This window comes from Engraulis encrasicolus, chromosome 14 (genome assembly GCF_034702125.1).
Source record: "Engraulis encrasicolus isolate BLACKSEA-1 chromosome 14, IST_EnEncr_1.0, whole genome shotgun sequence".
Classification (NCBI taxonomy): Eukaryota; Metazoa; Chordata; class Actinopteri; order Clupeiformes; family Engraulidae; genus Engraulis; species Engraulis encrasicolus.
The window spans coordinates 14,480,716-14,542,382 of NC_085870.1; the positions used below are offsets into that span (position 1 = coordinate 14,480,716).

General features: G+C 46.0%; 2 protein-coding genes across 2 annotated transcripts in view; both read right to left on the minus strand.

Annotated features, from left to right (window-relative positions):
* LOC134462123 (sodium- and chloride-dependent GABA transporter 2-like) overlaps positions 1–10,239 on the minus strand; it is a 325,830-nt gene extending 315,591 nt beyond the window's left edge. The window contains exons 1-3 of the mRNA XM_063215005.1: positions 9,943–10,239; positions 7,947–8,117; positions 7,540–7,698 (exon numbers count right to left, since the gene is read on the minus strand). Of these exons, the coding sequence (XP_063071075.1) occupies positions 7,540–7,698; positions 7,947–8,117; positions 9,943–10,014 (402 nt within the window). The 5' untranslated portion in view covers positions 10,015–10,239. The remainder of the gene's footprint in view (positions 1–7,539; positions 7,699–7,946; positions 8,118–9,942) is intronic.
* A 22,929-nt stretch (positions 10,240–33,168) lies between these two features.
* On the minus strand, positions 33,169–60,648 carry LOC134462152 (sodium- and chloride-dependent GABA transporter 2-like). The gene is made up of 14 exons (XM_063215045.1): positions 60,372–60,648; positions 54,830–54,964; positions 54,076–54,216; positions 51,485–51,566; positions 51,129–51,261; positions 47,126–47,260; positions 46,927–47,030; positions 38,688–38,812; positions 38,298–38,410; positions 37,017–37,151; positions 35,919–36,021; positions 35,496–35,596; positions 34,882–35,052; positions 33,169–34,149 (listed from the first exon to the last, which is right to left on the minus strand). The coding sequence occupies exons 1-14, from the start codon at positions 60,514–60,516 to the stop codon at positions 34,090–34,092; spliced, it is 1,683 nt and encodes a 560-aa protein (XP_063071115.1). The 5' UTR covers positions 60,517–60,648; the 3' UTR covers positions 33,169–34,089.
* Positions 60,649–61,667: the final 1,019 nt, after the last annotated feature.

Below are 61,667 nucleotides of genomic sequence, written 5' to 3' on the forward strand. Positions count from 1 at the left end.
AAGTTGCTCCCATGCCCATCAGACAAGTGTCGGCCCCTGAAAGCAGCTGCTGCAACAGGCCCAGAGAGGGCAAGGACTCAAGGCGGCATACATGGCACATGACAGATGAGCCGCCCGCTCCACACAAGACCGCAAGACCGGCCAGAGAGCGTCTGAGGGCAATCAGGATGGCCAGTCCCCACATTCATCCAAGGTACGGCCATCATCAGGGGGGGCACAGGTCGCAGGCAGTGTTGGACTGCCATCGCAGACCAACCGTCCAGGGCAGCAGCAGTGGGCACGACCGCACCGCGCAAGGGCAGCAGCAGTGGGCATGACTCCACGGCGCAAGGGCAGAGCGGAACAGACGCGAGTTCCACCTCCAGGGTCGAAGGCGGACATGGTAGCCAGACGCAATGTAGAGCAGTCAGCGACAGTAGGACCTGGCAGGGGCCATAACGGCATATCCAACCCAAAGAGGCCTCAGCAAGCGGAGGCCAAGAGGGACAACGTAGGATGCCGAGGTCGGCATGCCCAACACCTGGAAGGGGCGGAGAGCAAGGAAGGAGAGCCTCCACTTCCAATGCCCGCAAGTACGCTGGTCATAATCAGAAATCGACGCCTAGAGACACCAGGCCAGGGGTCTGCATGTCGAGAACAGAGCAAAGCGCACCAGGTCGCGAACAACAGCGTGAGCGAAACAAAACCACATGCAGCATCGGCCGCACGGCCGGGGCGACACAAAACCTGCGTCGTGGCTTGCCCAAAGCAGACGGACCAAAAGGGACATATGGGGGCCGCCGGAAGAGAGCAGACGGCTTCCAGCAAGGCCCCGACAAGAGTGCGCAAGCCAAACCAATCACCGTACCACGGCCAAGGTCTGTGTGACTCTGCCCCGGCACTCAGGCCAGACAGGCGAATGCCAGCAACCAGGAGTCAAAGAGAACTCTCACAGGGGGCGTCCCAAAACGGTCCATGGGGGCCGAGAGAAGGCCAACAAGACATGGGACATCAAGAACCCAATGCACGTCGTACGCAACGCTGCATCATAGTCCTCGCAGACGAGCTCATCTGCGACGTGTCTAAGTGGCCAGGGCAGTGCGCCCCGCCAGTTCAACACCCTGACCGGCGAGGCAAGGAGGGCGGTCAGAAGTGGTTCAATACCCGGCAAGGCCATAGATGCAGCAGCCCGGCCAATGCCTGATCACGGTCACGGTCAGCGTCACGGTCAGCCAAACACCAGTAAAGGCCACATAGGGGCCATGGGTATAGACAGACGGGACAGGCAGGGTGACCAGTAGTAGGTACAGCCACTGTATCAGAGACGCGTAAATAGTCCAAGCGGCAACAAGTCGGGCCCAGCGGGAAAGGGTCGCGACACAGGGCGCAGACGCCCATGACAAGCCAACTGTGATGCCCCTGCAAAAGACGGCAGAGCATGAAGCTGAACCAGCCAGATACAGAATCCACAGTCGTAGGGGCGTGTACGCCTACCGGTGCCCAGAGCACTCATGTGAGACCATCCATAGCGAGGCCAACAGAGCGAACAGTCGTAAGCCACCGAAAACTCGAAGGGAGAGCCCGGAGTGGGGTCACTCCCGTACAGTAGTAGCAGTCAGAGTGGCATCCTGACCCCCGGACATACCACACATGAAGTGGGGAAACATGAAGAGCAATGGGAGAAGGAGCGGTAACGCTCCAACATACCAGTAGCAGCCGCAGCTGCAGTGGTGCGGGCGCCAATGGCACTCTTAAGTAGCCCATGGCGAGTCCACGCATAGCCCAAGAGCTCGGGGGGACGACGTGCAGCAGTCGACCTACGCGCCACAGTCGAGGACAATGAAGGAAGCACCTGGGTCCTGTACCCAGGGCAGCAATGCCGACATACACGTGCACCAGTCACGGAGGCCTAAACCCAACGGCACCCTCCGCGAGCCAAGGGGCAATAAAGTCCCAGGCTCCACCAGGTCAGGAGGACGACGACATGCCAGACGTACGACAGTGGGCAAAAGCGGACAACAGGACGCAGAGCATAACTTGCATACCGAAGCCACAGCAGAAGAGGCGAAGGCACCAACTGCAATCACAACAGTCCACGGTGAAGCCGGCCAAGGCCAACAGACTCCAGACAGTCCCGCAGGAGTGCCAAAGAGCATAAAACAGGGTATGGTGTGAAACCACTCACCCAGAGCAGCAGCAGTCGTACAGGCGGAAACGCCAACGGTGCATGCAAGGAGCTGACTGGTGGAGACACCCACGGTCAGCCAAACCCAGTCGTGAGGTAGGGAAAAGCAAGCTACACAGAGGGGCATGAAGCGGAGCAACACGCGCAACTGTAGCAGCCATGGCGGTTGAGGTGCCCCGGGCGTCCACAAGAAGCCGATGGATGAAACAGCCGACAGCAGGCGGCATCCAGAAGAGCGACAGACAGTTGCAGGACGCTGAATGGTAGAGAACAGCAGAGGAGCGGGGAGCACACATGCGGTCTCATGCAAGTCATGCAGCCATGCAAGAGAGCAAGTATGCAAGCATGCGAAGCAACCGAGCAAGCCATGTAAACCGGAATGGCAGGGTGCGTATGGCCCAGCGGCACGACGTGGCAGCTGTAGTAGCCGTGGCATCAACAAGCATGCCACAGGGTGGAGGCCACCTGTGGCCAGAAACCCACTCTGGAGCAGCAGCAGGTATGGCACTCACATGTAGCCATCGGGCGAAAAACACCCATGGCCAACCAACCCAAAAAGGGGCCAGTGCCAATGCAATGCAACAAGCAATGCAACTGGGCTGTGACGGTGTCACCCGAACAGAGGGCATGGCGCGGGCATCGGCGGCAGGCGACAGCTGTGGTGGCGATGGCCGACAGTTGTGGCGGCGGTGGCCGACAGCTGTGGCGGCAGAGGGCGACAGCCGTGGCGGCGGTGGGCGACAGCTGTGGCGGCAGAGGGCGACAGCCGTGGCGGCAGAGGGCGACAGCTGTGGCGGCGGCGTGCGACCGTCCGGGTCGCTAGCAGGCAGGGCACATGTGAAAACACTGTCACCGTGTGTCAGAGGCTGCAGGTCGGCAAAACAGGGCCGACAACTCCACCAGGCCAGTCGACAACTTGTCCACCCCCGAGGTCAAGGAGTCTGGGCACATCCGCGATACCTCCAGGAAGCGTGAGGTCACCCCATTGGGCCTGCTTGGCCTCGCTGCAGCAGCCGGAGTCATCTACAGCCCCCCATGGCCAGCGGAACGGTAGGCCGAGGGCCAAATCGCGTCAGCCCGGCAGTAAGTGCTCTCGCACGCAGACCTGAGCAAGCAGCACAGGCCACATCTGTCAACCTCAGCCGCAGGCATCTCAGCTCCAGGCAGGAGGGGCGACACCAGTCCCAGGGGCCTAGACGGCAATGCATCAGTCAGGCAGGCAGGCACACAGGGCGAGGACACCCCAGTGGTAGCCGAGAGGGAAGCCAGCAGTCGGACAGTCAGGGCCGACAGGTAAACAAGGCAATACACACAGCAGGGCGAAGACACCCCAGTGGTAGCCGATGCAAGTCAGTAACCAGGCGAGGCAAGAGCTCCAGGCCAACTGGTGAATACCACACAGAAGGGGCTGGGACATCCAATGGCAGCCAAGAAGAAACCCAGTAATCAGGCAAGACGAGGGTCCCGTGTCGGGAAGCGAACACTGCAACACAGAGAAGGGAACAAACAAGCAATACATACCCACAGGGCGAGGGCACCCCAATAGTAGGTAAAAAGTTGGCAGCAGGTAGGAGATGACACTACAATGTCCAGCAAATACTGCAAATATAAAACACAAGGGGCGAGGACGCCCCAAGTGTAGCCAACAGGAGCCAGCAGCCAGGCGGCAACACCAAGCTGACAAGCATATAACAATGGACATTAGCATGTTGGATTAGGCCTATTTTGGATACCAGATGGAATTTAGCCCTTGGGCTACATTCTGGCATATGTACATATATGTACATGTATGTACAGTGCCCTCCATAATTATTGGCACCCCTGGTTGAGATGTGTTAAAAGCCTTAAAATAAATTCAGTGTTTATTGCAGAAGAATACTGTCACACTGAAAATGTTAGGAAAATGTAGCCTTCAACTCAAATGAATTGTAGGAAAATAAAAAAAAATCCCTGACTAAAAAATAATTATTTTTCATTAAATCACCTGTTCCACAATTATTGGCACCCTTAACAATTCCCAGGAAATAAATATAATTGAAGCATTTCTGTCATTTCTACAGTAGTTTACAAAGTTTACCAGAGTATGTAGGAACATTTAATTAGTAATTCATCACTTCCTGTTTCCCTGGGGTATAAATATGATGTGACACCGAGGCCATTTCTCTTATCCACTCTTAAACATGGGAAAGACAAAGGAACACAGCATACAAGTGAGGCAGATGTGCGCCGACCTTCACAGGTCAGGCAGAGGCTACAAGAAGATTGCCACTCAACTGCAGCTGCCCATATCCACTGTGAGAGGAATAATTAAGAAGTTCAAAACAACTGGAACAGTGGTAAACAAGCCTGGACGAGGACCCAAGTTTATTTTGTCACCACGCACAGTGAGGAGGATGGTAAGAGAAATCAAAAGATCTCCAAGGCTCACTGTTACAGAATTACAACAAATGGTAGCATCCTGGGGTCACAAAGTCTCCAAATCAACCATCAGGCGCTGTCTACACGCCATCAAGCTGTTTGGGAGGCATGCACGGAGAAAACCTTTCCTCACCCACAATCATAAACGCAAACGTCTGGAGTTCGCCAAGCGGTATTGGGGCTTCAACTGGGACCGTGTGCTTTGGTCAGATGAGACCAAGATTGAGCTTTTTGGCAACAAACACTCTAAGTGGGTCTGGCGTGCCACGGAAGATGTGCATGCTGAAAAGCACCTCATACCCACTGTGAAGTATGGGGGTGGGTCAGTGATGCTGTGGGGCTGTTTCGCTTCCAAAGGCCCTGGGAAGCTTGTTAGGGTGCATGGCATCATGAATGCTTTGAAATACTAGGACATTTTAAATCAAAATCTGTTGCCCTCTGCCCGAAAGCTGAAGATGGGCCGTCACTGGGTCTTTCAGCAAGACAATGACCCTAAACATATGGCCAAATCTACACAGAAATGGTTCTCCAGACACAAAATCAAGCTCCTCCCATGGCCATCTCAGTCCCCAGACCTCAACCCCATTGAGAACCTGTGGGGCGAGCTGAAGAGGAGAGTACAGAGGAGAGGACCCAGGTCTCTGGATGATTTAGAGAGATTCTGCAAAGAGGAATGGCTGAAGATCCCTCTTTCTGTCTTTTCCCATCTTGTGAAACATTATAGGAGAAGATTAGGTGCTGTTTTGTTGGCAAAAGGGGGTTGTACAAAATATTAACAACAGGGGTGCTAATAATTGTGACACACATTATTTGATGTCAAATAATTATTTCTTTTTGTGGGATTTTTTCCCCACTGAATAAATGCACTTGTATTGAAGGTTGGACTTTTCTCTTTTTTTCCATTAAGGTCCCATATTATTTAGAAAAAAATAATAATAATTGGAAGCTAAAAAACACATCTCAACCAGGGGTGCCAATAATAATGGAGGGCACTGTATATGTTCATTAATGTGCAATGTCCTGAAAAAATTAAGTAAAGTAAAGTAAAGTACATTACATTGCAATGCAGTCGGTAGGCGCTGTACACCCAGCGACTCACAATAGAGGACATACCATAAGCACAGCCAATATCATGGGCAGACAGGAGTAGCACAGTGATAGAATTGCAAGGCAAATATACACTTCTGGGGCGAAGACACCCCAGGTGAAAACAGACAATAATCAACCAGTGAAGAAATAACACAACCGGGCATGAATAACAACCGGGGTGAGCAGAGTGCAGCCAGAGAGAGTAGAGAGACATTGTATTGTATATTGAATATCTGGAGCAGCGTGACGCCAACGGTGCAAGGGCACAGCGAACTACACTGGCCCGTGGAGCAACCGTACAGACAGGCTATACTGTACAAACAATGAAGCCGTAACGTAAATACAGGCACGCGAACACAAGTCAGAGTCCTGCACGGGTCCATTTTTTTATACCCGGACCCACCCATGCCCGTGCAGTGCATTACCCACCCACCCGTAAACCCGTGGTAATTTCAAAGTTAAATCCGTACCCACCCGGACCCGTTAATATTCTACCCGTTACCCACCCGTGCCCGTGAAAAAATACTTCAAATGCAGTAAAATTCAGATGCAGTCGTGTGAAAGTAACGAAATAGCTGCGTGACTGATGTCATAACGGCTGCGGTGATATCAAAAATAGGTAAAATAGATAGATAAATCTAAATAGATAAAAATCTAAATCTAAATAGATAAAAAAGAAAATAGCCTCCTAGTACTATGACCATTTTGATTGACGTGCTACCCGAGCTACCCACCCGTATTTTAACCTACCCGCCCGCATACCCACCCGTGAAATTTCGGAATGTTAAAACCCACCCATTTGGGCAACTATTTACCCGTACCCGCGGGTACCCACGGGTACCCGACCCGGTGCAGGACTCTGACACAAGTAACCGAGCTCGCGTCGAGTGTCACAATAATCGCCCAGTAATAGTAACATTCCGCGGCGAGAAACACCGCGAAAATAAATCGAAACAGTAAATGACAGTCCACTTACCCAAACGATGGCCAACATAGGCAGGCAGGCGTTAATACCTAATCCCAACTCGAAAGCGCATCACGCCACGAGACCGCTCGTCAAATCCAGTTGCGGGAAACACTACTGAAGATAACGCGGTAGCAGTTAATACATGATCAGAAAACGGCCTACCTCCCACGGGAAAGGACAAGTCATTAGCCTCCAGTCGGCGAGAACAGTGTCTCGAGCCAGGGGCTAGGCAGGCTAGGTAGCCTAGCCAGCCCTCCTCCACCGAGCGGATAACACTCAGTCGGACACATCGTAAATGTGAAAGAGATACTCAAAGGAAAACGCGACCAACGCCGTTTCATGGGGGGTGGAAAACCCACAGCCCCAACCCTATGGGTGCGAAACGAACAAAGCGTCAGGTCAATCCCAAAATCTCAAACGATTAACTCGACACCTGCAATAGAGAAGATGAAAGAGGTCACTTCCTTGGTTCACCGGTGTTTTAACCCCTGACACGGGGGTCACCGGGTGACGTCACCCAGGTCACGTGTTACTTTGTTGATATTAATTCTCGACCTGCTGATCCGTAAGATGAATATTCAGTGCTGAAAGCACCGCCTCTGGCGGTCAGGAGGAACGAAATAGAGCAGCATTAATGGCGAATGTTCTGTACACAATGGCAGCCATCTTGGATTTGCCACTAAATATTAAGGAAAAAATTGGAAACAGGTGGATTTGTATTCGGGGGGGTCCTAGAAGTAAAAAAAATGCTGAATGGAAAAATCTATATGAAATGTTCCTAAACTTACAACTGAACCTGCACTATTGGCTAGGGCAGGGAATCTTCATGACCGAGCAAGGTCACAATGGCAGTCAAGGGCTTAAGTAAAACCTGTACCATGAGCTGGAGAATGGGCTGCAGGTGATTCCACTGATCACCTGCTGCGGGGTCTCCCAGGGTGTTTGGCAGGGTCAGGACCCGGCCTAGGTGTCTGGGGTCTCCCAGGCCAATTGCCAGGGGCCGAGGCAGACTGGCAGCATCTCCTGGCAGGTTGCGGCATGGCAGGTCGGGGCATGACAGCTTGTGGGAGAAACAGAAATTTGAATCAGTATTGATATCGCTTTTGAACACTTTTTTGTAACTTTCCTACTGTATTTTTACACAAAGATCTGCCTATCTCAGTTATAAACTGTGCATCAACTGAGGGAAAAGTGTTTTATGTCCAGTCATTCTCTTGTGCTGCCATATTAAGCAGTTTGTAAAATGCAAGATGCACTTTGACCTGCTTTGTTTGCTGTTAAATTGTTTTGATAATATGAGTTCTTTACCTGTAGAATGGTCCCTTTGGCATGGTAGAGTTTGTAGAGCATCGTCAAGGGGATGAAGCAGAGGGAGGAGGCAGCCAGGAACCATCCGATACCATGCGCCCACCAGGGGTATACATAGGTCTTGTTGAACTTCAGGGGGCTATACCTTGTCAAAGAAAAAATAAATGTTCCCTATCAGGAACAAAAGGGAACAGAGGTTACATTTCAATTCCTCAAGCAGCAACCCCACCGTTTATTATGTCAGCTGACCCAGTCAAGTGCAGTGTTTCTCAAAGATGTTCAGATTGAGGACCTCACTCCTGGGGCTTGGTATGCAATTGAACAGTTCAGATGCAAAACCCCCTAACTCCATTTCTGAAGACCTGCACTTCTATATTTTTAGAGAACCCTGCTGTTGGTTTTGTTTACATTCATGTACTTGATAATACGTATAAATAGTTATATTAAATAAATACATTTTAAAAAATATGCAATTTTGATAGCTTTGTACAGTATTAAATAAAAATGACTTAAAGGGACACTGTGCAGGAAATGGTCAAAAAAGGTACTGCAACTATGCTGCTCATTGAAACTGGGCTGCCTATTGCCAAATTTGATCTTTTCATGAAAGTTTACTAAATAATAAACTCATTTTCGAGTATGGCCCAAGTACAGTCATTTTTGCAGCTAACAATGGCTATTTCTGGAAATTCAAAATGGCGGGCCATGGAGAAGATCCCCCTTTTCATGTATAAAAATTGGTATTTTTTCAGTCATAATGAATACTTAGAATTTGATGGTGGTGGTAAGTATTCATGAAAAAGGTAACATTAGTGAATGGGTAGCATGATTTCTGGAAATAAACAGCTAAAAATCTCACACAGTGTCCCTTTAAGATTATTTTCTGAAAAGGCACTTAGGGGGTTTTGCATCTGAACTCTTCAATTGCTCCACCACTGGCTGGGGCCCAGATGGCCCATCTATTAATCCAACCCTGATGACAGGACTAGCCGGTGACATTAAAGGGGTATGCCACTATTTTGGGGCTTAATACAGTTAAAATCGTTGGCCAGGGTTTATATAGGTGGTAAAGTGTCTTATTTTTCATGTAAGCCGTTGTCTTGTTTTAAGACAAGTTAAAAGAGGGAGTATGTCGCTAAGCAAGTGAAAGTCAGCAATGCTACACGGATCCATTGACTTTCAGTAGCTTAGCGACATACTCCCTTTTTTTAACTTGTCTTAAAGCAAGACAACGCTTAACATGAAAAATAAGACACTTTACCACCTTTATAAACCCCAGCCAACGATTTTAACTGTATTAAGCCCCAAAATAGTGGCATACCCCTTTAAGGTGATACTCGAGCCATTTAAACGCAATGCATATCATACAGCATGTAACTTAAGAAACATATAAAATAATGTTTTAACACAGTGGTCTATATGGTACTTCTTGTGGGCCATCCTTTGAGAAACACTGGCCTAGCATTCATCTTATTAGTGTCCCAGACTACTGTATGTATTGTAGGCCAAGGCTCCAATTGGCTTTTGGTGTTATCTACCTCTACAATACACTGTCTAATTAAATTATACTTGGAGGACGAACAAATCCACTCCACAAATCCAGACATGTGTGACACTCTACTCTGAACGTATTTAATAAGTGTCAATTCGTTGACTTCTTTTGTTAATTTGTCGGACACAATACACTTTTTGAACCTGCAAGCCTTGTGTGCGCCTCATCTTTTTGACTGTCCATAAGTGTCAATTCAACACCTAGAGAGTGTTAATTCAACACTGGGGGAGATGAATGTAGGGCTTTAAGTGTTGTGTGAAAGGAGACACATTTGCTGAACACTCTTCAAATGCTTTCACAAAGTACAAGAAAGTGAACATGGCACAACAAGCTTTAAAGGTCAAATTTTCCTAATAAGCAAAAATATGGGGCTTTTTTCATCTTATGAGATGTACGTAGTTAATGAAAGGAATGCATGTTTATGGTAGCGGGGTTTAAACTCACAATGCAGACTGTAGGTGTGATGTACTGTATCCAGCAGGACTTCATGAAGGGCCAAGGCCTGTAGCCAATCATGTCTTCTATGTTCCCGTAGAAACGTTCAGCCCCTGCCGGAGGACACACAGAGGTCAATAGAAGGTCGATGCAAGGTCAAAGATGACCTATGACCCCCAGGACTCCCATCAGCCACCCTCCTGTTTTATGCCACGCCTGGTCACTATAAACAACTACCTCGAATGAGGCAAGTTTGAGTGACACCACTGGCATCTCCAAGAGTTTGTTCCTCAGATGTTGTCACAAATAAGCACTGCATGTACCTAAATATTACAAAGATAACATTTTGCAGATTTTCTAAACTGATCTTTAAAAACTATATATATATAGCTGACAGTTATTTATTTTGATGTGCTATACTTTTTCTGCCAACCTTCTGCGGACCCCCTAGCATCCCTTCGCAGCCCACCAGGCAGTGGTGTAGTCTACCTTTTTATGGTGGGTATACTGTATATGTGAGCATTTTTTGAAGCACTGTATATATTTGTACTATTGAAAACAATGGATCAATCAATTTTAAGTGGGTATACTGATTTCCCTGAAATTTAGAAGTGGGTATACTCCGTATACCCGCGTTCTCCGTAGACTACACCACTGCCACCACGGGCCCCCGGACCAAACTTTGAAAACCACTGGCCTAGGATATACATAGGAATAGGTCACACATAGGCCTAATTTTCCTTACACATGCACTATACACACACATTTTATTTCCATATGTAAAATACAGTATTTTGGGTTAAAAAAAACCTGCTAAATTATTGATAAACATGTGATAACTACACTGTATTCCTAATATACAAAGGCCACTTTATTAGGAACACCTCTCTAGTGCTGGGTTGGACCCCCTTTTGCCATAAGAACTGAACTGCCTGCAACAATACTTGGGTGGGCTGTGGCATTCCAACAAAGATAAATTTGTACTAATTGGCCCAAATTGTGCTAAGAAAATATCCTTATGCCATTGTATCTACAGCCTGAAATGTTGATGTAAGGCAGGGTCAGTCCATGTTTTCATGTTGTTGACTCCAAATTCTGACCAATATGCCTCAATGAACAGTTGCAGCAGGTGTTCCTTATAAAGCGTTGGTGCCAGTGAGTGTACATCCTCAGAGGAAGAACAATAACAGGGCATATGTCTGGCCAAATGTTTTTTGGGAAACCCAGCCTAATTAACTATTTAACATAATGTAATTTAACTTAATAATGACCCCTGGGAATTATATGCTGCTTTCTGATTGGTTGCTAGCATGCATAGCAGCTGCATAAAACAGGACCTGCCTACTTCTCTTCTAAGGGCTTCCGCACACCGGCTCCGACAAAGTGCTGCGCACTGCTCAGGTAAAATTCGATTCCATTGTTTTCAATAGAACCACGCACACTGGCGCCGATGTCCGCGGACATTCACCGATGTCGGATAGCAATTAGAGACGAGTTCTATTTTGTCGGTGCCGGCCATTGACTATCAATGCAATGTTCGTGTGAAATTGGGTTTGGGGGTCCGAATTCTGTCGGAAGCAAAAGTGCGCCGCACTTTGTCGGAGCCGGTGTGCGGCCGGCCTAAGGGCCTCCGCATATCGGCTCCGACAAAGTGCTGAGCACTGCTCCGCAAAAGTTCGATCCCATTGTTTTCAATAGAAGCCCGCACACTGGCGCCGATGTCCGCGGACATTTGCGGATGTCGGCTAGCGATCGGAGACGAGTTCTATTTTGTCGGAGCCGCCCATTGACTATGAAACGTGTTCGTGTGAAATTGGGTTTGGGGGTCGGAATTCTGACGGAAGCGAAAGTGCTTCGCAGTGCTGTCGGAGCCGATGTGCGGAGGCTTTAAGGCTTGTCTTTCAGGGTAGGAATCACAGAGCCACACAACTGGTGCCCACGTAATCAGCAGAGTCTGGGGATCATGTGGAATCCCATTGATCATATGAAAAATATGGAAGTTTAGGCAAAAACAGGACAATTCTTGAGAGGAAAAAACTTTATCTTTTTTTCACAATAAAGTGGTTTAGTTTGAGTGGAGTTGTACAGCTTGTGGTTGAAACAAAAGAATATACTGTATTTTCATAAACCTTGGATTCTAACAGACATTTTGAGACCAGGATTTGTTCATGTTTGGATGTCCACTCATCATAGGAAAGTAGGGAGACATCAGAAGGGGGTTGTCAAATTTGAAAGAGCACATTGTGTAATAAATTGATAATAATGCACATACAATATGTTCAAACGTCTGTAAAGTAGTGCTAAATATATTCTTCAGGGTCTAAACTTTTCAATGATATGTATTGTTCCTGTGTTTATTACACCACCTGGATTATAAAATATTGCGGAATGAAGATCAAGTTGAAGTTCAAGGTCTTGGGTCGGTACAGGGTCGACTCGCCTAACAGTTAAGAGTTTAAGCAGAGGCAGTATGCACAGCTGAATCAAAGTGTCAGCATGTTGGTGAACTTAGACCAATGCTCAGATTGCAGCTCCATGTAAAATATTATGGGGCTCTATGACAGATTCTCCCTGCTCCCAGCTCGGCCACTATTGGTGCATGGCCCCTTAATGCCTCCTCCATTAGGGGCCCCATTGTTGCTATAGGGAGATGTTTAGCATAACAGGCTTACTGAGTTCGGTCTGTTGAACTCATTGACTGGTTGAATATACTGTAGTTGTCATCAGGGCATGTGCCTTTGCTCCATTGGAATTCAGGGGCACTTTTAGAGACCATGACGTTTTGTGTAACTGAGGTGTTCCTGCGCAGTCCGCCACTCGGGGCTCGAACAGTGTTGCCAGATTGGGCTGGTTCCCGCCCAATTGGGCTGCTTAGGATGGCCGTGTGCGGGAAAAAATGGCATTTATCAGAAAAACCCGCCCAATTTTTGCCATAGAAATCAATACAATTGGGCGGGATTTTGTGCTCCTAGGCGGGTTTTGAGCATTTTTTGGGCTGGAAATCATCAGCCTCATCTGGCAACCCTGGGCTCGAACCCACCACCCCATACAGTCAACGCTCCAGTTTGGGTATGGGAGGCACAGCACGATGAGCCAAAGGACCAGTCCGATAGCTCAGTGCAACTGATACTGTATGAGGCTTTGGGTGGGAGGTGTACTAACTTTCCTCGCCACACTCTGCTAATTGGCCTCCGTTACATTTGCAAGGGCCTGCATGGCTTGAAAGTCTTTTGTTTGCATGTGCAACTTTTCAAATAATTTTCAAGTTTCATAATGTTCAGTTTGTAAACACTGAGTCTTTATTCACAACTGAGTCCCAGCATCCATCCAAACCCTAAAAAGGGGGAAACCACATGAAACCCTGTGCTGCCCCAAGCTGACAGTTCATGGTGGGTCAAACAAAATGAACAAACAGACCAAAACAACGGAAATGATTAGATGACTAACCTGGGGGTCTGCCATTCGAGCAGGGACTGGGTACAGATAGAAGTAGATGCCATTGAAGGCAACGTGATGCCCCGAACTAACAGCACGAAGATCATGACATAAGGGAATGTTGCAGTGAAGTATGCAGCCTGTGCAGACACACATCAAGAAAAAAGTCTGTGTGAGGGTTGCATGTACATCAACATGCTTTTCTCCCCTTTGTTGAGGGAACACACACACACACACACGCACGCACGCACGCACACACACACACACACGTTCAGCTGTCCATCATGTCCAATGAAGACTCTTGTTCCAATCAGGATGGGGGTTGGGGGAGGGGTTGGGTCAACGTTGTTTGGCGTTGATGCCATCTCATGTGGCTATGGAAACCGATTTTGGATCCGCACACTCTTCCACAGATGGAGCAGGCATGCCCTGATGTTTGAGAGGAGTTGTCTTCTGCCTGTCGCTGTGCATGTCTTGTAGTCCTCCTTTCAATAAAGATGTTGTTTATTTGCTCAGTTGCTTTCTTGCAGGTCTCTCTCCAGGCTGGTCTGTTGGCAGCTAGGTCCTCAAGGTGACCAGGGTTGATGCAATGCCTCAGGAGTTCTTTTGTGTAGTCCTTGTAGCGTCTCTTCTGGCCACCAGGAGCCCGCTTTGATTCGGGTATTTGCCCATAGAGGACTTGATGTGAGAGACGGTATCCAGACATGCGGATGGTGTGGCCAACCCAGCTAAACTTAAAACTTAAACTTGAAGCTTAAAGGGTTATATGTGATTGAATGCTAAAGTTAATGCTAAGGCGCTACTAGTTTGGTTTTTTATTCAATGTCAGTTGTAATTACTTAGTAATTATTTTGTAAATACTTTATTTTGTATTTAAACCAGAGAAATATCCGCTATCCTATTAGTCGCCGTCTACCTCGCACCCAGCAACAACAACAGCGTCAGAAGTGAGGCACTGAACGAGCTGCATCGGGGCATCAGTGAACAACAAGATGCACACCCAGATGCCTTCACAGTGGTCCTGGGAGATTTCAACCACGGAAATCTCAAAACAGTACTTCCAAAATTTCACCAACATGTCAACTTCCCAACAAGAGAACAAAACACCCTGGACCTCGTTTACACAAATCAGAAGAGAGCATACAAGGCAAAGCCCATCCCCCACATTGGATCATCAGACCACACAACGATTCTGCTACTGCCAGCTTACAGACAAAGGGCAAAACTCACCAAACCAGTTCAGAAGGAGGTGAGAAAATGGCCTGAAGGGGCCATCTCACGACTACAGGACTGCTTTGAAACCACAGACTGGGACATTTTCAAAATAGCTGCCACCCACAGCAATCACATTGACATTGAGGAGTACACAGACACCGTGACCTCCTACATCACAAAATGCATCGATGATGTCACAGAAATAAAACACATCACCACCAGGGCCAACCAGAAGCCATGGTTCACAGGAGACGTTCACCGACTGCTGAGGGCCAGAGACAAAGCCTTCAGAGCAGGAGACGTAGCTGGCCTAAAGACAGCAAGGGCAAACCTGTCCCAGGGCATCAGGAAAGCAAAAAAGGAATACTCAGACAAAATAACAACACACTTCAAAGACAGCAGAGATGCACAGAGCCTGTGGCAGGGCATACAGGCCATCACGGACTATAAGCCTGCACCACGAAGCTGTGACAACAACACCTCTCTGCTAAACGACCTGAACAGTTTCTTTGCCCGCTTTGAAGCACAAAATGACACTCACCCACAGAAAACTCCCCCTCCCCCCCATGATCAACCCCTTTACCTGTCCTCTGCCAGTGTTAAGAGGACACTGGCCACCATCAACCCACGCAAAGCAGCTGGCCCAGACAACATACCAGGCCGAGTGTTGAAGGATTGTGCAGAAGAGCTGAAGGATGTCTTCACAGACATCTTTAACATCTCTCTGGAGGAAGCAGTCATCCCATCACTTTTCAAAGCTGCTACCATCATACCTGTGCCGAAGAAATCATCACCATCATGCTTCAATGACTACCGTCCTGTAGCACTGACGCCCATAATCATGAAGTGCTACAGGACGGTAGTCCTGTCACACATCAAAGCCACCCTACCCCCCACCCTGGACCCCTACCAGTTCGCATACCGAGCCAAGCGATCCACGGAGGATGCAATTTGCTCTGCCCTCCATCCAGCCCTCACCCACTTGGACAATAAAGACTCATATGTGAGAATGCTGTTCATTGACTTCAGTTCAGCATTCAATACCATAATACCACAACAACTCATCAGAAAACTGGACAAACTAGGTTTCAGCACCTCCCTCTGCAACTGGCTGCTGGACTTCCTGATGCAAAGACCACAAGCAGTACGGGTAGGGAACAACACCTCAAGCACCCTGACCCTGAGCACGGGGGCTCCGCAAGGTTGTGTTCTCAGCCCCCTGCTGTTCACGCTGCTGACACACGACTGCACAACGACCCACAGCACTAACCATCTTGTGAAGTTTGCGGATGATACAACACTGGTGGGCCTCATCACCAAGGGCGATGAGACTCACTACAGAGAAGAAGTAGACCTGCTGGCCAGATGGTGCAAAGACAACAACCTCCTGCTGAATGTCAACAAGACCAAGGAGATTGTTGTCAACTTCCAAAGGGTCCAAAAACAACTGCCACCACTGACCATCGACGGCGATGCTGTGGAGAGAGTGAGCAGCACCAAGTTCCTTGGAGTGCACATCAGCGACGACCTCTCTTGGACCACCAACACTACATCACTGGTGAAGAAGGCCCATCAGCGTCTCTACTTCCTGCGCAAACTAAAGAAGGCAAGTGCTACACCCTCCATCATGACAACATTCTACAGAGGAACCATAGAGAGCGTCGTGTCCAACTGCATCACAGTGTGGGGAGGAAGCTGCGCGGAGAAAAACAGGAAGACACTCCAGCGTGTTGTGAACACAGCGAAGAAGATCATTGGAGTACCACTCCCCTCCCTGCAGGACATTTACACCACACGCCTCACCCGGAAAGCACTGATGATCATCAAAGACACAAGCCACCCTGCACACAAACTGTTCAGCCTCCTGCCCTCTGGAAAGAGGTACAGGCGCCTCCGTTCCCGTACCACCAGGCTGGCGAGCAGCACAATGCACCAAGCGATCAAGATGCTGAACACTCAACCCACTCTCCCTCCACTGTCAGCCTCTAGCCAGCAAGGCCACTGACAACCCCCCCCCCCATCCCCCACCACCATATCTGCGACTGAACATTCCACCTGCACTACTATACTTGTGACTGAACTTTCAACCTGCACTAACTCAAAACATGCACACACACACACACACACTGCACTTTCTGCACTAAACCCAAACATACACACACTGACACACACACACACACAGACACACGAACACACACACAGACGCACACCGCACCTTCTACCTGCACTAAACACATACACACACATACATACACACACACACACACACACACACACACACACACACACACACACACACACACACACTGCTGGTGGTGTACTTGACAGACCTTTTTAATATTTATTTTTCTTCAAAATGCTACTATTACCATGTCAGAACGCTATAAAGGACTTTTTAGGAAAAGCACAAAAGCACAACAATACCTCTTAATGTATGTCCTCTACAAGTCTTCTGTTGTCCAGTCTTGCACTTTAAATGTCTGTATGAGCACTGTCTATGTCCATACTGTCTTAAGTCCATGTATAAGTACTGTCTATGTCTATACTGTCTATGTCCTTACCTAGATTAGTCTATGTCTGTATGGGAAGGCAAGAAATGTAATTTCAAATTCTTTGTATGACCAGTGCATGTAAAGAAATTGACAATAAAACCTACTTGACTTGACTTGACTTGACTAAACTTTAATGTGGTGATTTATGTTTGAAAGTAACGCAATGTCTCTTTCTGTTATATTGTTCAAGGTTTTCAACCTATCTGATTGACAACTGAACCCCTTCAACAACAAAACAAAAACAACAAAGAACTTTAATAAAACACAACAAAAGGGAAAAGACTAGTGTAGCAGAATGGATTATTGAGGTCTCATTTGCAGCCTGATCTCTGCGCTCAGTGATTGGATCCTGGAGTTGGCCGTAGGGCATTTAGGTAAGCACGGTAACCTGTCAGGTGACCGCCCTCTCCTCTTCCGGGTATCCGGCTTTGTGTGGGTAGCAGGTAGCACGAAAGGTTGCTGTAGCTGCATCAGGGTGAGCGTATGCTCCGACTGGGTGAGTTTTGTGTTTCTGTCGCCTTTTATTTACGCTTTGGTGAATTTCGTTTCGTTTCGTATTAGTGTTACATCCGTGGTTCTTTGTACTGTAGGTTGCGTCCAGGTATTGGCGAGTTTGGAACCGCATTACGTGGCGTGTGTGTGGCCACGCTCAGCTGATGCTTCTGAGCGGTAAGTTTCATATCCATGCGTCTGTTTAGTGGAACTTAGTTTTAGCCCCAAATTGAATCGTGTCTTTTGTTGTTTGATGCAGACGGCTTCTACCGACAGTTGTTGTCTCCTCTCCATCTCCGGCCGCAACAAGTTGCGAGCAGTTACCGCTCGGTATGTACAGTATGCGTAGTTACTGTAAACTTTGTTTTTCTATAAAGTAGTAGTCTAAACTGTACATTTATCTCTAAACTTTCAGACCGTGTAGATTGCAGAGCCCAGCGTGTCTACTGCTTCCGGCTGCTGTTTTGTTCACCGAGGATTCACCCAAGCGTGAGCTGGCTCGCAAGCCAATGTCTGCACTCCGCATGAATGAATGTGCTTCTTCGTAATAGTGCATGGCCCCGGCTTCGCTCTCTCGCATTGTCCTCGTCTGCTTATTTGTTTGTTCCTTGCGACCCTCGTCGGCTAATGTCAGTGCCTAGTGCATGCAGTGCACTTCTAAAAGCGTCCTCTTTTTGTGTGTTTTCTTTTCTTTTGTGTGACGTGCTTTGCTTCATGTGCATGGCTTGCTAATTTCTTATTGATTTGATTTGCTTCATTTGCATGGCTTGCTTATTTCCTATGTTGCTTTTGCTATTTGTGTTTGAAGTTTCAGTTGCATGATTACTTTATTTTTTTGTTTATTTGCTTGCTTCTTATCTTTTGAGTTTGCAGTGCTTATGCATGGCTTGAGTTTCTTTTGTTTATTTTCTTTTCCTTTATGTTTCTTTGGGATTGCATGGCTGCATTGGTAGCTGCATGTAGCTTAATTGGGTAAAGGGCAGGGAATAAATTGTCTGTGAATATTTTCCTCTCAGTGACCAGCACATTGCACACCTACCCCTGGAAGACCCATCTACTCAAGAGTACAGTCCCTCTGTTGAAAGATAAGTGGCATTTGTTCAACATAGTGGAAGTGCATTTGTTTTAGAATGCCAGTGTAACATGGTGGAATTGTACTAATCACTGTGTTTGTGGGTTTGCCCCCCTCTCTTTTCAGCCAGGTGCTCTGGGCCTACGCGAGTGGCAGGACGAGTCCCCGGGTGGTGGATCTACTTCGGGTTGGTTCACATTTCGGGTGCCCCTCCCCCTTTCAGTTTCCAGCTTTGGCTGATCACTTGTGGTGTAATCAAATATACTGCTACTTTCCCCCTGTTGTTGCCCTGCCAGTCGTGGTAAGTCACTGCCCTAGGCTAGTCCCCTTAATCCCCCCCCCCTTTATCGTACATTGTGAAGACATAGTTTGGCTACCAAAGCCAGCCTTGTAATAGCAGGTGTGCAGTGCTGCTGGTGTGTGCATGTTTGTTTGTGTGTGTGTGTGTGTGTGTGTGTGTGTGTGTGTGTGTGTGTGTGTGTGTGTGTGTGTGTGTGTGTTTGTCCTGTTGTGTCATTGGTGAGGACCAGAGTTGGCCATCTTGGCCTCCGGGTAGTGACCCGAGTATTGTCTATGTCCTTTTGTTTGTCCAAAGTTTAATAAATATCTCTTGGTGGAACTCACGTCTCTGTCATATCTAATGTATACGAACCTGTGTTGCCTGATTGGTACTTTTTAAGGGTTTACTTCTTTCTTCCTGTGGGCCAACCCCCCATAGGTGGCGTAGTCTGCTTGATTCTAATTGTACAAACCTCCATTCGGTCACATTTGACGTAGTCTGGGCAGGATTACATTTTAAGAGACGTGAGTTCCTTAGAGCTATTGTGAATCGGGGCGAATTGCAGGTGTCTGTCCGGTGTTGTGAGTGTGATTATCAGCGTGATTGTGTGGTGAACAAAACAGCAGCCTTAACCATCCTAACTGTCAATTTAGGTGCGGCGAACATGGAGGAGGAGTTGCAACAACTTAGGGAGCTGGTGCTGCAGCTTAGGGCCGATAATGAGCGCCTTCGTCAGGAGCAGAGTGCTCCCCAGTCAAACCCTGATGCAGCTGCCACAACTCCAGGCGGAGCAGATGGGGGTCCATCTACAGAAGCTGGTGCGACTAATGCAACCCAAGGTGAGGCAAATGTGGGCTCATCTGCAGGTGCCGGTGCTGCGGTCGCAGAGCGTCTGGTCGTAATACCAAGAGACCGTAAGTGCCCCATGTTCAATGGTAAAACTGGCATGAACATTGTGGAGTGGATAGAGGAAGTACAGGCATGCGTGCGTGCCCGTCACCTCACTGGTGCTGACCAGGCATTCTTTATTTTTGACCATTTGGAGGGCGAGGCGAAGAAGGAAATTAAATATCGTTCCAGCGCAGAGAGAAAAGATCCAACAAAAATTCTGGATATTTTGAAGGAGCTCTACGGCTGTACCCAGTCGTATGTCACACTGCAACAAGCCTTCTTCTCAAGACAGCAACAGGAAGGAGAGACTCTGCAGGAATTCTCTTTGGGTTTGATGGCACTTATGGAGAAGGTCAAAGCGCGTGCACCTGGTATCCCCAATGCCGAGGTCCTCCTCCGTGACCAATTTGCTGAACATGTTTTGGATAATGCCCTGCGCAGGGAGCTGAAACAGTTTATTCGGCGCGAGCCTACGGCCACTCTTCTCGCCATAAGAAAGGAAGCCATGAGGTGGGAGCAGGAGGGGCTCCCTGGGAGTACGCGTGGTCGTAGCTTTTCGCTTCCATCCGCTTACGGTGTACAGTATGGCATGCAGGGTCGCCCACACTCCACCCATCCAGCGCCCTCTCAAGGGGGTGAGCTGGGAGAACTTAAAGAGATGATGAAGCAGTATCAGAATCAACTTACTCAGCTTTCCCAGACTGTAGCCTCTTTACAAGGCCCCTCCACCCAGAACCGGCCTCGCCAAGGTGGCCCCTTAATTTGCCATCGGTGCCGTGGTTCTAACCATATCGCCAGGGACTGCGATGGAGAACGTGTTCCCTCCCGTCCTCGGGCTAACTCCACCTCTGGCATGCATTCACAGATGGCTGGACCCCACTCTTCCAACTCGTCGGAAAACTGATGCCCACTGAATTGTTGAGCCACAGTTCAGTTGGGGCACCTACTGGCTCACAGGTGAGGTCCCTTATGTCTTCTTGTCCCAAGATTGACGTGTCAATTGGGGGAGTCAATGTTTCTTGCTTGCTTGATACTGGATCAATGGTCTCCACGGTAACCGAGAGCTTTTTCTTGCAACAGTTTGAACCATGGGGTCTGGAGCGTCTTCAGTCATGCCATTGGCTGCAGCTGAGGGCAGCCAATGGGTTGGCTATTCCTTACATCGGCTATCTGGAGTTGGATGTTGTTCTTTGTGGCAAGGTAATACCTCGTTGTGGTATTCTAATTGTTCGGGATCCTGTTGGGGCCCCATCTTCAACTCCTGGGGTGTTAGGGATGAATGTCATACGGCGTTGCTACCAGGAATTGTTCGGGGTCCATGGCCCCTCCCTCTTTCACTCTCCTCCTGTATCCGAAGCACCAAGTCCAGTTCTTGAGGCTCTGCAGAGGTGCCATCAGTCATCCATTCAGGCTCAGACCTCTTCCTTGGGCATGGCCCGGGTGCGTGGCTCACGAGCTGTACGTGTACCTGGAGGGACAATGAAATTTGTGGCCAGCACCTGTTCGGAGCAGCTCTCTGAAAAGACAGTTCTGTTTGAACCGCCCTCAGGGGGGCTGCCAGCCGGGCTGTTGGCCTCACCATGCCTGGTCCAGATGGTAAGGGGTACTGTATACGTCCCTGTAGTTAATGTGGGGGTGACTGAGGCTCTTCTCTACCCCCGTCTCAGCCTGGGCTCTTTAACCACGGTCCAAGTCGTCAGCTTGCCCTCCGGTATTACTGAAGTGAGATCGTCTGCAACAGTGTTCTCTCAGACAGCAGGTAGTTCTGTACAGGACCGTGTCGATGCTCTTGATTTGTCTGTCTTGTCCGAGCCTGACCAGGTTGAAGTTCGAGGTCTATTGCAGCGCTACAGTTCAGTGTTTGCAGCTCATGATGCTGACTTGGGTTGCACCCAGATACTCTCCCATGACATTCCACTGATGGATGATACCCCGATTCGACAGCGCTACCGGCGCATTCCACCATCTGAATACGAGGAAGTCAAGGCTCACATTAACCAGCTGCTTGAGGCCCAGGTCATCAGGGAAAGTACCAGCCCTTACGCATCGCCAATTGTTCTGGTCAAAAAGAAGGACGGGGCTCTGCGCATGTGCGTTGACTACCGCCTTCTGAACCAAAAGACGCGCAAGGATGCCTTTCCCCTTCCGCGTATCGAGGAAAGTTTGGACGCACTGGCAGGTGCACAGTGGTTCTCGACACTGGACCTTGCCAGTGGCTATAATCAGGTCCCAGTGTCTGAAACGGACAAACCAAAGACTGCTTTTTGTACACCTTTCGGCCTCTTTGAGTGGAATCGAATGCCGTTTGGTTTGTGCAATGCCCCCAGCACATTCCAGCGCCTTATGCAGCGGCTGTTTGGGGACCAGCAGTGTCAATCCCTCCTCCTTTATCTCGACGACATTGTGGTGTTCTCGTCATCCGTTGCCCAGCACCTCCAGCGTTTGGAGGTAGTCCTTAGTCGCCTCCAACGGGAAGGCTTGAAGGCCAAATTGCAGAAGTGTGCCTTCTTCAAGCAAGAAGTTGGCTACTTGGGGCATGTTATCTCGAGCCAGGGAGTCTCCACGGATCCATCTAAGATTGACGCTGTGGCCAAGTGGCCTCGACCACGTCATGTTTCGGACTTGAGATCCTTTCTGGGTTTCGCCAGTTATTACAGGCGCTTTGTTGCTGGGTTTGCAAAGCTGGCAGGGCCCCTGCATAAGCTGGTGGCTGACCTCACTACCGCTAAAGGAAAAAGAAGACCCAGTCAAGACATTGCTACTGCATGGACACCCCAATGTGAAGACAGCTTTGAGGCCTTGAAGGCCAAGCTGGTTTCCTCCCCAGTTTTGGCCTATGCAGATTTCTCTAAGCCATTCATTCTGGAAGTGGATGCCAGCTTCAGTGGGCTGGGAGCCGTGCTGTCACAGGAAGTGGAGGGAGTCGTGAAACCAGTGGCTTATGCAAGTAGGGGACTGCGGCCCACTGAGCGCAATATGAAAAATTACAGTTCCATGAAATTGGAATTCCTTGCGCTCAAGTGGGCCATGGCGGAGAAGTTCCGTGAATACTTGCTGGGCCACAAGTGTGTGGTGTTCACGGATAACAACCCTCTGAGTTATCTACACACCGCCAAACTGGGAGCCACGGAACATCGCTGGGCGGCTCAGTTGGCATCTTTTGATTTTGAGATCAAGTACCGTTCAGGTCGTGTCAACAAAAATGCAGATGGACTGTCTAGGCAGTCTATATCCAGTTCCAACTTGGCTGCGTATGCCCTCCCAGGGACCCTGGTGCCTCCATCATTGCAGCAGGCCGCAGAGTCCAATCCTGTAACTTCCGCCACCCAGTCAGTGATGGCTGCTTTCCCAGGGCATTCTCAGGCGGAGATTCGGTCTCTGCAAGAGGCGGACCCTGTCCTGCGAGACGTTCTGCGGTTCTGGAGGGGGCAGGCGCGGCCTACCAGAGAGGAGCGTCTACGGCTTCCCCAGTTGGCATTGAAGCTGTTGCGGGAATGGAATCGTTTGGTGGAGAAGGAGGGAGTCGTGTATCGCAGAGTCTTCCGTCCTGACGGCAAAGAGGAATGTCTTCAGTTGCTCCTCCCAGTGGCCCTTAAGCAGGAAACGTTGGAACTGTTGCATCAAGACCATGGACATCAGGGGGTGGAGCGAACTTATGAGCTTGTACGGCCCCGCTGCTTTTGGCCGGGGATGGTGGCAGACATCAGCGAGTGGTGTCACAATTGTGAACGGTGCCAGGTTGCCAAAGATTCTCGACCTGTGTCCCATAGTTTTATGGGTCACTTGCTGGCCTCTCGACCAAACGAGGTCATTGCGATCGACTTCACCCTTCTTGAACCATCCCAGAATGGAGTGGAGAATGTGCTTGTAATTACAGATGTGTTCAGCAAGTACACACAGGCAATTCCAACTAGGGACCAGCGGGCCATAACGGTAGCACAGGTCCTGTTACATGAATGGTTCTACCGGTTTGGAGTGCCAGGGCGTATTCATTCGGACCAAGGTAGAAGTTTTGAGAGTTCCCTGATCGCCCAGCTCTGCTCCCTGTATGGAGTGAAGAAATCGCGCACTACACCGTACCACCCTGCAGGTAATGGGCAATGTGAGCGTTTCAATAGGACACTGCATAACTTGCTGCGGACATTACCCACGTCACACAAGCGCAACTGGACTGCTTGCTTGCCACAGGTTGTTTATTGTTACAACACCACCCCTCATCAAAGTACGGGAGAATCACCCTTCTTCCTAATGTTTGGCCAGGAACCCCGGCTCCCGGTGGACTTTCTTCTGGGTCGTGTCCAAGACCCCGTACCATGCACTGTACAGGACTGGATGGTGGAACATCAGACCCAGCTCAAGTTGGCCTTCGAGGGGGCACGGGAGCGGTTGGCTGTTGCAGCACAGCGGCGTAAGGACCGCCATGATCGGGGGGTCCGGGAAGCACCCTTGCAAGTAGGTCAGTTGGTGTACCTTCGAGACCACTCTGCGAGAGGTCGCCATAAAATCCACGACCTTTGGAGCTCTGTAGTCCATCAGGTGCTGGAGATTCCGGACGGTGATGGTGTAGTGTACACCGTTGCCCCTGCTGGCGAGTTGGACCGAATAAGGAGAGTACATCGTGACATGTTGAAAGCCCAAGTCGCACCCCCCCTGCCAGCAGGTGAAGTAGCGGCTCCTGTACGCTCAGCCCCCGAACAGCCCAGCCATGCACCTGAAGAGGAGACTGATTGGTTGTTGTTGCTTCCTACGGCCCCAGCCCCTCCACCTGTACCAGAACCGGGTGGGGCTGATGCTTCTGGGTCACTAAGTGGCTCTCCTCCTGGGACCATGGCCCCTGCCGTTAGTGGGCCAGTTCAGGAGCCTCAACCCGGGGGGTCGCCTGCTCCTGCCCCCCCTGATGATCCCGACCCTGCGCAGCCAGTAGTGCGTCGAACTGGCCGGACCACGGCAGGTGTACACACTAACATCCACCATCTTCCACGTCCAGTGGGTAGTAGTGTCAGTGCAGAAGAGCCTGTCCACGTTGCACCGCCCCAAAGTTAGACTAGTAGGGTGCTGATCAATTGTATTTGTCGTCGGGGCGCCGAAAAAGAAAAGGGGGGTAAAATGTAGCAGAATGGATTATTGAGGTCTCATTTGCAGCCTGATCTCTGCGCTCAGTGATTGGATCCTGGAGTTGGCCGTAGGGCATTTAGGTAAGCACGGTAACCTGTCAGGTGACCGCCCTCTCCTCTTCCGGGTATCCGGCTTTGTGTGGGTAGCAGGTAGCACGAAAGGTTGCTGTAGCTGCATCAGGGTGAGCGTATGCTCCGACTGGGTGAGTTTTGTGTTTCTGTCGCCTTTTATTTACGCTTTGGTGAATTTCGTTGATGTATTAGTGTTACATCCGCGGTTCTTTGTACTGTAGGTTGCGTCCAGGTATTGGCGAGTTTGGAACCGCATTACGTGGCGTGTGTGTGGCCACGCTCAGCTGATGCTTCTGAGCGGTAAGTTTCATATCCATGCGTCTGTTTAGTGGAACTTAGTTTTAGCCCCAAATTGAATCGTGTCTTTTGTTGTTTGATGCAGACGGCGACAGTTGTTGTCTCCTCTCCATCTCCGGCCGCAACAAGTTGCGAGCAGTTACCGCTCGGTATGTACAGTATGCGTAGTTACTGTAAACTTTGTTTTTCTATAAAGTAGTAGTCTAAACTGTACATTTATCTCTAAACTTTCAGACCGTGTAGATTGCAGAGCCCAGCGTGTCTACTGCTTCCGGCTGCTGTTTTGTTCACCGAGGATTCACCCAAGCGTGAGCTGGCTCGCAAGCCAATGTCTGCACTCCGCATGAATGAATGTGCTTCTTCGTAATAGTGCATGGCCCCGGCTTCGCTCTCTCGCATTGTCCTCGTCTGCTTATTTGTTTGTTCCTTGCGACCCTCGTCGGCTAATGTCAGTGCCTAGTGCATGCAGTGCACTTCTAAAAGCGTCCTCTTTTTGTGTGTTTTCTTTTCTTTTGTGTGACGTGCTTTGCTTCATGTGCATGGCTTGCTAATTTCTTATTGATTTGATTTGCTTCATTTGCATGGCTTGCTTATTTCCTATGTTGCTTTTGCTATTTGTGTTTGAAGTTTCAGTTGCATGATTACTTTATTTTTTTGTTTATTTGCTTGCTTCTTATCTTTTGAGTTTGCAGTGCTTATGCATGGCTTGAGTTTCTTTTGTTTATTTTCTTTTCCTTTATGTTTCTTTGGGATTGCATGGCTGCATTGGTAGCTGCATGTAGCTTAATTGGGTAAAGGGCAGGGAATAAATTGTCTGTGAATATTTTCCTCTCAGTGACCAGCACATTGCACACCTACCCCTGGAAGACCCATCTACTCAAGAGTACAGTCCCTCTGTTGAAAGATAAGTGGCATTTGTTCAACATAGTGGAAGTGCATTTGTTTTAGAATGCCAGTGTAACATGGTGGAATTGTACTAATCACTGTGTTTGTGGGTTTGCCCCCCTCTCTTTTCAGCCAGGTGCTCTGGGCCTACGCGAGTGGCAGGACGAGTCCCCGGGTGGTGGATCTACTTCGGGTTGGTTCACATTTCGGGTGCCCCTCCCCCTTTCAGTTTCCAGCTTTGGCTGATCACTTGTGGTGTAATCAAATATACTGCTACTTTCCCCCTGTTGTTGCCCTGCCAGTCGTGGTAAGTCACTGCCCTAGGCTAGTCCCCTTAATCCCCCCCCCCCCCCTTTATCGTACATTGTGAAGACATAGTTTGGCTACCAAAGCCAGCCTTGTAATAGCAGGTGTGCAGTGCTGCTGGTGTGTGCATGTTTGTTTGTGTGTGTGTGTGTGTGTGTGTGTGTGTGTGTGTGTGTGTGTGTGTGTGTGTGTGTGTGTGTTTGTCCTGTTGTGTCATTGGTGAGGACCAGAGTTGGCCATCTTGGCCTCCGGGTAGTGACCCGAGTATTGTCTATGTCCTTTTGTTTGTCCAAAGTTTAATAAATATCTCTTGGTGGAACTCACGTCTCTGTCATATCTAATGTATACGAACCTGTGTTGCCTGATTGGTACTTTTTAAGGGTTTACTTCTTTCTTCCTGTGGGCCAACCCCCCATAGGTGGCGTAGTCTGCTTGATTCTAATTGTACAAACCTCCATTCGGTCACACTTGTCCGAGTTGTTCCTTGCATGACCTGGCTCTTTTCAAGTTCGAGCACAACTGAGGGAAGCAAACAAAAACACACCAGAACTTGACAGTGGCCAATCTACACACACACACACACACACACACACACACACACACACACACACACACACACACACACACACTCCAAATTATCTGGTGTCAAAATGCCCTAATTGGACAGGTAGAGCCAGGTATGGCAGGATATATGTGGAACTGGATTGTAGCTTCACCATCAGTCAGTTTCACAGCCTTATCATTAAACATAACCAGTCAACAACTGCCTCTGCTCTAGTGACACTAATGTGCTGGAGTACTAGGAAACTCTCCAAGGGCCTCAATGACTTAAGTCTAAAGGTCTCAGCGACCTGTCAGAGGACAAAAGTAAGGGAGCCTATTACGAATTCCCAGACGCCTTGCATGAAGTGTAATGTTTTTAGCAGTCTCTTTCCAGAATGTGTGCTGCCCATTCACTAATGTAATCTTTATCATAAATATTTACCACCATCAATGTACCAATACGTCTGGTATTTGTCACTTACGACTCAATAAACTGGCCCCTACCAGCAGGGGCGCTGCCAGAAATTTCGGGCCCCATGAAAAATTCAAATTTTAGGCCACCTTAAGGGCCCGTGTCAGTGCTGTCAGTGCCTTTCCCCCCTTAGCGGCACCCATGCCTACCAGTATATTGGTGCTTGCTGCTGCCTCTGTTATTTGGTTGATTTGGATTTTGTCTAATCCTGCTTTAGAATGGCTGGCTATGTCCATATCTGTCCTAAAAATCACCCTAAAATCTACAAAGATGTGCAAATCACCAAGAGGTTAGTGGTGTTCACTGGTATTCCGTAACAGGTTTCATAGTGAAATATGGCTTCTTTTTCAATTTGTTCACCCTTAAAATCGAACAGAAATGTGCAAATCACCAAGTGATAATTAATGGCGTTCCATAACAGGTTTCATAGTGAGATATGGTTTCTGTCATGATTCGTTTGGGATTTTGTCAATAATTATTTAATAAAAGAGATTTACAATGTACACAATAAACATGACAGTTCTAGTCACTTATGTGCCCTTGGCAAAATTACGTCTTTGCATAAAAACAGCACTAGTATTGCACAACCTGGGGTGCATTTCTCGAAATCGTACTACTACTTTGTTGTTTTCAATGCAATTTCCCATTGGCAACTACCCAGGTTGCTAACTAGCTAACAACTACGCTTTTGAGAAACCCACCCCTGGTTTGCACAATGTGGTAACCTAGCTCTTGCCAAATTGGCACGTTTGCTCAGCTTTATGAGCTACTTTATGAGCAATTTTTTCAGCTTCACAGATCCAAGGCGAACCATAGGCAGGCACAGATAGGGACGAAGTGGTGCTAAAGCGCCTGCCCCTTTGCCCTAATGGACAAAAAAATGTCTTTTTTGAAAGCCCTTTTTTGTCTCAGTGTACTGTGGTTCATTTTGAAATGATAATCTACAAATGCTTCATGATCAAAATAATATACAGTACACATAGCTACTGCTTCTCAAAGCCGATGTGCTTGCCTTGGTAGTGCCACAGCCTTGAAGTCATACTCTCGCAAGACGAGGTTCAAAGCCTCACAAATGATAATGAATGGAACATGCTTGGAAGCGTGGAAGTGAACATCACAGCAGTTCCATTTTGGCCACTAAACTCTTGTTTTCAACTGTTTTTAAACTGTAAACATGATTGGTTGGCTGTACTTCTGTAGTGGGGGATGTTTGAAAAGCACAAGCATGCATAGCTACTAGCATGTTGATAATGTGGCATGGTGGATGCTTATGCCTTTAAACCACATCAATTTGCAGGTGCGTCAGGTGACTGGTGTGCACCAATTGGCAGCCTTTTGAAGTCTATTTAAAATGAAAGCATCAAGTACTCTGGGCAGGCAGCAGTTTTTAAGTATCGATGGAGTTTTGCCAGTTCGTTCACTATTCTCCAGGTGTTCGAGAACGCACTCCATGGGATATGGCAGTCCGCTGGTTAGGAAGCGCGTGACTCGATTCTCGAGCGACTGCTGGTTTAGTCATCTGATTATGATGGTATACTATGTAGAGATGTTCACGTCCATCGGATCGTAGTATGCATTCACTTGACATAGCGCTGCGTGACTCATTTACTGTGATCACCTCGCTGTAGGACTTGGCCTGGTACTGTTGAATGTCCTTTCCCCTTGCTGCCGCTGCCACCAATGATGCTGACACGGGTGTCGTTCAGGGGGGTAAAGTGTGACTGAGGGCCCTTCTCAAAACCTAGGACAGTGCACTTCCAAGTGTATCAGCCTAATTAATCACGCCCAGTGATTGGATACTCTTTGGTGAACTCCACGGAATATCCAATCACTTGGTGTGACTAATAAAGAGTATCCAATAACTGGGTGTGACTAATTAGGCTGATACACTTGGAAGTGCACTCTCCTAGGTTTTGAGAAGGGCCCTGAGTCACCAGGGCCCACACACAGTCCAGTTTATGAAGATATAGCCAATGGCTGGGGGGTCCATTGGAGTGGAATGTACATAGGGCCAAAAATGTGCTGCTACGCCTCTGGATGCTGGTGATTATAATGGTGATCATGATGCTGCCTGAGTTAATTCGTGCCTCACGGTACATACACACCGAGATATTCGCGTTGGCTTAACGTGTCCGGGAGCATCGCGAGTCCGAGAGTTTCGCGGACTGCCTTGCACACTGCACAGTCAGCGTCTATGATCTATCCGTGGGCAGCAGCCATTAATTTTCAATGGAGCCCGCTCATTGAACGTGGACGTCCGCGCAGGAAAATAGAATCGATTTCAATTTTCAAGGAGCATCGTGGACATGTCCGGTCAGCCCGGACATGCGCCGCGCTTACACCCTGCTTACACCACGCTCCTGTGTGCAAGGCATGATCTGTTAACATGTATTCTAACCGTTTCAGACTGATATCGGATACTTTCAGTGGACGTTAAGTGGACGTACGTGCTTGCGGTGTGTATGCACCGTCATAGGCCATGGTACGTCCCAGTCCTTCTTTTTTCCCTTAATGTTATATGCAGTGTATATGCAGCGACGGGTTACTGATGTGTCCAGTAACTTGTGTGGAGGTGGCCTGCTGAATGCTGGGACCGCTATTCCGACATACCGCTATTCCGACATCCCACATGGCGTAGGGTTATGGTTATGGTTAGGGTCAGGGTTAGGGTAAGGGTTAGGGTTAGGGTAACTGCATGCACTCTCCCTAAACTGATAAAAGCTAAGCAACGTAGCACAAACCACAGAAATGGCATATCTTAGTGGGAAATGTGCCCGTATTCAGACAATAGACATCAATGTCGGAATAACGGCATGTCGGAATAGCGCCATGTAACCCCCAGGGGGAGTTGATTAGCAAGGCGCCGATGGAGGTGGGATTTGGCAGATCAGCAGCCTCCGTAAAGGAGAAATAAAAGGTAGATATAGGTGTCACGGTACATACACGCACAGACGGCACGTTTCCTTAACGTCTCCGTGAGCAGTGCGAGTCCGAGGTTCGCGGGCTGCCTTTCACACTGCACAGTCAACGTCCATGTTCTATCCGCGGGCAGCAGCCATTCATTTTCAATGGGAGCCACGCATTGAACGTGGACGTCCGCGCAGGAAAATAGACTCGAATTCTATTTTCAAGGAGCAACTCGGACATGTCCGGTCGGGACGGACATGCGCCGTACTGATTTGTTTTCATGCATTTTAACCGTTTCGGACTGATAACGGACACGTGAAGTGGAAGTATAGTGGACGTCGTCCGTGCCGTTGGTGTGTATGCACCGTCAGAGGTAGAGATAGTTAAGCTGTCCAATCACTTAATGACAATCTCTTCCTGTGTTATTTTTTGTGTACTATTAAAAAGCTGGATGGCTTCGTAGTCTGTCTTGCAGGAGATGCCATGGAATCTGTAGCTAAACATGCTTCTCTGTTCGGCAAGAGTACAAGGGGGGTGATTATAATTGTCCATTATAAAGTCCAGTCTGCTCAGTGTCCTCTTATCAGCTGTGGTAGTAAGAGCTTCCAGTTCTGTGCCTACAACGGAGCCATCTTTCCTCACCAACTTGTCAAAGCAACCAGCATCTCTCTTCCTAATGCTACCGCCCTAGCTAGCATGCCACAGCATGGGAGAGTACACTGGACATGACAGACTGGTAGAACATCTGCAAGAGCCTGTTCCAGACATTAAAAGATCTGAGCTTCCTCAGAAACTAGAGCGTATTCTGGCCTTTCTTAAAGATTGCATGATATACACTATATCAACAGCTCTTTACATTCCTATTATATGAGTAACTGAACAGGGTACCTTGTGATGGAGTGACCATCACTAGGGTTGTGGGTGTGTTCTTACTAACATGCCAACGAGCCTGGCTCTTTGGTGTAGCGGTCAGAGCCCCGGTTTACTACCCCAGAAGGTCTGGGTTCGAGTCCCAGCTGGGCAACTCTACTCCCCTTCGCTACAAATGGTGTCAGAAGTGGGATGGTACCGTGAGGCCATCGGAAGCGTACCCATTGTGTGAGCCGTAATTCCATGTGAGGGACCCCCAGGATTGGTGACCCCAGTGATGGGTGAAGCATTGATGATGGGGCACACTGGATGGGAGAAGCATGATGGACAGTTGCGTGAGGGACACCATGAGTGTGTGAAGCGCACGGGTGCGCTTCCCGAAGGGGAAGGCAGTGTGATGGAGTGACCATCACTAGGGTTGTGGATGTGTTCTGACTAACATGCCAACGAGCCTGGCTCTTTGGTGTAGCGGTCAGAGCCCCGGTTTACTACCCCAGAAGGTCTGGGTTCGAGTCCCAGCTGGGCAACTCTACTCCCCTTCGCTACATACCTTCTCTATACACTGTATTCTCTGTATGTACGCAACATAGAAAAGTTACATTCTAAAGAAATTGGAGATGCATACAGAGGGAAGTTAAAATATTTGTTGTTTATTGAAATTCATATCACATGTACAGCATTATAAAAAGGGAAGATTGTAACTGATTTCATTTGGTATACAGTATCACTTCTCTCAGATTACAAAGGCAACTGTCGGGGATTATTTCAACAAAGTTTTTCACCAGATAAACAATGATTTCACTCTACCTATAGAAATGTAAAATATCTATATTACAAATACAAATGTAAAGAAAAGCAGGCACAATGTGTCAAAGGATGGTTGTTGACAAAAAAGAAAAACAGAAAACCTATGGGTCTTTTCATTTTGTGGCCCGACCAACACAGATTTTAATGAAACTTAGTGTGCCTTTGTAGTGGCAAGGACACACAGAACTGCATTTGCATGAATCTGGCACTAATATCAAGAGAGAAACCATCTAAGACCATTTTAATTCAGAGGGTAGGGCACTATCCATTCATACTTGATTGTGACAGTCAATTTAAGTCACAAAGAGATAGTTTTGATGTTGTTTGAAAGCTCTTTTCTGGCTCTACAAATAACAAAAACAACACAGAACACAAAAGCTATTTGTGTATGAATTATAAGATATTAAAATAAAAAAATTGAAGCTATATATATCGATTTTAATTTAGCAAAATCATTTCTAAACCTAACCTACAATATCATGAACAATACCTGAAATGTTGGTGTGTGGTTCTTGAGTCATTTCGGAGATAATATGACTTAAAGGTTGAAATGAATTGTGATTAAGTAATAATAGAGCAGTGTTAAGGCACTAATAGACCAAATGCGACATGAGTGAGCCCAGCGACGGAAGTAATTGACATTGAATTGAGTCACGAGCGACAGAAGACACAAAAACTATTTTGCCACCTGGAGGGGATTTGTGCAACAGTTTGTAGTTGGACTACAGCAAATATTATGCAAATTAGCTATAATGCTGTTCGGCGACAGCCACCACAGCCAATGGGAATGTTGGAATGTGTGTGTTCTGCTTTTAACGGACATACTCTGGCGCTTCTATTGCTCACATCGCTCTTTCTGCAAAGTCCTTCAATTCTCTGTCGCTTGATCTTTTTTTAAAGCCCATTGGGAAACTCCAACTCCCATTGTCATTGTGACACAGCACACAACGAAATTGCATTTATGCCTCACCCGTGCAAGGGGGCAGCCCTCAGTGGCGCCCCATGGGGAGCAGTGCGGTGGGACGGTACCATGCTCAGGGTACCTCAGTCATGGAGGAGGATAGGGGAGAGCACTGGTTGATTACTCCCCCCACCAACCTGGCGGGTCAGGAGTCGAACCGGCAACCTCTGGGATGCAAGTCTGATGCCCTAACCGCTCACCCATGACTGCCCAAAAAATCTTGTTGCCGCTGCTCTATTCGTGCAGTTATTTAGGAAATTGCAGGATTGGAAAATATATTGGCCCTTTTAAAATATAGGCTATCTTTTTATATTGCATTTTTTATATCTCATAATTTCATACTCGGATAACTGTTGTGTCCCTGTTTGTGTAATTTTAACAATACAACCAAGTTAAAATCTGTGTGGGGCTCCAAAGTGTCTGATTTCACGTGAAATGACCCATATGACATCAGACAAAGGTTATAAAATAAGAACATAAGGTTTGCAAAAAGGTTTACATAAAAAATCACCTCATTCGTAAAAAATATATTTATATAGAAAATGTCATCCTATATCAGTTAAAGGTTCAAAATCCCATTCAACCAGCATATGCATAGGTTCAAAGAGGAGTTGAGAAAGTCGGTAACACTTTATTTTAGGGTTACATCTATTAACACTAATACATACAAAGAGCATGTATAAATAACTTGTAAGGCATGTACTAAGCAAAATCAAACATCTCTTAGGCATGAATCCGCAAATGTCTTGTTCATGCACAGTAAGGGATGTATTACCAATTAAACCTTAGTAAGGACCTAGTAAGCCTTAGTTTTTGCTTAGTACATACCTTACAAGTTACTTATGCAGGCATTAACATTGTATGTATTAGTGCTAATACATGTAACCCTACAATTAAGTGTTACCAGAAAGTCTATAGTGCTATCGTCTATAGCCTACTGCTACATGCTGTCCGTCATCAATCACATTGCAGAAGAATGCGGTCTCTATGCCTCAATCTTTGCAATTCCAAAGTCAACTGCAGGGCTGCACAGGAACTGAAGACGCTTGTGGGAGAAACAGGAATTTGAATCAGTATTGATATCACCATTGCACACTTTTTTTGTAACTTCACTTGCCTACTGTATGTAACGGAGGCTAACTAGCACAGAGTTGGCGTAGAACGTTGGTAAACCTCCCTCCGATAGCCTCATACAGTCTCGTGCCGTTGGGCCGAGAGACTAGTCTCTTGGCCCAGCGGTATCGTACTGTGTCTCCCATTGCCGAACCGTTGTAGTTGACGAGGTCGCACGTTCGATCCCCGAGGGGGTGAACAGGTGCAAGATGACCTCCGTCACAGTGGTGCCGTGACCCGGATGGGAGTGAGGTTTAAGGGGGAGAGTGTAACGGAGGCTAACTAGCACAGAGTTGGCGTAGAACGTTGGTAAACCTCCCTCCGATAGCCTCATACAGTCTCGTGCCGTTGGGCCGAGAGACTAGTCTCTTGGCCCAGCGGTATCGTACTGTGTCTCCCATTGCCGAACCGTTGTAGTTGACGAGGTCGCACGTTCGATCCCCGAGGGGGGTGAACAGGTGCAAGATGACCTCCGTCACATGTATTTATACACAAAGATCTGCCTATCTCAGTCATAAACTGTGCATCAACTGAGGGAAAAGTGTGTTCTGTCCATTCATTCTCTTGTGCTGCCATATTAAGCAGTTTGTAAAATGCAAGATGCACTTTGACCTGCTTTGTGTTAAATTGCTGTTAAATTGTTTTGACAATATGAGTTCTTTACCTGTAGAAGGGTCCCTTTGGCATGATAGAGTTTGTAGAGCATCGTCAAGGGGATGAAGCAGAGGGAGGAGGCAGCCAGGAACCATCCGATACCATATGCCCACCAGGGGTACACATAGGTTTGGTTGAACTTCAGGGGGCTATACCTTACCAAAGAAAAAATAAATGTTCCCTATCGGAAAAAAAGAGAAAACAGAGGTTACGTTTCTATTTAATCTCAGATTCCTGAAGCAGCATCTCCAAACTTTATCAGCTGACTCAGTCAAGTGCAGTTAAGTGTTCCTCAAACGTTTCCTGATTGAGGACCTCACTTTTGCCTCTATTGTAATTACGGCCAATAGGCTTTGGTCAATGCAAGAATTTATATTGGGTGGGGGGGGTGTGCTATGCCCCCCACATTTGGGCTTTTATGCCCACCCACGGTCTCTATGTGGTATCTCTATGGGGTCTCTATTAGGACCTAGGCAGACTGCATGTGGAGCCCTATCAGTGTTTCACAGCTATAAAAGTCAAATAATTTTCATAATAAGCAAAACAAATAGTGGGCCTATTTGATCTTGTGAGATGTAGTGAATGAAAGGAATGCATGTCTGTGGTAGCGGGGTTTAAACTCACAATGCAGACGGTAGGTGTGATGTAGATCCAGCAGTACTTCATGAAGGGCAAAGGCCTGTAGCCAATCATGTCTTCTATGTTCCCGTAGAAACGGTCAGCACCTATCGGAGGACAAACAGAGGTCAATGGAAGGTGGGTGCAAGGTCAAAGATGGTCTATGACCCCTAGGTCTCCCATCAGCCACCCTGCTGTTTTATCCCACGCCTGGTCCCCATAATCAACTACCGCCAAATCAGCAAGTTTCTATGACACCACTGGCATCGCCAAGAGTTTGTCCCTCAGATGTTCTCACAAATAAGCACTGCATGTACCTAAATATTACAAAGGTAACATTTTGCAGATTTTCTAAACGTATGTTAAAAAACAACAACAAAACAAAAATGCTGTGAGATTTCAGTAGGAACCCATCGAGCTGTCGCTTACCGTAAATCCAGCCCACAGTGATTGATTGACAAATAGCCAGAAAGAGAAGAGTGGCCCCACTACAGACATAGTGGTCAAACAGCTGCACAATGTAAAGTCCTCCCTGCAACGGTAAAATCATAACACATATAGTTTAATATGTAATAAAAAGAGGTATTCTACTGTATAAAAGTAAGATAAGTAAGTTCTTCACTATCAGGTCCGTCACAGGAAAGGACTGAGATCAAAGTAGGAAGGACAGTTACCGGAGCATCTCAGATGAAGAACATTTATGTGTTTGACTCTGCTGAAGATGTGTTAATGCTGAAATGTTGATAACTGCCTTCAAAGTCCCGACATCAAGGGAAAATATAGTGGCCTGGAAAAATGGCTGCGCCGTTGGCCAGTACTACGATTCCACCGCGTCCATTATTTCCCTTGATATCGGGACACCTTGTCAGTCGTTATCCCTCACTTATTGTGCTGTATCTCTTGTAGAAGGAGGACCAGAAAATAAATACATTTAAAGGGGCATTCCACCGGTGGAGACATGAATATGTATTGAAAGTGGGTCATATATGTAGTAGAATAGTAGCATACATTTCTAATTTGGTGCCTTCTTGGCCGAGAAAAGACAGAAAATGACTTTTCAGTGCTTGTGGATTTGTGACAACAATCCCCATAATGCATTGCAATGCTCAAGTTCCACAGGCCACACCCACGCAGCTCTGCCAGTGACTTACTGGAGCCTCAATGCCTGTGATTTCAATAGCACTGGCACACTGATCTGTGATAGGTCTGTTAGCGCATTAGGTCCAACTCCCTATAAGCGGGGTTGAAAGGGTGGGAAAATGGCTTGTAGTCTCAACAGAAATCCACCTCTCTTACACTTCCTCCTAAAATGATGCAAAATGGCGATTTTTACATCATTGTAGGAGGAAGTGTTAAGAGGTGAATACGGATTTCTCCTGTCTCAGGGGGAATTGAGAGAGTGTTGCACGACCATTCAAAAGTATGACTGGGTGTCTAGCAATGGAAAGCCTAATGCAAATGGGTGGAGTGTCCCTTTAACCATCTGTTAAGACAAGACTGTTAAGACACGACTGTTAAGAAGATCACCTGAGAAACCATAAGAAGGCCTACTAGGAAGCCGACAGAGCACAGTCCCAACAGGGCGAGCTGTCTGTTGTTGCCCCTCCTCAGTACAGCAAACCTGTCAGTCATCGATGTCATGAGGCTCTCCATGCCAACAAACTATAGATCACAAGAAACAGAGCAAGGCACAGGGCAGAGATGGTTGGTTTGGATACTGGGGAGGAGAGGATGCAGCATCACTGATGGAGCTTTCTGTTTGCCACAGTTGGATTTTCTACGCAAATTGTGATGTAAATGTCAACAGCTTCAGTCAGGTCACATGTTGTGAAATAAACAAATGACATACACTTTTATTAAGCAGTAATCAATTTGGTCCCAATGTAAATAGTGAGGGAACATTTTCTCATGTGCAAAATACAGTGTTGTTATGTAAAAACAGTGTAAAATATTGTATTTATAAAATGTAGTAATGTGATAACTATTCCTAATAAACATCCTAAGCGGCACCTCATACTTAGGCATAGCATCTTAATGCGTACCATTTGTGAAATGTTGTAATAATAGTTATTAATTAGTATAATTGTTGAACTTGTATTTTTCTCACACACCTCAGCTGGCAGGTGCATCGGAGATGGCCCATGGGTTACTCACGGGTTACGCCCACAATTTGAAAAAAAAAACACACACTGCACACTGACCAATTAGCTGTTTTCTTTAATATCCAACGTTTCAGTCCTAAACCTTTATCAGGTAAATGTTTACCCGATGATGGTCTAGGACCAAAACATTGTGTATTAAAGAAAACAGTGAAATGGTGAGTGTGCAGGAGTTTTTTCAAAAGTGAAATAATTGTTGAAAAGATTTTACTACCATAGTACTACTACAATTTCACACAGAGCATTTAGTAATACATTGCAACGTTGTTAATACCATTCTGACAACACCAAATGTATATCAAGGGAAGAGCTCTTTTCCAAAATGAGATAAATCCATTTTATAGAATGTTGGGAAATTGACATTTTTGTATTGGGCATTCCATTGAATTGCATTGCAAAATGCATTTTATAGAGGTTTTAAAAGAATGTTCTCAAAACATTTGAATGGCAAGAATTCACATATAGATGATATGACTTCCTAACAGTCAATTCCTAAAGTACTAAAATGCAAAAAGTCAAAAATGGTGGATATAGCGTTTTGGAAAAGAGCTCCTGGCTATGTCTGGGAAATGTTTTTGGGAAATGCAGCCTCATTTCCTGCCTGAAAACAGCCGCCAACTGAGAGAACCTCCGGAGGGAGGCACGTTACCTGGCTGTCCACACCCAGAAGAAGGATCATGGAGAAGAAGCACACTGCCCACAGCTGTGGCCAAGGCAGTAAGGTCACAGCCTGAGGGTAGACTATAAACACAAGCCCAGGACCTGCAGTAAAAAAAGGGGGCAGAACATGAGTAAACAACAATAGTACAACGCCAACTCCAACAAGTCATTTTCAAATAACTCATTGCACTAACATTGTGATAACATTACTATTGCACTTCTGCTATTTGCACGTCTGATTAGATGTAAAACTGTATTTCGTTACGCTGTATTCATACTCGTGCAATGACAGTGAAGTTCAATCTAATCTAATCTCATCCAATGTGCTAACAAAAATATGTGCTGTTGAGATTTCGTACCGAAACCAAGAAAGTCTTACCAGATTCAGCTACCACAGAAATGTCTACACCCTGTACCCAGGCCATGTACCCTAATACAGAGAATATGGCAAAGCCAGAGATGAAACTGGTCCCACTGTTCAGAAGGCAAAGATAGAAGGAATCTCTGGAAAATAACAGGAGTGGGTTTTTGAATCATACTGAAGAAACCATGTAGACTTTAAACATAATATAGTATGCTGTTAATGTAATAATAATGACCCTCTGGAAATGTATGCTGCTTTCTGATTGCTTGCTAAGTATGCATTCAAATAATTTGTCATGGCTAAAAAAAAAGCGGTTCTCTTATCAGTCGAATTTCGTTCGACGTCTCTCTCAATGGGAGGTCCTCATAGTATGAAACATCCGCCGAAGGCATAAAGCTGCGAGGACCCGTAGCCGCTCTTTGAGAGGATATAAAAACGGGGACATGCATGTGCAAGCCCTCTTTCTCCTCTTCGCTTTCATGAGCACACCGTATTTCGTATCAGCTTAACTGTCCATTAATAAAACTTGCCTGGCTTGTTTTTTTGGGCGCTGAATTATGAAGTTTTCACCTTTTCATCACCTCTCCCACTATCTCTGTGTCCGTGTATAAGGTACCGTATTTTTTGGACTATATGTCGCTCCGGAGTTTAAGTCGCAACGGCCCAAAAATGCATTTTGAAGATGAAAAAAACATATATACGTCGCACCGGACTAATCGTCGCACATTTTTGAAAGGTTATTCTATCCATGGAATCTATGTTGTGATAACTGGCGCATGGTAAGCTGCTGCTCAAAGACGGCATTGTTTGCATCTGAAGCAGTGGCAACGCATTCAGAGGTGGTGGTAATGCACCAACTAAGATGGTTTGCCAACCGCCATAAAACCACAAAAAGAAAAAGAGGAAGAAACAGTGATAACGCGCCATGTTGCCCTGTAGTCAGAACAACATTCAATTTTCGGCTTTGTTTTGCGTTTGGACCGTGGGAGGGTTCGAGGCAACTTGTTCCGTCTCCAGAGCACGCCTTCTTTGCCCCCTTTTCTGAGACTTCAGCCCATGACGGTATCAAAGGTGAGGGGGATTTCATCCATGTTGTGTAGCCTATGGTAGTGTCACGTTGTGCTCGTTTGTCAGAAACTCGCGGAAATGAACGATTTTCACCTGGAAGTCTTTAATAACACAGACGCTCGTTCTCGGATAGAGAGGAGATTGCGTTGCATAGCGCAAATAAATCCACGAGAGGGGATTGCATTGCATAACGCGATACATCCACGAGCTCCCTGACTTCCGCAAAAGTCCTATTCATTTCTTTGGCAATGTCATGGAGCCCGTAACAAGACCGTTGACTCGCAGCGCGCGCGTTGTTCGAGAACACATTTTCCTCCGCTTTTCTCCAGTCCCCAAACAGTTTTCCATTGCATCCAAACTTTCGTTCAGCTGCCCTATTGCCATTTTCGGCTGCATATTTAATTACGTTCAGCTTGAACTCAGCAGTAGGCTATATTAACTTCTTTTGGGTGGTAGGCTATATTTCTATTCAGTCGTCATTGTAAATGCTATTTTTTGTTGTGGTAGCCTAAGTTGTAGGCTAACATTTTTTCTATCAGTGGTATTAAGCAACACAACATAGGCCTAGTTGCGCACATAGTGCTCTCCCGTGGAGGAAAAAAAAACATATATATGTCGCACCAGAGTATATGTCGCATGTCCAGCCAAACCATGAAAAAAAGTGCGACTTGTAGTCCGGAAAATACGGTAAGTGTGAATATCTGACCTTTCACAGTCTTGTCTACCTATCTACCTTGACTGGGGTCTGCCCAGGCTGGAACCTTGTGCGACTGAATTAAGCTTAGTAACATTGCTAAGTCTTGATTTGCGGCCTAATTCACTTAACCAACAAGCGGCGGCTCTGTCACTTGGTCCAAGGTATTTTGTTTCGAAAAAATTGTTAATAGTCCTCTTCACACAGGCATTCCCCCCTTTAGCGTGACAAAGCTATTAGCTATCCTCGAGAGCTAACAGCTTGGCACTATATCCAGTGTTCCGATGCGAGGCGTTAAAAGGTTGCTCAAACAAAACATGCCACATCCTGCCAGCAAAAATACGCTAGCAAAGGCTTTCGTTTCTCGAGGATATGGCAGCGAACATCAACCCTGACCCAGAGTCAGAATTGGATGATTGGGATGGCGCTGACAAAGACGACGGCGAGACAGCTAAGTCCCCTATACCCGCGCAGTTTAATATACAGCAGACAATTACCCCTGATATGCATTTCAGTAGCGGCTATGGATTCGTTGGATGACAGGGAAGATCTCGATGACTCATTCGATGCAGACTTCCCTCCGTCTCAGGCGCGCTCTGACGCGGGATCTGAAGTGGAGAGCAACGCTTTCTGCCGTAAGGCAGCTGATAAGTTGGGTGTTCCGTGGTCTTCGAACAATGGACACAGCCCTAATGGAGGGCAGACCCATTGATACACTGTGGGCTGACATTAGGATAGCGTTTGACCTCCTTCTGCGGATGTTACGCTGTACGGCGCAGGCGACCAGCCGGGCCATGTGGCTGGCTTTCGTTTGACTAAGACTAAGGCACACTTGGCTTGACCTCTCGTCCATGAATGTCAAGGATAAGACATGGCGTACATGGACCACCCTATTTCCGACTCTGGCCTCTTCAGTTCCACCGCGATCAAGGCTATCCAACAACAGTTCGAGGTGCAAAAAAAAACAGCAGCCGGCTTACAAGGCTAAGGTCCCTTCCCGCCAAGTGACATATGCTCGGCCTACTCTGAACTACCAACGCCGGGCCTCTTACTTTGCTCCGTCGTCCCCACAACGGTCTAAGCCTTCTACAAGTGCTGACCACAAAGATGGGTTCCCGGGATACTCACACTTCTAGCCCGGCGGAAGACATATGCACCAAGGCGTGGTTCAAGATCCTGTCTGGTGACGGTGTCCCAGAGCTGTCTAAACTCCCTCATACCATGGAGTCTGCAGGCCGGCGTTCTGTCGAGATATGTTGCCTCGTCGAGATGAGCGACCGGTAGCCTTACTCGATAGTGGTGTTCAATCGATTTGCGCTGCCTCATCTAAATGAGCGACCCCTATTTTCCGTGGAAGACGTTTCAATCGGCCATGTAGTCCACGTAGGACTGTTTTAATAGGCCTAACCATTACTTTATTTATTTCATGGACAGGGGTGTGCAATCGTTCGTGCTGAGTTTAATAAGAACGTGCGGCTGCTGACCACAAAAAAAACGTGAGCCTCTCGTTTGAGCAAGTTAAGAAACGTGCCATATGAAAGAGACTGAGCTGAGTTTGCGCAAATACTAGGACTGGAGAAAGTCCCAGATAGCTGACAGCGTATTGTGGCTTTGTTTTGGCAGATGTCTGTCAATTTATGGGCAACACCTCTTTCAATGAACGGAATCATATTTTCAAAACATCCCCACCAGTGCATTTCTTATTATCATGTTCAGGCATTTTACAATGCAGTCGATTCAAATTCTTGAGTGAAAAGGGTGGTGGGAGCATTTTGACAGCTCAATCAGAGGTGGCGATTTTTTTCCCCATTTTGCAATGAGAACGCCTCCTCTACATAAATAGTCTTTTCTGATCGATGTTACAATGTTCGAGGCTGAGTGTGTGAGCGATTACGATTAGGCAACAAAGTAGCAAATGTTCGAGGTCACGCTATTTCGCAGATTTTCCAAACTGAGAATGCATGTAGGCTAGTAGGCCTGATATAATCACGGCTACAAAAAGCGTTGCTGGGTTGGAGAACCAGTCACTACACAGGTGTATGATCTGCTGGATGATCCACGCTATTTCCCGTTTTTCCCCCCAGGGGATACAGTCCCAGGAAAAAGTTTGTACACCCTTTGAAATGTCTTACATTTCTGTCAAAATTGATCATAAAACATGGTCTGATATTCCCGGAAATCTCAAGAAGGAACAATCAGAGTCTGCTTGAACTAATTCCACCCAAACATTTACATATTATCATATTTGTATTGGCCATAAGGCCATACGATTCACAGGAGAGGAAGGCATAAATAAGTACACCCTTGCATGAAATTGGTTTTAACCCCCAGTTTAGTGGCAATATCATCAACCAGACTTGCCCTGTAGTTGCAGATCAGATTAACAAAACAATCTGGATGTGTCTCGTCTCCCTCTTTTTTAGAGAACTGCGTCTCGTCACCAAGGTTTCTGGAATGTCTGGAGTGCATAGCTTTCTTGACTTTATGCCATATAATCTCAATTGTTTTTGGTCAGGGCTTTGACTGGGCTATTCCAGAATGTGTATTTCATTATTATGAAGCCATTCTCAAGTTGATTTGGTTCTAAAGTATGGATTGTTGTCACATTTCAGCACCTATCCTCTTGTGTGCTTCAACTGTGTGACAGACTTCCTCACGTTTTTCCTGTAAAATATCACGATAAATTTGAGTTCATTGTTCCACTGATAATAGCAAACTGTCAAGGGCCCGAGGCAGCAAGGTAGCCGCATATAATAATACTCCCACCACCATACTCAGAAGTGGAGATGTAACCAAGAATAGCTAAAAATGGGGTTCATTCTGCCAATCTAAAATTAATGGGGTTTCTGTTCAAAAAAATATTGCTGCACCTTCGAGGTGTGCGAAAAAGCATTCATATGCTTCATAGAATTACTGCTGAATATTCTGTAGACCAACGTTGAAACCAAAGTTGAATTGTTCAGGGGAACACACAATGTCATGTTCGGATGACAACTGGAGAACCACACCTTCACCAAAACATCATCTCCACTTTTGAGTATGGTGGCTGGAGCATCATTATATGCGGCTACCTTGGTGCCTCAGGCCCTTGTCAGTTTGCTATTATCAGTGGAACAATGAACTCAGAAGTTTATTGAGATATTTTACAGAAAAAATGTGAGATATTCTTTTACACAGTTGAAACACACAAGAGGATGGGTGCTGAAATGGGACAACAACCCATATTTTAGAGGCAATTGACTCATATTGCTTCATAACAATTAAATACTCATTCTGGAACAGCCCAGTCAAAGCTCTGACAAAAAACATTTGAGATGATATGGCATGAAGTCAAGAAAGCTGTTCACTCCAGACATCCCAGAAACCTTGCTGAAGAAGGGCAGTTTTCTAAAGAAAAGGGAGACAAGATGCATCCAGATTGTTTTGTTAATCTGATCTGCAACTACAGGAAACATCTGGTTGAGGTTATTGCGACTAACTTAGGGTTAAAACCTATTGAATGCAAGGGTGTACTTACTTATGCCTTGCTGTCCTGTGAATGTTTACATCTTATGGCCAATGGAAATATGAAAACTTGTAAATGTTGAATTGAATTAGTTGAAGCAGACTCTGGTTGTTCTTTCTTGTGATTTCAGGGAAGAACAGACCACGTTTTATGACCAATTTTGACAGAAACGTAAGAAATTTCAAAGGGTGTACAAACTTTTTCCTGGGACTGTATATCGTAACTTTCAGTCGGTGGATAGGCTATAGGCTAACTAGACTATGGATGACTAGTGGTAACCTCAGGAGATACAGTTTGAGTCACTAAAGTTGACAGTCTCAGGGGATCCTATCGTAAACTGCGGTCTCACAATTCGATGGGCAAACACCCGCGAAAACCACCACGAGGGTGTGCGCATGCGTGCGCATGCTCAGTAGCGAAAAGAATCACATCTCGGCGGGTCGCTCATATAGACAGGACACCGGCAGGTCGGCAAGGCCAATGTCTACCTGTGCTTCAGAAGAGAACACCCATTGCCGGTTGTTTTTTCTCTAAAGATCCATGTGACAAAACCATGGGCACTGATGCCTTGGCTCAACCCTGGACAAACGGGAGGGAGTATGCTTTTCCCCGGTAGCCCTCCTAATGGCGGTTCGGCACAAAGTACAGTTCGGAACGCCTGTCAGTGCTCTTGTTGGCCCCCCGCTGGCATGGGCTGCCGTGGTTAGCAGAAATCACTAGCCTGATTTCGGGTGAGCCGTGGGAGTTACCCCTCAGAAGGGACCTCGTCTCCCAGGCCTGTGGTGAACTCTTTCACCCACATCCAGAGCTGCGGGCATTATGGGTGTGGCCCGTCCAAGGCTGAACTCGGACGTGAGCATGAGTCAGGGGACTGACCCCTGTTTACTCAAAGGCGTCCGTCAAGTCCAAAGGCCTCTAGCTGTGCCCTCCCGGGCTCCACTGTTCCTCATTGGACTTCTCTCTGCATGGCAGACCCGGCAGTAGGTGACCCCTGGTGCGCCGGTGTTATGATCGGGAGTGATTATACTTCCCATAGAGAGAGACGTTGAACGAAATTCGACTGATAAGAGACCAATAGAACATATACATGTCCCCAGTTCTCTGAAATAGAATGAGAGAGTCGCCTCTCTTCTGTTCCCTTCTCGTTCAGAAAGCTCAGAGGATTGATGGTGGAAAGAGGACTTGCACATGCGCGTCTCCGCTTTTATATCCCCTCAAAGAGCGGCTACGGGTCCTTGCAGCTTTATGCCTCTGGCGGTGATTATGAAGGTGCTTCGGTGGATGTCTCATACGATGAGGACCTCCCATAGAGAGAGACGTCTCTCATTCTCCTTCAGAGAACCGGGGACATGTACATGTCCTATTGTTACGTGTTTAAGGTACAGTGATAGTTAAGCAGATGCAGTATGCACAGCTGAGTTATCTGCATGTTGGTGAACTTAGAACAATGTTTAGATTGCAGCTCCATGTAAAATATTATGGGGCTCTATGACAGATCCTCATTGCTCCCAACTTGGCCCCTGAATTCCTCCTCCATTCATGGCCCCATTGTTGCTATAGGGAGATGTTTAGCTTAACAGGCTTATGGCCATACTGAGTTCGGTCTGTTGAACTCACTGACTGGTTGAATATACTGTAGTTTTCATCAGTGCATGTGCCTTTTCTCCACTGGAATTCAGGGCAGGGCCGGAGCTAAAGGCAGGGCAAGCAGAGCATTTGCCCCTGGGCCCAGGGTCCTCCTTTATTAGTGGTGGGGTCCCTATAATGACCTTGGAAGACTGTATGGGGGGGCATATCAGTGTTTTGCCCTGGGGCCCTGTGTGCAATTCTTCTGCCACTGATTCAGGGGTAACTATTGAGATATGAGATCATGACGTTTTTTATGGGCCTGCACATCTTTTGTAAGCAGGTGCAGCTTTGAAGACACTTTTCAATTTTCAAATGTTTCAGTATGTAGAGGAAGAATGCAACTCTCTTTACGGTTTCACAACTTAAATTCTTAACTCGTTGATGTTTCGGCACTGAGGCCGAAGTGTCAGCAAGCTGAAAATAAAGTGATGAGACTGCAAAGAGGCAGTGTTGCACTCTACCTTTAGAGACCATACCTCTTAAGCAGGGATGTCAAACTCAGGTCTGGGGGCCAAATTTGGCCCGCGGAGCCATTTTATTTGGCCTTCGACATCATTTCAAATGTGTATTACAGTTTGCCCACATACACCATAACTGTTTTTGATTTAGATTTGAACATGAAAATGTGTATATCACAGGAATATGAGTGGGCCCAGGCATTGAAACAGCTCACACTCTTATGCAACAGAATATGTGCAGGCACATTTGAACTATGATGGGAATCTGTTAAAACATAAATTTAAACATGAGCCATTTTAGTCAATTTTTGTAAAAACATATAGAGTTTGGCCCGCGACGTCGCTCCAGATTTTGATTTTGGCCCTCGGTCAATTTGAGTTTGACAGTGACACCCCTGCTCTAAAGCTTTTCCAATGGCAAATTGACATTCTAGCATTTGAGTAAGTCCACTGAAGACACAGGACAGCTGTCTGGTAAAATCATCTTAAAAGTGTGTCTATGCTTCGTTACTAATTATGTTATTTTGATCAGCTATTTTCATAATGTTTGCTTCAGTTATTCAAAATATTTTCCAACTTTTTTTCCATTGAAATGGCAAATCAAGTCCAACGCTACGTCCCACAAGTTGTTATACATTGTTGATTGAAAATTGGTCAGTAATACAAGAGGAGGGGATTTTGGGAAACAATGGAAAATGCACCATGTGACCAGTTTCCTGCTTCCAAGCTTTGTGTGAAGAAAATAACCTAAAATGTGTCGTTTTTTTCAAAATCAATAATCCAAATAGACACACGCAAAACTATATATTACTGCTCTGTCCGATACCTCATTCATTTGAATACACACAGTTAATGTAAAGGAAAGGCATGAGTTCTTGACATGATACACGTGTGACTTACTTGTAGCAATCATTGTTGTATTTGTTGTAACTTCCCAAAGATGTAAGATAACCAAGACAGATAGCATATGAGAAGAATATTTGAGTCCCAGCATCCATCCAAACCTTAAAAGGGGAAATTTAAACCACATTCAGACAATTCACGATGGGGTAAACAAAATCGGACAGAAATAAAAACAGCAAATTATTAGATGACTAACCTGGGGGTCTGCCAGTCGCGCAGGAACTGGGTACAAGTAGAAGTAGATGCCATTGAGGGCTCCAGGCAACGTGATGCCCCGAATTAACAGCACGAAGATCATGACATAAGGGAATGTTGCAGTGAAGTATGCAGCCTGTGCAGACACACATCAAGAAAAAAAAAGTCTGCGTTAGGATTGCATGTAAATATCAATCTGCTGAGGGAAGGTGACATGGGAAGCTAAATGTAGACAAATAATACATGTAGAAAAAAATAATACATGTAGAAAAAATAACACACACACGCGCACACACACACACACACACACACACACACACACACACACACACACACACACACACACACACACACACACACACACACACACGCAACCTGGAGTCAGAAGCTACAATCCAGTACCACATGTTTCAGATGCCCTAACTGGATGGGTAAAACTAGGTAGGGTATGGCAGCCGTGGTCTAGTGGTTAGAGAGTTGGTCTTTCAATCTGGGGGTTGCCGGTTTGAATCCCCCCTGACCATCTCCATCCATGGCTGAAGTGCCCTTGAGCAAGGCACCTAACCCCACATTGCTCCAGGGACTGTAACCAATACCCTGAAAAATAATAGTTGTAACTCGCTTTGAATAAATGAAAGCGTCGGCTAAGTACAATATAATGTAATATGTATGTTGAACTGGATTGTATAGTATCTCAATCCAGGTTGCACATCACTGCAAATTATAGTATAAATCATTCAATGGATTTTCAAAGCCTTATCATTAAACATAAACAGTCAACAACTGCCTCTGCTCTAGTGACAGTATTGTGCTGGAGTACTAGGAAACTCTCCAAGAGCCTCAATGCCTCTTAGCAACCTGTCAGTGGACAAAAGTAAGGGAGCCTATTACGAATTCCCAGACGCCTTGCATGAAGTGAAGCCAAGTGGAAGACTCTGGTCCAACAAGCTAAAACTAGATCAATCTTAGTCCACCGTGTATTTTTTTAGCAGTTTGTTTTCAGAATTTATGTTGCATATTCGCATAATCTTTTTCATAAATATTTTCTACCACCATCAATGTTCCAATTTGTCCAGTATTTACCACGTTTACAACTCTGGTGCTTGCTGCTGCCTCTGTTATTTGGTTGATTTGGATTTTCTCTCATCCTGCTTTAGAATGACTGGCTATGGGCATGTCCATATCTGTCCTTAAAATCACCCTAAAATCAACAAACATGTGCAACTTGTTAGTGGTGTTTACTGGTATTCCATAACAGATTACCCTTACGAAAACTGACTATGGTTTTACTGAAGTACTCTGAACCATGTTTTTTTGATAACCATGAAAACCATGGTTCCTGACAAACGATGGATCATGGTTATTCATGCTTTTCCATGGTTTAACCATAGTCACAAACCATGCTAAAAAAAAACATGGTTAATTGTGGGTTTCGTGGTTACCCAAAAACAACATGAAAGCTTATTTGCAGCCGAGGTGTAATGGTTAGGGAGTTGGACTGAAGATCACAGTTGCAAGTTCGCATCCCACCCTTACCTCTCCCTCCTAGTCTGATAAACCAGATATTAAATGTGTAATTTAGTCTGGGCCCGACGAATGACATATCGAGAGATTGTTGATGGAAACAACCCGTTGTTTTTCAAACTGAGTCTGTGCCTATTGGACAACGCTTTGACGTCACTCCCTCAAAACCCTGTCCGCTTTGCATCAAAAGATTCAAAACAAATCAAAACAAGTATCCTGCGTTGTGATTGGTCAGCCACATTCAGTGCATTGGGGCATTGTCCAAGGCTAGACCCACTCGCAGGCAAAAATAATTTTGGCCGCTGGCCGGTGGGGCTAGTTTACTAGGCTGTCTCCCTATACCTCCATCCATGACTGAAGTGCCCTTGAGCAATGCACCTAACCCCATTGCTCCAAGGACTGCCACCAATATGTGCGTTGGATGAAAAAAGGGGCAGCTAAGTGTAATTTAATGAATAATTATTAACCGTGGTAAAACCATGGTTAGTTTTCAGAGTAAAACCATGGTTAATGCTATAGTTAAACCATAGTCAAATCATGACTGAACCATAGTAAAAAAAAATGTGCCAAACCATGCTCAAAAAAACATGAAAATCATGATTTACCATGGTCGGTTTTCGTAAGGGTACATAGTAAAATATGGCTTCTGTCAGTTAAGTGCCCTAGGGAAAATGAGTTCATACATTTTTGTGAAAGACAAACACATGTCATTAAAAGCAAACTGGTTTGAACTATGTGGTAACCTGGCTCTCGCCAGAGCCGTGTGCTTTCTCAGCTTTACGAGCCATTGAGGGATATGGATGGACTTTCCTATTTGTTCAGATCCACAGCTCCAAGACAGTCAAACCAATCATAATCAGAGAATTTTCAGCATTGTGATATAAGCCACTTCTACATTAGAACCGTGCTAGGTTCTAGGCTTCATACATATTCATTAAGATGGACGGAACTTGTTTGGTACAGTTTTACATTATGAAGATTCATCCCCTGGGCCATCGGTGGAGTGAGCAGTCACTGGGAGTGGCCGTGGAAAACGGGTTGTGTGCCTATACTGTGTAACAGGTTCATGAATGGATTACATCTTAAATGTCTCAGATTGTCAAAATGGGGCTAGCTTTGTGTTCTAAAATCTGTGATTTGGGGGTTGGTTGGTTTCAGCTTTCAGGGATATAGCCTACCTCTTGCAATCAAAGGTGGCTACTGTACATGGGCCATGTTTGGTAGTAAAGCTTGTTATAGGACAGCGGTGAACAATACTAACCACCTGATGAGTTGCACATGTAAAAAAAAAGCCCTAATGTTTAAGGTTGTTGTATAGCCTCTTACTGCAGATGAGCCATCAATAGAGTTCTTCAGTAACGCGGAAGCATGTAGTTGATTGTAGTCTTTCATGTTAGCATTTAAGGACTTCCTGGTTCGTATCGGCTTCCGGCCTCCATTGGGAATGAATAGGGGCCAGTTTCAAATAAGCTCCGAGTGCAAGCACACGCTTAGCGAACCCCCGCAAACTGTCGAGGGTGTTAAAAATAGGCTGTAGGTATGACATGGTTGATCATTTTGTGTCAAACTTCGACATAAATACGATGTTGCGTCCATATGCTAAACCCGGAAACCTTTGGCGACTACAGAAGCGGCGCCTGTATCTAACGTCATGTACGTGCGGAGGGTTGTACCCATGGCAACCAAAGGAAAGTATGTAGTTCGGAAGTTTTAATGATCAGAAAGGGGTTAGCAATATTGAATTATAATCGTCATGATTTAACATGTGAATACACCAACATGATGATACGATCCGTTCCACTAATGAGAAAGGGATGCGGGGACACGCTAATGTTCGTTGTTGGCGTGCAACTTATATTTTTGCCAAACCTGAATCTCTATGGCGTTTTGCAATGTAAAAAATCGCCATGGAACCGGAAGTCCAAACGCCGCATACAAGTTGACGTCAACGCTGAAGAGCTCTATGGACTTTTTCACCCTTTGCTGAAAACACTCAACTGCATCATAACAGCAATGCTAGGCAATGCAGAGAGCCTTAAGTAACTGATTAAGACTTGGTCATTACCATTTTGTTAACAATAAGGTTATAAAAGAGGCTCTGCGCTCAGGGCTTAAGGACAGGGAAGGAGCATCCATAGCCAGTCATTCTGAAGCTGAGACAAATCAATGTTAAAGCTTTGGCATTTTGATTAGGATACAGACAGATAACCCCATATATTCAAAAAAGGATGTGTGTATCAATGAGCATAACAAATGTATGAGAATCGTATATAATTTTTGCCCATTAACGGGCGAACAAGCAGAAATTGATAACGCCACTGTAAATATGCTACTTGGGTGACGGGTAAGAAAATATGCCTCAGGTTTTGATGAGAGATGAAAATGTGAAATTTACATAAAATAAATGATTAATTTAGTGGCATGTTTGAGACTGGCCCGGTGCCTCCAACACACTGGCCCGGCGAAGTGGACCCATGTACCTTGCCAGAAGACTTGATTCCCTTCCAAATACAGAAGCAGACAACCACCCAGGCCAACAGAAGACACAGAGCCAGTTCCCACTGAATGTCTCCCAGTTTCTCAATTCCACTTGAAAGCCTAAGAACTTTGTACCTAAACGACAAGCCACAAAATAAATGCAATCACAGTGCTTGCACGTTCTACTCAGTCTCGACTGAGGTTATAAACAGATTTTACATCTTACGGAGGCATTATGCAAAAGACAAAACATACAAGCTACGAATATATACACACAGAATTACTTAAAGTATACAGTGCACATGCAATCAGTTCTTATGGACTAGTAAACATAGGAATGGTATCTAGCTATACTTACCTCCAGAACTCCATGACAGATGAGGACGTGCTGTTAAGTGATGTGGACCCATTAGAGACGTTAGTGGCGTTCACACAATTATCTACGATATCAGAGAGGGGAAATCAAAGTGTGACACAGTTTGTGCACATCGTTCCTTCTACATCTTATTATACACACACAGATATAGCATAATATAAATCAACGTGTGTGCACCAAGTGCCAGGAATGCCACTGAGGTACCTTTGGGCAGGCTGCCACCTCCACACACTTCTCTCTGGGTGCCAGCAGTGGTCGGTCTGCCTGCTTATGTCTGTAGTGTACTGGTTTCAATTTGGAGTATAGGTTGTGTGCATTGAATTTTTGTGCTGTTCAATCACAAATGACAAATCCAATTCACTTTTAAAGGAAGTCACGGCCCAGCCATGGCTTAGGTGGCTGGGCACTGGACTGTTACGCGGGCAACCCGGGTTCGATTCCTGGCCCGAGGTAATTAAAAACGTATATATACTGTATATAGGAAGTCACAGGAGTGCTCACTTCAAGAGAGCGATGGTTATTCAATCCCTTCCTCAGCCCACATGTTCTCCTATACCCATATGAATCAAACCAGTGACTTTCCAATCAAGTTATGGATCTTGTTTCAAGCATTCAAAAATAGAGAATTTCCAGCATGGTAGGGGCTTGATATATTACATTACACGTTGCTGACACTTTTATGCAAAGCAACAGGTGTTTATGTACAAGGTATTAGTTATAGGCCTTGGAGCAGTCTGGGTTAGGTGCCTCGCTCAAGGGTACTTCAGTCATGAATGAAGGTAGGGCTGCACGATTATGGAAAAAATCATAATCACGATTATTTTGGTCAAAATCATAATCACGATTATTAATCACGATTATTGATTTTTGCAGATTTTTTTTGAAAATTGTAACAAGATGAAATATAACCAAGAATGAATTACGTACGGGATGAGCAAAATAAAATTAATTGTAATAATTATGTAAAGGCAATAGCATGAAACTTAAGTGGACAGATTTCTGGCCAGAAACACCAGCCTGTCAGTATGTTCTGGCTTCAAGGACGCTCTCAAAAGTAGGTCACTATTGCCACGATTAAATCACGATTAAAATCATGAGTTCGATTTCACTATTTTATCACGATTTTGATTATTTTTCGATTAATTGTGCAGCCCTAAATGAAGGTACTGTTCAGAGCATCTCCTTCCAGATATGGCATTTTAACCTGCAACCCTCCAGTCGCAAGATCAACTATCTAGCCACAGCCAACGATTAGACCACAGCTGCCCTAAACAAACCAAACTCAAGGACTAAAATGCTTCACAAATAGCTTGTGTCATTGCATTCAAAAAATGTGGTTGGTAAAACTGAGGGACTATAGCTTTTTAATCTTCCATACAGTATATTTGCTTGATGTGTTGGCTAAAAAGTGCTACCACGTGTGGTCCATGTAAGTCAAATTATCCTGCTTGCATCCAACCAAGAGGAGGTTATCCCCTCTTTCACTGTAATTCAACATCTTTTTCTTTTTTGCCTCTTGCCAAAACCTGGCTGGAACAGGCAAAACACTCTGCTTCTTTTATTGAATCAGCCGCACTAAATTTAGATTCCTTGATTGCCACAAGCAAGAAGGGAGGTTCAAAGCTTTCAGTGTTTCTGTTAAGGGACAACATTCAGTAACTTTGCAGCATCTTTTCAGTGCTGAGGAGCATCGCACTGTACTTTCAGTACTGTGGCAAGCACCCACATTTGAACTTGCAACCTTCCATTCCCTAACCATTAGACACACAGTTGCTCTCCCCAAGCTACCACTGAGTTCACATGTCAACATTATGCCTGGGCCAGGTCCTCTGGGATATGATGTCATCAGACAACATGACCAATCAGCGATTACAGGAGAATGTTAGCAGGTGGGATCAGATGCACATTTCAAACTGTGAGTATTTCCAGACCCTCTGTGGGAAATTAGTATGAGGTATTATATGGTGTGACCAGGCTAGGTTAATAAAACAACCTTCAAAACGTCCAAAACCCAGACCTACTCCCCCATCCAAACCCCCATCAGGTGCCAGACCATGAGCGTGTTCCATTCTCCACACTGTGCACTGTGTACTGAGATGCAGTGCACTTTCCACCCTCAACTTAACAGCAAAATTTGAGGGTGAAGTGCAGGTCCAATTCACGTTCTGTCTGATAAACTTCACGGAAATGACGGTTGTCGCGTGTCATCAGAGTTTATCAACCGCCAAAGTACAATTCATCACGGAAGACACTGTTCCTTATGTTGACAATTTTTTTTAAAGTTACCCCTTTCTCTTATACACATGGCTATTGTCTTTGTAATCAAAACTATGCTGTCATCACAGAGATTCGGCAGTTTGATCGATCTGACACTCAACTACATAACAAACATGGCGGGCGTTGAGTGCGAAAAGTGTACATAACTCCACACTTCAAAAAACGGCCAGTTTGAGGGCGTTATCCGGGTAGTTTACAGTACACGTCACCGCCGCGATTAGAAATGGAACCGCCCTGCGTTCCCAAACACAGTGCGGGAAGGGCGGAAAGTATGAACATTGGAACAGGCTCCATACCTGTGTTCCAGGGATTTCCGCAGCTAGCCCACGGCAACTCACTGCTGAAAGAGGAAAACAGATAGAAGAAAGACCACGCCAGGACTACGATGTAGGTAGTTGAGCCATATACGATTATCACCTGACTGGCATAGCCCATGCCTGAAAAAATAGATCAAATAAAAATATTAGAAAAACAGGGATACATTTCATGACATGACACGATTTATATAACCAGCCTATTTCGGACAACAGATGGAAATTAGCCATTACATATACTGTTCTATAATGTGGCACAATTACATGTACAGTATGTAGGCTATGTATGCACTGTATGCACAATGGATGGATGGATGTTTAGTATGTATGTATCTACTACACATTACATTACATTACATTACATTACAGTACATTACATTGCATAACCAAAGCGACTTTCAAAGCGACTTTCAAAACGACTTTCAAAAGAGGACATAATCATAGCCAACATCTCTAGCAAATACAAAGTGCACAGGAAATATACAGAACATTAGTTTTTTTTTTTTTTTTTTAAAGAGTACACACACAACACACACACACACACACACACACACACACACACACACACACACACACACACACACACACACACACACACACACACACACACACACACACACACATCATGTCAAGAGTCTGCCCTAGGGCTAGGCCAGCTCAAGCATTAGTCTAGTAGATACTCACGAAAGAGGAAAGACTTACTACACGTATACAATTAATAGCATATATGACTCACCCTCAAACAGTGGACATATTTTTCTCCAGCAAGTAATTCCACCTTGGCTGGTGTACTGTCCCAGCGCCGTCTCCAGTACAAACAGGGGGATACCACATGCCACCACATAAAGGAAGTAGGGAACTAGAAATGCACCTTGGGGTTGAAAAGACAAGACAATTAGAGAAATACAAGAACGTACACGTAGCAGTTGGAATTCACATGACTATTTGAAAGTGCAGTCTAATCTCAGTAGCTTTTCGGAACCAATGGGTGATTAGTGCCAATACCACAGTGTGGCAGCCTGCTTCGTACCCACCATCTCTGGTGCCATTGCCATTGTGTTGGTGTAACGGAGGCCAACTAGCAGAGTGGCGTGGAAAGTTAGTAAATATCCTGACTGAAGCCTCATACAGTATCGGTAACGCTGCGCTATCGGACTGGCTCTTTAGCTCAGCGGTATCGTGCTGTGACTCCCATACCCGAGCCGATGCAATGACTAGGAGGTGGCGAGTTCAAGACCCCGAGGGGCGGATGCACGGGAACACCTCAGTTACATTGGTGCCATATCTATACTATATCGATACTACCTGTAGACACTTAACAGTGCTTGGGTTCATACCTAAATTCACAGTGTGACAGAAATTATAATAACAATAATAATAATGATAATAATATAACAACATCATAATAATAATAATATAATAACAATAATAATAATACTAAAGCCAGGATTCCACCACTGTGCTAATTGCAGCTGTTACAGTGGAAGATGGTCATACACTGTGTGTGATATGTCAAGTTAAGTCAAGTCAGCTTTTATTGTCAGTTTTATCTCTGGTCCCTGAGCATGCACTTGCTTCAAGGGAAGGCCCTACTGAATGCTCGAGCTGTCTCCCCTTCTCAACACGAGTTCTACTCAGTGGGGTGAATAGATCTATGGGGGATAATGCAACCTTGTCCTCCCATCTCCACTGAGATGGGTTTGATACAACCCACCCAATCCTCTCCTCAGCAGCCGTGTACATGCAAATCGCCTGATACACCAGTTGCAGGTGAAACCAGCAGGAAAGGGAAGTGTGAGAACTGTGATGCTCTTCCGAATACAATGGCGTCTCTGGTGAAGAAAGTTTCTTAAAGATGTGTTTTTTTAAATATTTTTTACTTTATTCATGATAGTACAGTGCAGATGGTGACAGGAAGCGAGTTGGGAGAGATAGACGGGGAAGGGTCGGCAAAGGACCCGGGCTGGGACTCGAACTCGGGTCAGTCGCATAGCAGACGAGTGCCCTACCATTTGCGCCACAGTAGAGCCGAAGAAAGTTTCATCTTTGGCATCTAACCAACAGTGGATGTTGCAGCACGTCACTAAGCGCCAGGCATTAGGTCCCAAGCACACCCAGGCATCCCCATCAGGCACCGACAGGTTCTGGCCCAGCGACCACCATTGAGAGTCAGTAGTCCGCAGCCCACTGTGTTTGTGTGTTTGCACGTTCAGTCTGGGGGGGGAGTCTCTCTTCACTAAGCTGGGGGAGCGACCCCCCCCAACGGAATGCCCAAGACCCTTTCCCACACAATGCTCTCCTCTCCAGTTTGAATGAAGCGTTAGATCTGGGGAGTATTGTGTGGGAAAGGGATTTTAAGTTGGCCACATCCCGTACTTAAAGTCTCTATGTTCACATACAACATGGAGGAATATACTGCAATACCCACCAGGTACAAAATCACTCAACACTTGTTTTAGTGAGACATTAACTTTTTTGTTCACCGGCCACTGTGGCTAGTTGTTTTCCCAAGTCACCAGTCATTTAGCCTTTACTAGAGTTCTACTAGAGTTTTTTTCTTTGGAATATTCTTGCATTTAAATACAAACAATTTGTGAAACTACTGTGATTTGTCACACCAAAGAATAAGTTACATGTCAAAGTGGCTAGTGAGACTGAAATATTTACTAGCCACAGCCAAGTTTTACCAGCATTTGGCCGTCAGGCTGCCTACCGGCCAAATGCTGGTAAAACATGGCTGTGGCTAGTAAATATTTCAGTTAGGTGTCAGTCATATTGCATTAGGTGAAAGTGAAAGTGAAAGCCCATTGGGAAACTCCAACTCCCATTGTCATTGTGACACAGCACACAAGTGAACACTGCACACAACGAAATTGCATTTTATGCCTCACCCGTGCAAGGGGGCAGCCCTCAGTGGCGCCCCATGGGGAGCAGTGCGGTGGGACGGTACCATGCTCAGGGTACCTCAGTCATGGAGGAGGATGAGGGAGAGCACTGGTTGATTACTCCCCCCACCAACCTGGCGGGTCGGGAGTCGAACTGGCAACCTCTGGGATGCAAGTCTGACGCCCTAACCGCTCACCCATGACTGCCTAGGTGTCAGTGTCAAGCCGTGATATACAGTATGTAGGCCTATACTATGTAGTACATCAACTGCACAAGTCACGGACCACCAGTAATACCAGAGAGAGTAGCGAGATATACTTAAAGAATCTCTGGTAATACTGTCACTGACCATTAGTGGGTCACGGACCACCGGTAATACTGTCTAGGACCACCAGTTATAATGTCAGTGGGCCACGGACCACCAGTAATACTGTCACAGACCACCAGTACTGTCACTGACTACCAATGGGCCACGGACCACCAGTAATATTTTCATGGACCACCAGGGGGCCACGGACCACTGGTTGAAAACCAAGGCTGTACATAGATGTTTCATGGATTGTTTGGTCGTAGAGTGGTTCTATTGCTATTACTCTTATTGGAGAGGTGGTTTTAAAAGTCGTGTTCGATGGCATTTTCTTGATTGTGCTTACTGGCATATCCATAGTACAAGGCAGGACAACACACTTTGACATGGGCTTACATGTCTGGCTACATCCCAAGCAGGTTACACTGATTCGCTGAGAGGGGGGTAAGCATCATGCAATGTTAGGAAAAAATGGCCATGTGCAGTACACTGGAGAAATGTATTGAAATAACTGGAAGCTTTTCACTGTGTTAAGCACTACTTGTTCCTGGGTCCTTGAGCTTTTGCAACTATTGGTAGATGACAGCCACTCTCCCACTAGATTGAATGTGTAGGTATCTTGTGGCATTGCCTATAGGGAGTTTGCTTGGGGGCTCACAAGTTAGTGCCAGCCTACAGCCTTTCTTTCGAGTGCTGAACCACTGCATCCGTGTCCACAAGCCACTTGTGCCTTTGGGCAGCATGCAGACATTGTTTTGGATTGGCTTTTGTTCTCCAGCATTTGAGCATGGCGATGTAAAAATCACTCTCTATAAAGACAGCATTCTTGGTTGGCATCTCTTAAGCTAAATTAACCAGGGACTGCAGATGGAAATTAGCTTGTAAGCAACAATCTGGTGCAGGCCATCTTTTTTACTTTTGTAAATAATGTAGGCTACTTTGCACGTCCCTGTTGAAATAAAACAAATAAACTAAACTAAACCAAGTCAGTGAACCACATAATCTTTCTGCTTGTACTTTTTTGTACGAGTGGGGGGCTAGAGGACAAGGCAGTGCTGTGTCCTGTATTATCGTCAAATCAGCGTCCAACGCCGTCAAATCAAAGCCCTTTTGCTATGTGGGTAGTCTGCTGTGTTGTCACTGGTCTGAGTTGGCTTATGAATATCCATGTAGGCTTATGAATATCATCACAGCACAGCAGACCAGGACAGCAGACACGGGACTTCTAGTCTTCTAGTCCCCAATTCATACAAAACAAAATGTGAAATGAACACTTAAGTGTCAAGTCGTTCTGATGGTGGCGAGTGGCGACTGTTCAGTGCATGCCCTGTGCCAGTATACTGTACAATGCCACTACTGGGACGCAAGACATCCAACTGTTTCTTTTGAGGACTGTGGGAAAAGTACCTCTCTATCAAAACAGAGGCCTGTATACAGTTTGAGAGGCCACTCCCCACTTTGCTGGTGCTGACAAAGCCGCCTCTGCAGCCAATACCGATGCTGCTGTGCCATAAACAGGGCAGAATATTATCTAGCCCAGTGGTTCTCAAACTTCTTGTGTGAAGTACCACCCGAGAAAATATTGAGCTCTCCGAGTACCACCTTGACAACCAACATTAGAATATCGCAGCAAAGGCCTTCCATATTCACTTTTGCCAGTCAATACAGGAGAGGTTCATAACGGCATCAACAGCTACGGTCCCATTCAGTGCAAGTTTGTTTTTATATTTCTTGCTAGTATTATTCTGCATTATGTTTTCAGATTCATACAGTTCAATATTACAAAATGTGAGACAATGCGCAAAACATGAATTCTTCCAAGGACCACCAGAGATGTCTGAAGTACCACCAGTGGTACGCGTACCACAGTTTGAGCACCACTGATCTAGCCTGTTGTCTGCCTGTGCTGTGGCTGCTTGTCAATGCTACGCCATTTGATTTTAGCTTTTTAGTTTGCACCTTCTTCCTTCTCCATCCTCCTCATCCTTCACCTCAGCACTTTGCTCTGCTCCCTAACTCTACAATTCTGCCTCTTGGCATCCATAACACAACATTAGCTCTGTCCCCCTCTTCAATTCCAGTCTCAAAACTCTGTTACATGTGTCTGTTTTGATTGCAGAGGCTAATGGTGGAATGCCCAATAGAAAAATGTCAATTTCCCTAAATGTTCGGAGCCAGTAAAGATTCTTTGTTGTGTGTTTTGGGTTGCGCTGGCTGTGAGCGCACCAGCCAGCACGCGCCTTTGAGGGCCAATCAGATAAGTCTACGACTCTCCGTGAGTTTATGAATATCCCTGATTGTCAGGCAGACCACAAAAACACGGAATTTCGGCGTCAATTTCGGCATGAAAAGCGTCCGTGTTAGAGATTCAGTATCCCAATCTTCTAGATTATGATAAAAAACGTTAGTTAGAAAGTGTAGGCTAAGGGAAAATGTAGGCCTAGGCAATTTAAGCACAAGTCTCTTTTCACATGAAATGCCCAAAAATTAACCGAGAATAAGAGATAAGAGTCTGAAATAGAGTAGGCCTAAATCAAAATAATAACCCAATGTACCCGCTTCAATCCTCACTTGAGAACACCTAAATCTGTGACAACAGACCAAAAGCACAGCGAAGCAATCACCAACGGAGTATAACTGGCAAGATAACAGTACTCATGAATAACGAAACTTTTGCCCTAACACCTAAAAAAAATACCCAACCTTCACGCACGATGTAGCCTAATATCGTGATGTCCAGATTCGATGGAATCAATTGGTTGATTGAACATGATTAGCCTATTACAAAAACACAATAGCCTAATCTTCCATAAGCTTCTGATTATTTCATGATTTTATTTGGAGACAGGTCAAACGCAATTTCAAAGTTCTGTGCTAACCCTGTTACATAGATGTTTGACAATAAAGCACACTTGACTTAACTTGACTTCATTTGGGAAGGACCATTTCAAATACATTTTGTCAGACGGACAATTCCACGACCACCGCTTCAACAGTTTCTTAGGGATATTTTGCACGGTATTGACATTCATACAGGCGACACAAAACCATACATTTGCTTTCTTGGCATTAATTTTAAACTTACCTCCGCCGTTTTTGTAGCATAGATATGGAAACCTCCATAAATTGCCCAAACCAATCACCGCTCCGGCCGTTGTGAGAATAAACTCTGCTTTGTTTGCCCACTGCCCCCTCGCCGGAGGCTCTGAGCTCTTCTCTGGAGATCCCATTGCTTGACTGGGTGCTTGGCTGATAAATGTGGGCTGTCATGGAGTTAAGCAGTACTTTTATACAGGACCTGTAATTGACAGGCAGGTGCTGTAGTTTCCTCAAGGGGATATTGCAGTTACTCAACTTTAGGTCTAGCCTTTAGGTAATGCCATTTCATTTTTTTGTTAAAGAAATCCCACGTCCATTTTATACTGGTGTAGCAGTAGTTGCAGCAGCAGCAGCGTGTGTGTGTGTGTGTGTGTGTGTGTGTGTGTGTGTGTGTTATGAAAAGTGGCAACACATTCCTGAGGTGTGACAAATCTCATTAACTGCCAGAGATAGCACCAAAAATGCTTAAGGCATATCCAGTATTTAAACACAACAGGCCGGGGTTGAAGTAAATACCATTACCTCCTATGGGGGAAAAAATGGTTATCAATGCACATTTTACTTATCCTAACTTAATATAGGCCTAGGCCTATTACAAAAAACCTGAAAACTCAAAGTGCAAAACTCTTTTGTGTAAAAATAAGAGGTTTGGCTTTGTTGTGCTCTGTTATAATACTTAGCCTACTCCACGTTCAGTGAGAGCCTTATATCAGCTGAATTGCATCAGCTATTGTGCCAGGTTGAATAACTATAGTGTTATCTAGTCGGCTGGTAAGTGGTCCGGTCAGCCTAATAATTCTGATCGGTGTGGCCATCTGTTGGATAAATAATGACACTACACAGTTGAAAAAAACAGACCAAAAAAATCATATAGGCCTACACAACAGAGATGTCCAAATCTTATTGAAAGTTACACAGTTAATTCAGAGTGTTGGAGCCATAATTACTTTCTTTATATAATTTTTTGTTTTCATTATGGTACATCTTTATGGTTATTGGTTTACTTTCATTTTTTTGTTTGTTTATAGGTTATTGTGGACATGGGTGTGGCGCTGGGCGTGTGTGGTGCGCAATTGGAAGCCCTTTAATTAGTGCCCACCTGGCACCTGTGCATCAGTTTGGTTTGGCGTGGGGTGAGCATGGGGGAAGGCCATCCTTTTGTGTACCGCACTCAGGGCCGGATTAATGCACAGGCTAGATATGGCTGCAGCCTAGGGGCCCCCACCTTCCAGGGGCCCCCTGAATGCCCAAAGGTGAAAAATTGCAGAATTGTGACAAGATT

What these genes read in the sequence shown, in the direction of transcription:
- LOC134462152 (XM_063215045.1), bottom strand. Translation starts at nt 60,516, where the DNA reads ATGGGATCTCCAGAGAAGAGCTCAGAGCCTCCGGCGAGGGGGCAGTGG. An exon ending in GAATCAAGTCTTCTGGCAAG is followed by an intron (nt 47,261 to 51,128) that starts GTACATGGGTCC and finishes GTGTCTGCACAG; the next exon opens with GCTGCATACTTCACTGCAAC. An exon ending in TTCTGTGGTAGCTGAATCTG is followed by an intron (nt 38,411 to 38,687) that starts GTAAGACTTTCT and finishes TTTTTACTGCAG; the next exon opens with GTCCTGGGCTTGTGTTTATA.